This window comes from Durio zibethinus, chromosome 5, assembly GCF_047325235.1.
Source record: "Durio zibethinus cultivar Kanyao isolate XHJ-2024 chromosome 5, ASM4732523v1, whole genome shotgun sequence".
Classification (NCBI taxonomy): domain Eukaryota; kingdom Viridiplantae; phylum Streptophyta; class Magnoliopsida; order Malvales; family Malvaceae; genus Durio; species Durio zibethinus.
The window spans coordinates 698,568-770,344 of NC_143166.1; the positions used below are offsets into that span (position 1 = coordinate 698,568).

Below are 71,777 nucleotides of genomic sequence, written 5' to 3' on the forward strand. Positions count from 1 at the left end.
ATCATCATCATCATCATCAACATCTATCATTAATTTGTGTTCCAACTTGCTTCAAGCTGATGCCAACAGCCATCTAATCATACAAACATGTCTTGAGTGAGTTGAAAGAGATATCTCAAGAAATTAGATAACTCCATGTCTTATCCCGATGGAGAAATTAAAGGAATAGTTAATACAACATAATCATAACATCTGTTCATTGTACTATTGCTATTTCCATGCATGGCCAGATCAGTTACGTATTGAATGTTGTTTTTTGTTAGTTACCTTAGGAGACAAAACAAATCAAATTAAGATAAAAAATCATGCCTGTAGAGAAACCTCTGCATATTTATATGATAAGTTAATTACCCAATGACAATTTCTGTGTCTTAAAAATGTTTGTTTTCTCTGGAATGTACGGTTCAGCTAGCGATTCCAGCTGTTTTCTCTAGTCGTCAACCACTAACATGAGGGGCTTGATATTGAAGAATACAACATAAAGGTGTAGCTAGCATATATATGTATAATGCTTGGTGAGCTGAATGCATTGGAGATCTGATAAAAGACTTGTCATCCGTGACTTATTTGTCTGTTAAGATGCTTCTCCATGAGTAGTACGTAGTTCCCATCAACATGATTCTTGAGGTGAGGATTATAAAATGAGATGTGTCCAAAGCTTAAATTTCCAGGAATCCATTTTATGTTTCTGATTGTTGTGCAAATGGAAGGGAGAAATTATATATATATATATATATATATACATATATATATTCAGGTTTTAATGAGAGTGTGATTGAAGATTGAGGCATGCACAATGGTCCACCTAGAGGCTAGTATGGATGACATTGAAAAATATGATGTGATACCTTAAGATAAGAAAGCTATCTAACTTTCCAGATAAGGACAGAGCAGCAAAGCTCCATGGCAAAAATCAAATCATTAAAGTTAGCTATGCTACACTGTGGCCTGTACATATACATAGAGGGTGCATATATAGAAACCTAAGCATGACAAATTGAGTCTTACAATCAAATCTGGGAAGATACACATGGACTATGTGGCATGACGAGAAACTGTGTTGATCAGGCATTTGTTATAAGAACTTGACCTAGAATACAATCAGACTGTTGACTTTGAAGGTTGATATGGAAATGCAGTAAACTCTTCTAAAAGGAGTTTTTAGTTTAGTTTTTTTTTTTCTTCAGACATCTACAAATAGATTGATCAGGTCGAAATCAATAGAAAAGCTACTTTATTTATTCTTGGATCAGAAATATGATCCCTATTTGTTTTACGTCTACATAGTAGGAAAGGATGTGACTTGAAAATTTCAACTTCACTCATGGTTAATCCATATTCTTTCTTGAGTAAATTATCAAAGATCAAATGAGAATAGGCAGTTTTAACTCCTTTAACAAAGCAGTTTTGATAAGAATGAATTCATTGGGTTAGCAAAATAAATGCATATATACCTGCCTTCCAGTCTTCAATGGCATTCATGCATATGTTCCCCCAACCAAAGCTTCTTTTAATGATTTTCCAATGTCCTCAATTGCTTTCTTGCTATGCCTACTTATTCATATGGTTTGTATTTTACATTTAAGGAAAACACTATATATATATATATATATATATATATATATGTTAAAGCAGCAAAGCATGATCGGCTAATATTGTACGGACATGTTAAAAATAATTAAAATCTTATAGTAATTTATTTTCCCCATGTCCCCATAGGGCTTTTGTGGTCTTATAGGTTTATGAGTGCGATACGTTTGCTGATATGGTCATAAGGCTGCATGCTGTTGGCCTGCGCACCAAAGAAATAAAGTTTGAAGCAGAGGGAGCAGTAAGATTATCAAAACATTAAGGTATGGAGATTAAAATCTATTCATTAATTTGTATTGATAATTTTAAAAACAAAATTCAAGGTATAGGATAAATAGGTATGCAATAGTTAAGTACAATTCATGTCTATCACAGTATAGACCAGCATTAATAAAAGTACCTTCGGTAATCTAATTTATTGGACAGATTTTCCTGATAATTTTCATAGAAAATTCTAACCAAATCCCAAGTTTCCACAGGAGCATGTCTTCAATTGATATTAAAACAAATTTTCTCCTCAAAGTTTTTTTTTTTTTTTCTGATTTATTTGTTCTCATTAATAAAACAATTCATTACTGTAAATTTTTTTAATATTATCTTAATCAGTGTCTAATGACAATGGTTAACATTTCTCTATAACTATATATATAACATGAAAAATTGTCTTCCGCCTCAGTAGATGACAAACTTGATATTGAGTTTGTTCTCTTAATTGTTTTCAATAATATATAATTTATCTATTTTGTCTCTGATTCATCAGACAACTTTATATCTTAGTAATAAGAAAGAACACAGACAGTACTCAGAAATAAGTGAATGACTCAAAGCACAAATTCAAATTCTGATAAACTTCATAGAAGAAATACAATAACAATACTCAATCCACTCATCCATTAATTACCAGAGAGGATTCATCACACAGAAATCAAGCTGAAGATAGCCGTAGAGTTGTTTGACATAATTAGGAAATAGGAAGGGTTCATCAACATTGATCATTGATAAAATTTGTGGAATTTGCTGGCAACAGCAGAATTTTCTTGGTAATGTGAATGCAAACCAATGTCTGAGGTGGACATAAGAATTGAAGTAGGGCTTCTTCCTTCATGGGCAACATTTGAGGGGGTCATCAAGTTATGGTTCATTATTTTTGCATATGAGTTGACCAAGAGGTTTGAACTAGGGTTTTCCCCTTGGGTCATAAAAATAGGACGAGACTTATGGTCTTGACCATTTGGATCCGTCATGAAAATTATACTAGGGTTTTGTTCTTGGGCATTACCTGTTGATTCCTTGATGTTTGTCATCGAACAGTAATTGTATTGGATCCTTTCATTGTTCATGCCCCAATCTCCCGAAAAAACTGCACAATTTTCCTCTGAATTTTCTCCGCTTGAGTCTGCAATATTGTTGTGCGAGTAACTGAACATAGATGACGATCTTGTTGCTCTAGCGATACCCAGAAATTTCTCAAAGATGCTTGCAGAATCCATTTGATGTTCTAGCAAGTGTACAGCATTTTCGTGGCGTTGTTCTTCTTGCCCGGCCACTACCTTGTGACAAGAGTTTGTTTGAGTAGAGGGAGCCGAATTTTCACCAGTTTCAAGGGGACTTGAGGACCGCAACCACTCCAATTCATTAGGGTTCGACTCATCTGAGCATTTTTTTGATTTCTCAAGCCCTCTCATCTTCATTTTCTCTCTAGTTCTCTCCCTTGCTCTTGCCCTCGCCTTGTCCCTGGATTCTCTTGCAACAGGATTGAATGACACTTCACGTGAGTTTCTTTCCTTCGTCTCTCTAGCTTTAGTGGTACTCCTCATAGATTCACCTCTTGCCATAATTACGCCTTGATGGTCTCCCATATTGTCTTCACACTCTTTGGCTGCTGAGACTACTTCACTTTCAGAGGTAGATGACACGCTCTTTCCACCTCCACTGCAGCTGCGGTTCATGCCGGGGAGGTTTTCTGTGAGTTCCTTGATAGCAGCCTTGGATTGAGAGAAAAGCCATTCAATAGTTCTGCTTGCTTTGTCGAAGCCTAACATGTCCTGAAGATCAAAAAACTTACGGGCAGTTTGAAGTGACAACCTCATACGCCGATCTCTTGGACCATGAGCTGTATAGATCTTGCTGTGTCTGTCTTTCTTTCCAGCTCTCTTTCGAGGAATCCCCTGTTTTGCTCCGTTAACGGTACTTCTCTTCCTATTGGTGGTGACCTTTTTGGTTTCCTTTGTTGGAGAAGCTGCGTTAACCTCAGAATATGGCGGTGCCATGTTACTACTGGTGACCAAGATTTGTTGTTGTGCTTGTGATAACAGGTGACTTATGAGCAAACCATCATCATCATCATCAATGAAGGGTGCAGGTAAGTACCAGAAAGGATGGGGAGAATCCTCCAGTGATGAGCCTACATGGTGTTTATCGCCTAAAAAAGAGCTTCCAGGCATGGTATGGGTGGTTAAGGGAAAAGGGTTGTAACTGTTGCTTGAAGGAAACATGGCCGTAACAACAGAAGAAGTTTTCTCGGTCTAGCTGAGGCTGAAATATTACGCTAGGAGCTGGCATTTATTGGAGACAAAAGTTATAATTCATCTTTTGTAATGGGGGAAAAGGTTAACTCAGGGGGCAGCTTGCAAGAAAATGAGAGAAAAAGAGAGAAGGGAATATGAATATGAAGTGAGGCCCAAGCTCCGGTACTGCGACACTTCACGTGGGTGCAGCTAGTTGTTTGATAGCAACCCTTCCTCTTTCTTTCTTTTCAGATAGAAAGATATGAGAGAGAGAGAGAGAGAGAGTCAAGAATTACAACAGGGAGAGGCGAGGGTAGACATGGCCACCTCTAGAAAACCTAGGTAGGGAGAAAGAAAGAAAGAAAGACAAGGACAATAATTAATTATAGCTAAAGAGAGAGGGATATGTACATACATATTGTAGAGGTAGAGTCTGCTTTTTCGGCCAGTGTCCATAGTTGGGCAAAGGGCTTTTTTGACTGGAAGACCAAATGTCGCTTTCGCGGTTTCATTTCCCTCTCATGACTGCCTTCACTTTATTATTATTATTATTATATTTTCGTTGGGATGCTTCCGGTATCATTTTCCTCCTCCTCCTTGAGCTGCCTCCTAATTATTTCCAAAACAAGTTTACTCTATCACCCAAATTCGTTTTCGGTCTTTCTTTCTTTTCTCACTCCTTTTTTTTTTTTTGAACTTCAATTGTATAAAAAAATATTTGTCCAATCACGAGATGACATACTTACAAAATTTTTAATTAATTAAAAAGTTTTTAACTGATAAATTTTTATTATTATATAAAATAATGACAACATTAATTATAATTAATTAAATATATAATTTGATAATTAAAAATAAATATACTTGTTCTAGTCTATTAAAATTCAAGAACTATTAATGTGGTCAATCAAAATTCACCAATGAGTTATTCAATTTATCTCTTAATTAAATTAAAATAATTTTAAAATAAATTCAAATTTCAAAAATTTATGGACCATCCAATTAAATTTCACCTATAGTTACATTCTTTTGGAACTCCCTCACCTAATGTTATCTAGTACTCTAAATAGAGAGCTCCTCTAAACCATTTGAAATAAGTTTTTTTTGGAGAAAGAAGGCTAGAGTTTCCACGACTTCGAAAATGAAGATCCAAAAATTAAAAAAATTTTTTTTTAAAGAGTGAAAATATAAAAACCAAGAATCTTGAGTTAGAGATATTTATTCAGTCCATTGATTAATTTTGAGCTAAATTATATAAAATTAAATTAATTGAATTGTATTATTTTATTTTTATTAATTGAACTAAATTTATTAATTTCAAAAATTAACTAATCGAATTTAATTTGGGTAATTCGATTAATTTTTTCTGTTAACCAAATAATAAATACATTTAAATTAAATTATATTTTAAACTCTTAATTTCTCATATTTTAAATAAAATCAAATAAAATAATCTAATAAAACGTTCAAATACCTAAATATTATGTTAAAAACTCTAATAATATGAAATAAAATTATTCATTTTATGTATTTTTCACTTTATATTTAGATTATGTTGTTAAAATTTTGATTAATTTAATTAATTTAATTTTTGAATTGAATTAATTGAAAATCGAAATTTTGCTAAAATTATATTCGTTAACCAATCAAATTAATTTGATGACCAACCGATTAATCAAATTAAATCAGTTTGATCGAATTAAAACCAAATTATTAACACCCCTATCTTAAAGAAGAAGGCTTCAAGAAATCTTGGGAAAAAAAATCTGAAAATCAAGAAGAAAATCATGGAGAATGAAGACATGAATATCAAGTAGATTGATAGGGGAGAGAAGGTCAGAAGAATTTACAAGAATCCTGAAAAAAAAAAGAAGACTCGAAGAGGTCTTGGGAAATGAAGATCTGGAGAATTTTTTAGGAATGAATATATGAAGATCAAGAAGATGGTTCTTGGAGAACGAAGATATGACATAAATTCAAGATGAAGTCTGAAAAGCAAAATCTCTAAAATTCCAACAAACAAATGCAATAAGGAAGACATGAAGATCAAAACCTGAAGATTCAAAAATCCTTAGATGAGAACCAAATCTCTAGATGGGAACTAAGAACCAATTCCCTAGATGGGAAGTAAGATCTCAATGAAATCCCAAAATTTGAGTCCATATGTCTTTAATTCAAGATTAAATCATTAAGATCTTTGAAGCGAAGTATTTATTTCTTCAATTCAATAATATGTCATTAAATATCCTTGAAATAAAGCCCATACTCTTTCAATTCAAGAATAAGTCTCAAAAATCCTTGAAGTGAAGTCTTTGCTCATTCAATTGGAGAAATAAGACACATGAAGCGAAGTCAATACTTTTTCAATTCAAGAGCAAGTTATCAAAAATTCTTAAAGTGAAGTCTATATTTCTTCAATTTAAGAACAAAGCATCAAGATTTTTGAAGTGAAGTCCATACTTCTTTAAGAACAAGTCAATAAAACCCTTGAAATCTAAATCTTTTCAACTCAAGAATAAGTCATCATGACCTTTGAAACAAAGGCAAAATTTATTCAATTTAAGATCAAATTTTTAAGACCCTTTAAGCAAATTTCAACTAAAATAGAATCATAAGATATTTCTTCGTAATAAGAATTTTTAAAAATTACATTTTAAAAATCTGATAAATAAAATTATTATTTATCTTTAAATTTTTTAATCTTATTTGCGACTCAAAATTTGTGCGTACAACTCTTTTAGCCTCATTTCTCTTGTCTTCTCTATATTGTATTGTACAATATTGTAAGATAATTAAAAAAACTCAACAAATATTGACTTTATATATATCATGATATTTGGCGTACCGATTCTATTATATATCTCATCATCGCTCTACTGAAATAGCAAACTTAAACATCTGCGAAGGACATGCAAATCTATACGACAAAATTCTCACCCACTTTTGGCAGGCACAAAATTTAAGCTGACATGTAATTAGAATATCGAAACAAATTTCACACTATTATTTGCAAATAATCTCAAATATTGGACTAAAATCAATTTAACTCATTCACTATTAAGATTTTTTATGTCAAAAATTGGTATCCACCAGCTAATTAATCCAATCTGTGTGTTCTCTCTAATTAATTTGTCACTCATTATAAATTAATGAATATTAAATTATCAAAGAATTTATATTAGATGTACTATCGATATATAAATTTTATACGTTATCAGTAAATCAGATGATATTATCTTGCTAAATAATTATATCTATCCATTAATCTCTCATGTATCTAATTTTTGTAATTCATGTGTAATTATGGAACTCATAACTTATTTGTTTGAGCTAATTTTGATCTCATATATATTTATTAGTAATAATCATGATTGTGGGTTTTTTTTTTTTATACATGGTTGATGAAATTTTAATATTTTACAAATAAATTAAAAGATAAATGTAATTTTTTGTTATATTAATATTTTAATTATTTTTAATATGCTTATAAAATGATATATATATATATGTATATGAATCATGAATATTTAAAGTCATATAATGGCAATGCTTGCTCATCTTCTTGCCACCATTGAAGTTGCAGCTTTCGCTGGCACATGTGCAGCGCCGCCCAGGTATGACCAAAAAATTAAGAAAGGAACACTTGGTTATGTAATTTACACCACACAAAAAAAAAATATGTTATAAATATGTCAGCATGGCTAGCTAGCTAGTTGTAGTACAACCATATAAATATCCATATCCATAACAGAGTTCGTCAAAACCCTAATGGGCCAGCGCCTACATGTTTTTGAAATTATATTTTATCTTATATATAGATTTCAATCCGATCCTATCATCAGCGAGCCTGGAAACCAGGTTTGTACGGTCTCATATTTAATTCATTTGTTCCATTTTTACATGAAGCTGTTCACAGTGAACAAATAGTTAGCTTGCTTTGCTCCATCTCCCATGCCAGTTTAATTTCTTTCTCCTTTGCCAGAGGCGTACAAAATTAAATTGCAAGGACCACTTGCCACTAAGTACAAAATTAATGCCTTCAACTCATATGGAGCATTTCCCCTTCTTTTGGGATAAGTAATAATGATCATATTGATCTGAAGATCAAAGAAAAATTAATTAAAATATATGTGGGGTTGATCAGATGGTATCCAGCCAAGGTCATAGTAATTATTTACTCCATATTTTCTTGCAAACTATTGGGTTAAATGTTGCTACTTGTCCGGACTGCGGATACTTTCACATAATGGGACGGAAGGTTTCTCATAACGAGAGATAACTGTCAGAGAATTAACCGCTTTGTCAAACATACCAAGCTCAAGCTCAAAAAGGTCTTTTTTTTTCTTTTTTTTTTTCATTTACAAACACTTCACTACACATATATTATACATATACTAATTTAATTAATTAAATAGAATATATATATGACAAAATTAAATTGCAAATTCTTATACGGTATTGCAAGTTACTCCAAGCATTAATTCTTGGATCGCCTTACTTTATCTTCGTTTCGTGGTAGTCATTTACTTTTCTTTCAATTTAGGTTTGCTTTGATGAAAATATACATATTTGGAGATGGATGGTAGGAACCGCACGCATGAACTATCTTCGTTTCATCGGCTGGTCTTGTCCTTTGTGATCGATCTTTCTGTTTTCATGTACTGAAGTTTGAAACTATAGCTTTTTTCTTTTTTTTTGCTACATATATATATATATATATATGTATGTATGTATTTAGATCCCACCGATCCAAAGGAGAACCTTACAAATGTACAAGGATGAAAACGTGGATATATCGCCTTACCATACATAGTAGACTTAGTTGCTTTATAATTTGCTTAGATTGAATTTAAACAATTACTTATAACCTTTTGCTTTTGGGGGGTCTTTCGATATTGCCTTCTGTCACACAAAAATATTGTTTCCCAAAAGCTAAACAAAAGTGATAACCCGTAAAATGCAGATGATGCGTATCTCCATGATCACAGTTAAGAAGTAATACTAGTCCTGATGAGCATGCAAAAAAAAGGAAAGAGAAAACAACCAAGTTGTTGGCAAATTAATAACCCAATTAAAGTCTTCGACTAATTAATTAATAGACATATACATAGCTCTCTATATATGTCCATGTCTTTCATCATGTCTTTTGTTTTAGGTTTATTATGCCTGTTTCTCCCTTTTTTACGCCACTCTGCCAGGGAAGTGGCCCTGGATTGCGGAATGTGAAGGCAATTGAATAAGACTGAACAGCAGATGGATAGCACCTGAAATATTACTTCCTTTTTTTGATTGCAATAACTCATCAGTTTGGGCTGTGTTATTTCTCCATCATGGGATGGATGACCTGCCATTGCATATATATAAACAATTTGTTTGTAGGTTTGTACCCTCACTTCTACCAATGATCATAAGCGAAGCAAACCGCATTTCGTTTTGGCTTATTGGATTGCCCGAAAATATACATATACGTCAGTTAGATTTTGCCCCTCTTATGCTCAAAATTTGACAACCAAGGCGATGGATAGATGACCAGTCATCGATTCCTTTTGTCAGGAGCTCATCTTCCAACTCCTAGCGTGTCGCCCTCCGAAGTTCTTTTTTTTTTTTACCACACTGGCGGCACCGAATTCATTGTATCTGAAAAATCATGTGAGAAAGAGGGCCGGATCAAATAAATCATCAAAACAATTTGCGCATTTAGAAATATACATTCCAAGTTCTAATTGCCTAATAATATTCCACTACTCTTTGTAGCCAACACGAGTAGTGAATATGATCGTACCTACAGATTCTCCTTCAAAGGAAGACGTTAGGCTTCAACTTCCTGATATAGGGACCGATGTATTTTCAGATTATCTAGAGTTTTTAGTACAGAAAAAAATTTGGTCTACTCACTATCATTTGCATATGAACACTTTAATTGCCATATGCCCTTAATAGGATACCATTATAAACCTGCAAGTAGAGAGAAAAAGATGGCAGTGGACGGATAAAATTGTCTTCTATACTTAGTTCGGACTTCAGAGAGCGAGGGCTACCATCCACTTAGGAATCGGATGGATTTGGAATGGTGGAATGGAAGTGATCATCTCCTTTTTCCACGATATGACCAAATGTTGTATAGACAGAGATAGCTACGTTCCTTAATTAGCTTAATTTGGGCCCGGAATCAGCCGGCGTTTATAAAAAAGAAAGCAAGCTTTAATATAAGTTCAGTTTATTGGTTGACGAATAACCGGCCACATATAAATATTGTGGAACTTTACAGACGTTATAATAAATAAACCAACATTTACTTGTTCAGCTATAATTACATAACCATGCATTAATAAGTAGTTTGACAGCCATCCATCAGTATTCACTACTACTTATAACTTATTGTTTGATCCGATGTATAATTATTTATTGTATCAATTTCAGATATATAATTGGATTCCAATTTCAAATTAACACCTCCATGGCACTACAAATTAGCATCTGTTTCAATTAAATAGACTTGCAGCTTAATAGCTCACCGTCACATAATTTGAAGAAACAATCCTATGGCTTTAAGAGGGGAATTTGAGCGGGAGCTAGAACTCGCCGATTATGATATTCAGACATTAATTCCTTTGGGGCATGTGGAATAAAGAAGACGGACAAAAGGTGAGGTATGTGCTTGTTGTGCTGGGGACCGAATACGCCAAAACAAGCTTGGAACTTAGGACAACATCGTTGTAAAGCGAGGTTCTGAGAAAATTAACGACAAAGACAACTTTACATTGGGCTTATTATCCATTAGTTGCAAACGATTTTAGCAAAATATCATAATAATAATGGATCAACACAATATTATCTTGTACTTTACTAAAATTAATGATTTCAATAATCTAGATACATTTTTTTAAAAATTTTTCATTCTTTTGATAACTACTAAATTTAATTTTTCATTGAATATTGACAATCTTTTAAAATTTTAATCTATCTTTATTCTGTTTAATTTCTATTTACTTTGCTATCTTAATGTCATATTACATGCCTTATCTTAATACGAAATCTCAAAGAATCTAGCTTCTTTTCTTTTTATCTATTTTTTAATTCAAAAAAAAAAAAAAACCATAAACATTGTTTGTCATATAACATAATTTTATTGAATATTTACATTACGTGAGCTGTTTGGCAACTGACTAATGATGATAATCAAAAGAAATGAAATATATGATAGAATCAAACTCCAAAATCTTATATCATATATGATATTATATTACAAAATACAAAAGTATCTAATAAGTATTGTTTATATAAATGTTTATGTGGATGGTTTTGCTATTTGACACATAAAAAATTACTTAAAAAATTTACTTATGTGGATATTTACATTGATAATTTTTAAATTGTTAACAACAAATTTTAATTTAAATATGTTATCTTTTTAAATTAAATGAATTTTTAATAATCTAGAAATATATTTTTAAAATTTAAGAATTTCAAATGCAATAATACATTATCTTTTTAAATTTTATATTTTTTGACATATAAGAAATTACTCAATAAATTTGCATTTTTTTATATCCCATGTAAATAATTTTTAAATTGTTGGCAAAAAAATTTAATTTAATTATATTATATTTCTAAATGAATTTTAGAATAATTTAGATATATTTTTAAATTTAAAATTTTCGAATATAATGATATATTATCTCTTAAAACATATTTTTTAATAATTATATATATATATATATATATATATATATATTACAAGGTATGTTATCAGATAAACATGTAGAGGTGGATGTCTATATAGATAATTTATTTTTATGACATGTAGAATATATTTTAAATTCAAACAAAAAGTTAGTATTTATTTTTAAAATTTAAAAAATCTAAAATAGACATCTAATCTAATACACATTACAATCACAAATCAATCTACAAACTTTTTTTTTAAATTTAAAATTTTCAAATATAATTTTTTTCATAAATTTCCTTAAAATTATCTTTTATTATTTGATTTTTTTAAATTAAAAAATACACATATCTATTATATATTACTTTTAAATTCAAAAAATAGTTAATAAGTCTAAAGTCATCTATGCCTCATATTTGTCATTCAAAATTCCTATATCTAGATCGTGTGTCCTTCATCAAAATTTTTTTTTTTTATTTTGCTACTTTCTTTTAAATGTATATTATTATTATGATTTTATTATTAAAAGATCATTTTTAATTTATTTTTTATTTTGCATGCATTTGCTAAATGTTTATTTGTTTTATTCAATAATTTAATCAAGATCACGAAAGTATATAAATACTTTTTATGAATATATTTTATTTTTTAAATAATATACTTTGTTCTTCTTCAAAAAATAATTTTATATACGTTAATTTTTTTGTATACATCTTATCTTTTAAATTTTATTATTATTTTGACTAAGATTGTAATAGTCATGATATGTCAAATAGTTTTTTATAATTTAATTACCTTTTTATTCAAAATTAAAAAAAAAAAGCACAAGAAATGATTTTTCAAAGAGTCCAATGGCAATATGGTCCACAAGCAAGCATACTATATGATAAAATTCAAAGTAAATTCAATTCAATTTAATTTATCATTATTTTATTTTATTTATTTATTATGATATTTACAATAATAAAAATAAGCATAAATCTAATTTATGTTTATGCATATATATTTAAATAAAATAAAATTAGTCAGCTTATAATATAGTTTATTCCATAATTACATACTGTTGCAAAATTTTATTCCATAAATGCTAACAAGACAGATATGATATAATTAAAAGAGCAAAATGAATAAAAGAAAATAAAAGGATGTGCGTGCAAGCGGTGATCAAAATGCAGTCAACGGCAGTCTTTAATGACTAAGTCGCATGGAATCCTATCCTACACCAACCTCAAAAAACAATTTTTTTCTGTTTTAAAACATAAAAAGCGCCTTTTTTTAGTTTTTGTGTCTTTTCCAATTCCTTTTCGTACAGATCAATAGTAGTAATCCCATTAATCGGGTTTCGAATTTCAAAATCGAAAAAAAAAGGTAATTTTTTAAAGAACTTTAAAAGCAAATACCTTGTTTTGTGGAATATCCAAAAATCCTCTTAAGAAGCGAAAGCAGAGATAGAACAGAAATAGATGCTTTGATCCATTGATTTTTATTGTCATGGCTGGGTAAGTGGAGCACTCTCCTGTCTCTTGCTTTGGCATTCCTTTTTTTGTGTAATACCATAAGAAAAAAACTACATCACTTCGGGTTCTTAGAGCAGTTGCTGATGTTACTGTTCCTTGTATTTGATGGGGTTGTGATATTTTTTTGTTTTTGGATCTTTAGCTAAATCCCTCCCTCAACTTTTTTTTTTGTCTTAAAAATATTTATTTATTGATTTTCTGGAAATTTGCTAGAAAGTGAAAAGACCATCTGGGAAGTTGTTAATTCGTTTATTTGTTTGCTTATGATTAGGAGTTTTTTTTTTTTTTTTTTTTTTTTCTTGTTTTGGATGTATGTAGCAGATATAGATGATGTTGGTTTTCTGGGTTTTTGATTTACTAACATGTAAGTGTACATTAATAAGGTGTTTTTTACCACTTAGGTAATGGATTTTCTTTTTCTTTTGCTTTCTTCTTCTTTCTTTGCTTCTTTGATGGAGAATCTGGGAAAGAAAACATTTTGTAATCCGCTCTGTCCTTGATTCCCGAAGATAGTGAAGGCTAGTTCTCCATAATGGTGCTAACGCTTTCTTTCTTCATTTCTTCAATTTTGATGTTCTGAATTGAGACTTTGAATCTTTTTAGATGCTAAAATATGATGGATGATTTTTCTAGAAATTATTTTTATTATTAGACTTTGCTTTTTGAATGTTATGGATCATGCCCTGCCTTTGGGGATTTACATGCGATCTTCATTCATACCTTTTTTTGGGACCATTTGTAATCATCAACAATATACTTCAGCTAGGTAATACAAGTTCTATGTTTCCTGGTGCTAGAAGTATTTCTGATAAGCATCTTAATGTTGTTTCTGGAAAGTAGAAACAATGAAGGTCTCTTTTTGAAATTTCTTAATTAAGAGAGAGAGAGAGAGATATTCTGTCAGTTGAATGTCCAATGATGTTATTGATTCATAGTTGTTGCAAGAGTTTAGTTTGTATATACATAATGTAGCAGGATTGGTGTTTTCACATGGTTTAGGGTTAAGGGTTTTGTTGTATGCCACAGTATTCAGTTGGATAACTTCTTATTTCATGCTATATTTGTCATTGTCTCTAGTCTTTTGATAGTTTGACTTGTTATCCGATATGGATAGGATTATATAATCCTATGGGGAAGGAGAGGATTGGATAATCCTATGTGGATTAGCTTATGTAAAATGAATTGAAACTATTTTTGTTATGCGTGCATCAAAATAAGATAAAATCAAGACAATTTACATATTAGTTTTGTCTTGTCCCATCTTATCCATAATCCTATTTGCCAAATGCAGCCTAGCATTTCTTTTTATTTTTGTCCTACCAATTGATAGCTAGAATCTTACTGTTAGACAAACAGATTTCTGATTTCATTTTAATTAGGCATCATAGACCTACTCATATTTATGACATTTGCTCATCTTTGGGTGCTTATGCAGAACATGGTTGGTGGATGGTAACAGGATTGCAACAAAAATCAGGAGTGCATCTGATCCTGAAAGGGTGACATGGAAAAGCAACCCAACCAGATCTTGTCCTAATTGCCATCATATTATTGACAACAGTGATGTATAAGTTCTATCTTTTCTAATGCTTCAAGTAACATGCTTTCAATACATAAAAGAGATTAGTAACAAGTGTATCTGTAGCACTTAATAATACATTGTCTGTGCAGATTACAATAATGCATCTGAAGATTATGTTAGTAACACAGACCTTTTTTTGAGTTCTTATTACCACCTGCACATCTTCTATGATATTATAAACAATAAAATTAAATTTTCTTCTGGTATTCCTTAAGATATAATCAGACTTACATTACTGCTAGTTTATAGAAGCTAAGATTTTACCATATGGTATCTGAAATAATGGCCATCTGCATATCTGTACTAAAATTTATTCCAGTGTTCTATCTGTCAAGCAAGGTACTCTGTATTGCAAATACTTACTCTACTCTAACTTGTAAAATCCTCATCTCACCTGAACTAACTTCTGTCTTACAACAATGTATCACTTCTATAGGAGCAAGATAACTGCCTATGATTATACATAGTTGTTTACATGTGATGTGATTTACATCTTGCATCACATGTCTAGGTTTATTGTTAATATACCGATGATATTCAATTAAATTTGATGTTGTGCATTTTTATGATTTTGACAGTAACTAGCTCAAGTATCAGTGTTTTCATGGACATGTAAACAAATCTCATGATATTCTGATTCGGCTAGTAAAATGATTTTTCTCTTGCTTGACTTAATAACTATAATTATTAGGGCATTGTTTAATATTCATAACTATGAACAGTACGACATCGGTAAATGTAAACAGCAACTAAAGGTGTATGATTCCAGGTCAATCAAGCATGGCCAGGATTACCGCAAGGCGTCAAATTTGATCCATCTGATCAGGAGATCATATGGCATTTACTTACAAAAGCTGGTGTGGAAGACTCAAAACCCCATCCGTTCATTAATGAGTTCATTCCAACCATTGAAAATGATGACGGAATCTGTTATGCACATCCCCAAAAATTACCAGGTTGGTAAAAGATTAAGGGTTTCTTCTACTCTTATCTCTAAACCTCTTTATTAACATTAATTGAAAAAATTGGAACTTTAGGTGTTAAGCAAGATGGAAATGTGTCACATTTCTTTCATCGAGCTGTCAAAGCTTACAATACAGGAACTCGGAAGCGCCGAAAAATCCATGGTGATGATTTTGGTGATGTCCGCTGGCACAAGACTGGTAGGACAAAACCAGTCTTGTTGGATGGTGTTCAAAGAGGATGCAAGAAGATTATGGTTCTCTATATGACCATGGTCAAAGGTGGAAAACCTGAGAAGACAAATTGGGTGATGCACCAATATCATCTAGGAATCGAGGAGGATGAAAAAGATGGGGAGTATGTTATTTCTAAAATATTTCATCAGCAGCAACAAACCAAACAGGCTGATAAAACTGAGCAAGATTTACCTGAAATGACTGATAGAATGATTGTTAAAGTAGATCCAGTCACTCCCAAGTCTGTGACACCTGATCCTCCACGTACAGGGAGGCAATGTCATGAACATGATCAAGGACATGAGTATACCATTACTTGCGTCAATCCCTCTGCTCAGGTTAATTTCTTATTCATGTTTTCCTAGCTTGCAGCCTTGAAATTCTATATAGATTGCTTTTTATCTACTTCATTCAGTAGGGTTACATTTGGAACCATATTCTCTGCAGCTACCTTCCCACAGCTGATGTGTCAGTGCTTTTGGATTAATTTCATTTCCCTATGATAAAAAAAATTGTTTTCTAGGAGATTGCCATGTGATGAATTGTGGTTAGTAACCAGTCACAGGCAACATAATTTATGTGCACCATAATGTAAGTGGTTGTTTAGAAAGAGGCCCTGATTTTCACCTTCTCTCAGGTTTATTCACCAAAACATCCTACAGTGCTGTATGTAGAAGATGAAGTTCAAACTGAATGGGAAAATTCCAGTCACAATGATCTACCTGAACCAGAAAATCATCTTAATCAGATGTTAGATAACAATAATGATAATCATGCTGAGGAAGACCCAAAATGGTGGGATGGTGAGTCACAGTATTTGTTGGATTCACAACAGCTTGTGGAAGGGCTGTCTCTTTGCGACGAGCTGCTTCAGAGCCAGTCACCAAATAGGGATGCTAATAGTAAGGATGGAGCACTGGACTGCAAACCCCGCCTTTCTGATTATGCTCAGTTAGGAGCAGAACATCTTAAGAAGGATTTGGAGGAGTGTCAAAACCTGGAAGATGATCCAACAAACATAGAGCTTGATACACCACCAGAGTTCCGCCTGAGTCAGCTTGTATGTTGTATACTCGACTTACTCGTTATACTATATAGTGAATATATCAAAACTTCTTGTTTCCCTATTTCCTTAAATTATAATGAACTTGTTAAATGGTGTTGTAGGAATTTGAATCACAAGATAGCTTTATTGCTTGGGGCGGGAGCAAGGTGATCGACTAAATACGGTTGTGATGGATCATGAAGGAGAAAGTATTAAGTATTTTGTTAAAACTTTGCCTGATTCAATGATCAACACTTTTGGTCTATGTCAACTGTAAATTTTGGTGGGAAGCTCGAACTATGTTTAATGATAGTAAAGATACTGTTGGCATTTGACCTGGCGGAGTTGCTGTTTGTACAACTACTGTAACCCATGTGTTCAGCAATGGTAGAAATGAAGCTTTGTGAAGAGGGTACTGTAGATGGTGTGAAGCAAAACGCACAATATTTTGTAAGCTTCTTCTTAATTAATATGGCATTGTTGTTTGCAGTGGTTGAGAGAGTTGATGCTTGTAACGCAACACATGAGAGTTATCAAAGACTTTTTTGCTTCTATATTTGCCAATGTTGGGTCATCGACAAAATGAGGCATGTTAAACGTTGTTCTCATCTCTACAAAATTAATTTTAGATTTAATTATTTCATGCCTAAACTTGCCTTAAGACTGTACTAGTATAAATATGGATTTGTTATATCATACTAATCTGATGGGGAATGTTTGGCAATAATATAGTTTGTTTATAAATATATATATATATATATCTGTAAAACCAAAAAAAAAAAAAAATCCGATAAAATATAATTTGCTGGCTTCGAATGGGTAGGTTGTTCGGCTTGGAGATGGGCTAATCCTCTCACAACTTTAACCATCAGTCACTGTCACTCAACACTGTACAACGGGTAATCATCTGTCAACCGCTTTCTCGTTAAATGCTGAAGTCAATGTGTCGTCTCTACTTTCCCATCATTTTCAGATATCCTATAGGTATTCGGCCTGGCCTGTCCTGGTCGGGCCTCCCTCCCCAGTCCCACCATCATCCTCTTACTTTTCCCGCTCTTACTCCGATCTCATCGCCTTCGTCAAAGACGGTCAACTCGATTTCTGTTTTTACAGCATTGCCACTGACCCTTTCCTCATCGGCTCCCTCGAAATCGTCAAGATCAATCCTTTGTCTTACAACTCCGCCGGAACCGGCGACAGCTACATTCTAGTCAACTACGGGAGACTCTATCCCGTTTCACCACAATTGGGACTCGGTTTCACTTCCGACCCGGACCCATTCGGCCGCTCTTGGCAATCCGATTCTGATTTCCGAACTGCAGATTCTAAGTCCGCTAGAGTTATAACCAGTAAAGAAAAAATAACGATTAACGAACAAACACCGAATTACTTTCCGATGAAATTGTACCAATTGGCGGTGACAACTGACAGTGGTTTGGAATATGAATTGGCAGTTGATGCGAAGCTTGATTATTTGGTGTGCTTTCACTTTGCGGAGATTGATTCGACTGTTAAAAAGGCAGGGGAGAGGGTGTTCGATGAGCTGGTCAGCGAGAAGAATGTGAGTAAAGTGGATACATACAAGGAAGTGGTTGCTGAGAAGAATTTGAGCAGTTCTGTATTGAATGTAAAATTGTTGCCTGTAGTAGGGGCTCCATTGATTGGGCTGGAAAATTACGCTATGGTTTCAGCTGATTTGTCCACCGTTCCTGAGCAAGGTAAAAATGCGGAATTTGTTATGTATATCGACTTTTTTCTTTTGTTGATAATAATATGCATGTTGAGTTGAAAGTTGCTTACGTTAGTTTGGTTTGTCCTTGAATTGATTGGTTTCTTCTGTAAGAAAATTAGACTTTTTGGGTAGTTTTAGAAGCAACAATTTGGCAGCTTTCTGTTTTCAATGATGATAATAACTATTACTATGTTAAAGTGGGTGTGATGGGGAGACAGGAGTTCTCATAAGGAAAACTGAAAACTTTGATGTTTTTAAGTAAATGTTACAGAATTGCTGTTAGGTTAAGTAAATGTTAAAGGTTGCTCTTAGGTTATTTTTAATAGTTTAACATTAGTTTAAGCAAATTAGAAACTAGGTTGTAGCATGTTCATGTTTTTTATTTTCAGGGAATGCTTGGTTGATGGAAATTTCCCTGAGAAATATTATAATTACTCACTAGGGATGGTCATCCTATCACAGCCATCCATCAAGTGGATCTGGCAGAAGATAGATGGCTGTGATAAATATCTGAATTTGGTGAGCGAGAATGGTGAATATATGCTTCGTGTTCTAATTTCATTGGAAACTGGAATATACCCCTCAATGGCCTTAATGTTTGACATTGGAATGAAGGATCGGGACTTCCTTGAAGAACAATGAACGGACTCTTAAAAGGCATATTGATTTTCTTGGTTTAAAAAGTGAATAGGTAGAAAAGTTGAGAAAATTGTAAATATTATTCTTTGGAGGGCACTCTACCAATTGGGCTTGGTCAAAAATCCCTTAGTGATTGTAAGTTCTAATTCTTTCATTAGTGTGAGACTCTTATAAGAGTCTTTTTTTGTAACATTCTTTTCTTTAAGTTCTAGATTTTTTTCCTTAATTAGCAAAAATATTGTTTAATTGGGTTTGTGCTGTAGATTTTTATGTCTTTTTTTTCTATCATTTTTTTTTGCTCTTCTATTAGATAGCTTTTGTCTTAACTAGCATAAATATTGCTTAATTAAGGTTTATCTTTTAGAAATATCAGGATCTTGTTATAAAATCTAAACTGTTAAGTATTAACAGATTTGGATTTTTAGGTGATTAGGTTGTTATTTAGTTCCTAGATTTATGCTCGGGTAGTCTATTTAAATCCTTGTAATTCTCATATCAATCAATCAGAAGTTATCTTCTCTTTCTCCTCTGTTCTGTTCTATTCTGTTTAAATATCTGTATGCATTTTCACTGTCCATATGCTCTAAATCTTTACGGAGTAGTTAAAGATTGATTTTTTGCAGTAACATTTCCTTCTCCATTTCGTACTATTCTTTTAATTTTTCCTTGAAAGTTTCAAAATTCATGGACTTGCAAGGTGGTGGCTCAATCTTGAATCCGTGAATCAACTTTTTTCATGAATTGAATGTATTGCTTTTAAATTGTATTTTGCAGGGATTTGTTGAACAATCAATTCTCAGGTTCCATACCAGAAAGTTTAATGTCTTCAAATCTGCTGCTTGCTTACGTGTTGTTCCCATACTTTTCACAGAATTTAACACTAATTTTTCATTTTTTACATCATTGTTCTGCACATGCTTCTAACGATTCCTTTATTCATGCAAACTAAAATTTTCAATAATTGCATTATCTAAATATGTTTTTGATAAATATTATGATATGCTAAGCCTCTTTGTCTATGCACGGCCATATCTTCTGTAATCTAAGTGAAAATGAGGTCCATTTTATAGTTTCTTCTGTGTCATTTTGCATCTTCATCTTTGACATAGATATCTTCCAATAAATCACATGTTATCTCAAGGGCATTTGAGGGCATCTTATTTAGATGTCCAAACCACCTTAAACATGTTTCTCTAACTTTGTTCTCAATGAGTGCCATGCAAGTCCCTTGTATATTGATTCCCATTTTTATTTCTCCTTGTGTGTACACATCCACTGTAGCATTCTCAGCCCAGGCACATTATATTTTCTGCCAAGTTGATACTTTGTTGCCCTACACTTAGTCCATTGTGGATCATATTGCATGAGTAGGATTTCATGGACCTTATGACTTACATTTCTATGTATTTCCCGATTTTTTTGGAAAATTGATCAAATATACCAAAATTGCTCTCTTGTTTGATCTATTTAAACTCTCTCACTTTCATTATTTGTGTGGCTTTATGTGTCCATGTATTTTCTAAGGCATGTTTCTTTTCTTTTGACATTACAATTTTGCTTGTATATTTTTCAGGAGACTTAATAATAACTTATTGGAAGAGCAAGTACCAGAAGAACTTTATTCTGTTGGTGTGCATGGTGGAACCATTGAGTATGTTATATTTCTGAATTTATTCTTTATTATGTTTTTGTTTTGAATTTCAATAAACTTTCAGAGCTTTAAAATTCATTTCCCTGCATGATATGCCTTTATCTGCTTTACATGCATGCATATAGATGACGGTTGTTTGCATTTTTCAACTTTTTCCCCTTTGTGTAACTTTTCATCATTATGGTCAACTAGTTTAGTGCCTTACAGGAGATATGAATCTTCCTTGGCTTCATTTATTCTTTTCATATTTTGTGGAAAAATTAATTTCTCTTTTCGCCTTGATCTTAACTGTCTGCTTTAATTTCTCTAATTATGCCTTTCAAATTTTATAAATATCTATATTTTTATACAATTTTATTATTAAATTAGCTGTTTTTTTTTCTCCAGTCTCTCTGGTAACAAAGGCTTGTGTAGGGTACCTCCTTTCAGGATTGTCTGTTTTGGGAGAATGGCCACTTATCTAATGGTGGTAAAATTGCAATAGGCCTATCATGCTTCCTTTTTGTTTTAATGCTACTATTCGTGATCTACATATTCTGTACTAGGCAGGGTAAAAATGATTATGATTTTGGTCTACCTTCAGATTTAATGAGTAAGTATTATCTCAGAAGTTCAATTTTATTGGTTGTCTCTGCTTGATTTGTGTTTCAGTATTAAGATAAGTTACACATTTATTCTTGTCATCACATGACCTGCCGTTGTATATATTACAACTATCACTTAAAGAAGCAAAAATTAAAATCGATAGGCTGGTAGAGCACTCATCCGGACTCCAAAAGCTCCAAGCTAACAAATTAATTTTAACTACTAAACTTTAGGACCAGTACTGGACTTGATTCCTGTTTTGGGAGCTAAAGTTCTTATCAATCACATAAAACCTGAGGTAAATTCTTCCAATCTTAAATTTAAAATTTATTAGATCTATCATTGGAATCTTGAATGATATCCCAATCCAGGGCTATGATTCATTGATGGACTCAAATTTAGATAAATCTGATTGACTAATAAGCACAACCAGGACTGTTTAGACATTATATGTTAGTTTATTGCAGGGAATGGGGCCTAAATCTGTAAAGTGACAATGAGAAGTGCTTATTGCTTTTCACAAGATGCCGATTTCCTCTAATGTTTGTTATAGGCTGGTCTCTATTGAGGCAGTTGTCAATAGGCATCTTTCCCTTAATAACTCCCTACATTTTTGCAAAACTGAAAATTTATAACACAATAGAGGCATTGCAGCTTTCCTATGTTCTGCAATAGAGGGCTTGAGCACTGCTGTCACATATTCTTATACTGTAAATTCATTTGCATTTAAATGTGACTTTAATTTTGATTTTAACTTTAGTATGATGTTAGTTTTGATTATAACAGAATAGAGGCATTACATTCAAATGTGACATTAGTTTTATGTTAGACCTTTTTGTTTTTAACAGCTAATCGGGTAGTATGCATTTTGTTTAACTCTTTGCTGTCGTTTTGATTTTAACTTTTGAGAGATAACCTTTTTTTTTTTTTTTCCAGTGCTTGCTGCGAAGTGGAACATGTATCAAAGACAGAAGTCCTTGATGCTTCTTGAAATGGAGAGGCAGCATGCGAAGGGATTGCCATCACTTCCTCTTAATCCTCATTAGTAGCCTTGTTGAAAGGGAGAGTAGTGATTGTGATAGTTGTCCACTCGCCAAGAGGGCATAGAGGGGGCCATGAATGCAATTATAGAGAATACCATAAAAGATGTGAATTGCTGTACCACTTCATAAGGAGTTCGTGAATTTGGCTTCCTTCAACAATTCGAACCAAATGGGGTCTTAGAAAGTTGCATTCTCCGGTAAAATGCATTGTATCTCACTTTTTTTTTCTCACTGATAAACAAAGAGATGAGACCACTGATGTATCATGACCCATTTTGTGACATTGGGTGAGCATTAGATAATAAATCCACACTTCAATTTTATAAATGACAGCACTAATGTAAACCAAGAGGTCCCAGGTTTGTGTCCGCTGCCTGATCAACTTTTAGCTGATTCTTATCACAATACTATACAGCACACTCTTTCTTCTTTTGATTTTAATTGTTTCATAAACTAAATGTTTCTGCATTCAGTGTAAAATATGAACGAACTTGGGCAAGTTGTTTTACTTGTGCTCTGCAAGTCTGCTTTAATTTTCTATTTTCATATTGTAAGCTTTGCCTGTTCTTTGTTATTAAATGAGGTGATTTTTTTTTTCCTCGGTAACTTTCCAAAGCTTGCTCTTCTTGCTTAACGTTGTCTTTAGTTTATTGTGTCTATCCAATTAGTTGCGAGAAAAATATAGAGTGCGGGTTATACAGTCCTCATTATACAAATCTAATTCCAATGGTATGTATATACATGAATTTGGGCAATCCGAAGCATGTAAGTGAAGAGGAATTCAAGCCAAAAAAAGAAGTCGGTTGGAAAGACGTTTTAATTACTGCCAACCAATCTGCACTAAATAAACTCGTGTAGTAGATTTAAGCATTCGACAGACAAAGTCAAAAAGGGTGGCTACTTACAAGCAGCAGTCAGTGCAGACTGCATAAATCAAAGACGAGACAAGTGGGGGGGGGGGGGGGGGGGTGCAGTAGCGTAAGAAAGGGTTTCATACAGCTCAGTTTTTTCAGGTCCAAGAAATCCAATGGCAGTAATGTGATAGTTTCATATTTGATTCGGTCAAAAATGTCAAAACACAAAGCAAGCAATGACTTTGAATCTTTCAAAATCATTATTATTATTATTGGTGAGAAACTATGGGAGAAACAGATGGGAGTTACAGGAACAGGATGCAGCACTAGCGCATCTATTGATTTATCTGGTCGTTTTTATCTTCCATGGTCCATCGTAGGATTAGTCGTCGTTTATTGACTTGTCTCCTTATGCTTAGTATTGAAATGAATTTGATCCTAATGTAGTTCCTCATAAACAAATCTTTCAGACTGGATTTTGTTTATATGCCCCTTATTATGACACCACGTGCTAGTCTCCTTATTCTTCACCATGTTCTTGCGATCTCATTTTCTCTGCTTTTCTAATATTAAGATACATACATACATATATATATATATATTTATATATTCTAAACTCAGTTCAAACTTGACGAAACTGATTACGGGTGCACTGTAGATGCCATATATTGAAATATAAAAAGTGGCTTTGAACAGACAAAGAAAAATGAGATTAATGTAAGGTCGCTGGTTAACCCTCGTTTCATTGAGGCCCCAACTAAACAAACAAAGCTTTAATAAATTTGGCATCAAAATTAAAAACTCTTGGATTTTCCATGAACAATACTCTAATTGTAATTGATTGTTTAATTTTTTTTATGAATTCTTATATCGTGATATTTAATAAAAAAACAGATTAGACTAATCAAAAAGTTGGAGAGGGACTTGAAATTTGGAGTCGGCAAACTTGATAAAGAGAATTTGGATCGCATTAAAACCTTGAAAGGAGGCATTGACTTCACGATGCAAACCATTAACCCAAGTTGACTATTGTTTATGGCAAACTCTGATTTTATTTTAATTTAATGTTTGATTTACAAAACATAGAATAATGCAAGTACGATTTTCTCATGCATTTATAGAATAGAATTATTTTTCTGTCATTTTTTTTCACTTGCCAACTGCAACTATGAATAAGCACACTTTGAACTTTGACCATCAGCTCCGTATTATCTGAATTCACTGCCTTTCGAAAGAAAGAAAGAAAGAAAAAAACTAATCAGAAATCCGTACATCATAAAATTTTCTTTAATACAAAGACAATCAAAGTCTACATGCGCATTTTCTGATGCATATTTCTGTAGATTTCAACTGATTTGTTTAATATTAATTTACATGGGAGAAACAAGGCCACGTAGTCTGATCGAAAGAAACAAACTTAATTTGTACTACGACTAACACTACCATTGTCATTGTGGAAACAATTACCTTTGACAGATAAACATTATTATTGGAACTTAAAATTCGGTTTGGAATAAGGGTGTTTTTTTTTTTTAATTTTTCTTTGTCAGATATTTTTGTTTAGTTGTTGTTTGTTGGTTTCTGCAAGGAAAATGGGATCCAACAGATGTTAGGTGGCACATGTTTTTCCAATTTAATTTTCCCCCATTTTGGGGTCATTCATTCATTCATTCATTTGAAATTAATAAAGGCTTTAGACTACTGACTTTTCTTCTGAGGAGGCTGTCTGTCTGGGCAACAGGAAAATTGAGAACAAGAAAAAATGGAGAAGAAATAACTACTACAACAGCAGCACTAAGCAATTTCTTTTTCCTTTTTTTTTTTTTGTCTTTTTTATTTTTATAGGTCATTTGGGTTTTTGGATTTGTATTGGCTTTAGGTTTCAGTTTTATGATTTTATGAATGCATACTGTCTGTAAAGGGGAAAAAAAAGAAAAAGAAAGAGAAGAATTTACGTGAAAATGGATGTATAATTCATGAATATATAACTAAAAATCCAACTAAATAAAATTTGATATATGGGTGTAATTAGATGTTAAGAAACGTAACCATCAAAACAAAGAGTAGTCAGCATTTCCATCCCACTTGTTAAATTATTTTCAGCATTGCTGCCAATTGCTATGATACCTCCAGTCCACCCTTGAATATTTATTTTTGATCTAATTTAATTTGTTAAACTCTACATGTCCCAAGTTTAATGCTTTTTAAACCTAATTAACACCCTAACGCAGCATACAGAAAACTTCCAATAATAAGTTTCTATTTCCCCACCCTTTTCAATAAATTGTTTGGCAATTTCTTGACTTGGTTGATCTCCATATTGGCATTTAATTAGTGTAATAAATAAAGAAATTAAATTTCTGGCGTGTGCCACTGAATTTGAACCCTAATTTGTTTGTATAAACTATAAATAAAGCAAGTAGTAGTAATAGGTTTGGGATGGGAGATGAGATGAGGATTGACTAAGAAAATTGAGTGCTTATCTCTCTGCAACAGAAGAAAACAAAGAGTAAGTTTTCAAATGCCGTTTGCCAGCCAACCACAGCTCCCATCCATCTCAAGTTGGCCAAATTTTTATTTGACTTCTACAACATTCAGTTCATGCGTGCCATGTCGGCAACATAATTCCATTTCACTCCTGTCCTTATCCTTACTCTACCCAAGGCCAAGCCAAGGCTGCTCCAATATACATGTATAAAAGAAAGATATTTGCTATCAAAATTAACTAAGATGGGTTTTCTATTAACAAAATACTACTAATATTTAATAATATATATATATGTTATTTTCACTTTATGTTTGTAAACTTTTAGATGATTTTATTGATGGGAAACAAATTAACCAATTGATTTATTATAAATTAGATGGTCCTACATTTGAAGACTCTTGAAAAACCATCTCAAGAAAGTAAAATTGGACAGCTAATTTTGTTGTTCCTTGACCCATTACTTGAGACAGTTATGAAAGATCAAAAACCATATCATTCCATTTATATATTTGGTCAATATGAAAAGGACCCAAGTGATCAACGTCAAAGTCGTCTCCTCATTTTTTTCCCCCTTCTTTGGTGTAAATTCTAGAACATAGAGATCAAATGTTCTCTTTACTCACCGTAATTTCTTGAAATATTATATAAGATTCCTTCCTTCTTATTTTAATGTATACTTTTTTTTTTTGTTTTCAAAAAAAAAAATTTGAAAAAAAAAAAAAAAAAACTTAAAGTGAGACACAAGAAGATTAATGGAATGGAAAGAAATAGTTTTGCGTAGAATACTTTAGGATGTAAGTTATCCTGCTACTGCTGTCCAATCTAATTGGGATGGCAGAAAATTACGCACAGGCAAAAGACAAAGAAAACTGTTTCTTATCTCTTCAGTTCTTAGTTTCCCCCGATTAGGTCTCTCTGGCTCTGACACAACCTCTCAGCCAACGGGAAGAGTGAGTTCTGTGGCAAATGACGTACAGTGGGGATGGTAGGGACTCCTTTTCTTCCAAACCATGCCTTTGATTCCTTCTTAGTCAATAAAAGCAACTTCCAGTTACATGAAATATAGTAACCCCTATTGCCTTATCCACCACTCAACTCACCCCCATTTATTAGCCTCATTTTTTCCCACATACTATTAACAACTATGTTGGCTTGCCTGTGTCTTTGATATATTTTGCTTCAACTAGTAATCTTTAGTATAAAAAAAGGCTGTTGTTGACGAAGATTTCCTGTTGGACACTTCCATCCAAAGTTAGGCTACGTTTAGTTTGGTTTCATTACCCCAAGCTTTGGTTAGTTATTAACCACTCTCACCTCAGGTGTTCCTAAAGTAAGCAAATGAATATGCAATTTTCTATACTATTCATATTTCATGCTATATATTAGGCTGATTTCAAATTCATCATATCTTTTTTACTTTATAAGTTCAAGCATTCATAATTTAGGAATACAAGAATATTTCCCTCTATCAAATGTAATTACACATTTTACAATTATTGAAATATTAAGATAAAGAAGTTTGGATTATTAAAAAAAAAAAGATAAAGAAGATTGAACCATATATACATATATAGAATAAGATAGATTATCTTTTCTATTCTGTAATTCAAAATCTTATAAATAAATAATAAAATACATATAATCATTTTTACATTAAATTCATTAAATTTGATACCTGTTCCATCTCATATTATAATTATAATAAATCTTTATTATAATAATACTATTTTGCATTATAACATCGATCGAAGTAAAGCGTGTGGCTTAGTTGTGGAGATGATAGCATCACGTGGGTTGACCCGAAAAGGTTGGTCGCTGTCCACGTCGGTTAACAAGCAAGTAGCAACTCGGTTTTATATTTTATATTTTTGTTTAATTTTTCTATTAGATTGAACTAAACTTGAGAAAAAAAAAATAAATAAATTAAAATAAATTAATCCATAAAAATAATTTTTTATTAATACTTTTAAAGTGTTTTTCTTTCGTCGGCAATTGGGAGATGGTTGCGTCTGTGAACAGTGTGAAGAAGAAAGTTGGAAAGGGATAATAAGAAAACAAACAAAGGGAGGAAGAGGGATGGAATCATGGGTGTAGCTGACGAGGCAAAAACTTCCATAAATCCCAAATCAATATTTTCCTTCTCCTTTTTCTTTTTTGTTCCATAAAGTAAAAGGTGTAGATTTTTCTTTTGTTAGTTTAGGTTAATGTGAAGAAAAAGAGATTAAAAGGAGAAAAAAAATACACCTTTTTTTTTTTTTTTAAAATTTTTGTGGGGTAGTTACTAACTTTTTATGATAATATTAATGATTATAGTTCTTTGATATGGTGCAAATTGCAAAAGTAAAATTTAGATTCAGTTTCCTTTAATCACTACTGAAGTAGCGTTATCCCAAATATGTTTACTTTTTTTTTTTAATCACATTTTATGAAATACCTTTTAAGAATATTGCATGCTGTATAATTTATAGTCCATAATCATCGATCAGCAATTAATTTTGTAATAATTACTATTAATTTTAATCACATTTTCCTCAAGTTCTAATCACTAATCATGGGGTATTGATAACGATTGAACAACGAGTGGCTTAGTTTTTTTTTTTATTAATTATAATACAATTATTAAATTTTAATGATTTAAGTCGTATTAGCAACAGAAAAAGTTGACGCCCCTTCATTTTCATATCATATAAGTGTAATTATAACTTATTATAATTTACGTATATATCATCAAACTTCCAAATACCTTGAGATCATAAAAAAATACTAAAAGGTAAATGTACGTAGTCAAGTTTTTTTTTTTTTTTTTTTATATTATGTAGATATGATTATATATCTTTGTCATAATTAATTTGGATGTTATCGTAAGGATCAATAGACACTACAAAAGCATTCTTAAACCACAATTTTCCTAGAGCATGCATCCAAATTCAAGATTCCTCCACACACGCACACACACACACACACATGATTTTGTCACAAATGAAAAATTACATCTATCTATCTATCTATCTATTTATCTATAAAATTGACATGGCATGGGCGTCGGTGGATCTGACATGGCGCAGCCTTCTTGAGTCATAAATTAAGTCATCTACAACCGAAAATGCCCTAGGTAGTGGGAAAGTGGGAGCATGCATGATATTCACATGAAGAGAAATTTATAATTCCATTGAGATAATCACAAAGGTTTTATTTTGTTGCAAAGTTAAAGAAGTAGATAAACGCATGGATTTGCTTTCGAAACATACTATAGGCACTAACTAATTTATAATAAGGAATTAAGTGCCAGTGACAACACGTTTGAAATTAAAGAAACCAACAATATAAGGGATGGGCAGGTGAGGGAGGCAAGCAAAGAGATAAAGCGCAAGAGATGATGGATGGACCATCCATTCAGTGAGTTACTCAAAACCCATTATGAAATAAAAGGGTATATGGAGATGATGATTAAAGGATAGGAAACAAAACCAAAGTGCAGCCAACCGTTGTTGATGAACTTTATCCCATTCCCATGTGTATATATATATATAACAATTTTCGTTTTGATAAGATATATATCAACATTTAAATTAAGGATTATTAAGATTCTTTTAAACCAGTCAACGGATTGTTTAGTGGAATCAAACATGTGATAGGCATGCAGGAAGATAATGTAGATTAATCCTTAAATTAGGTTTTAGTAACAAGTAGTAATATATTTGTGGTAAAGGTCAGTCAGTGCTTTAATTAATATTAATCAATTTACTAGTAGTATATATAAAAAAGGCAAAATTAAGGGGGGAAGTGTTTTTAGTTGTTGATGATTCCATTGTCATATTGGATAAAATTTGACGTATAAAACACATCATACTATGCATATAGAAATTAAATTAAATGATAATGGGGGGAGACGTGGCCCCTACCAATTGGTTGATTCAGGCAGCCGACCTAATTGTGGAAATAAAGTTGATAATGTAAGAGAATCACAAACCGTATCAACATACAAAATCAATCTGGATTTTTTCTTTTCTAGGAAGGGAAAAGCAAGAAGGAAGAAAAAAAAAAGGGAAACTTTGTCTGACAGGAATTCAGAGACAGAGAGATAATCCTCAAAAAAAAAAAAAGACAAAAGAGACATATTATGTGTTTTTTTAATTATCTTTTAAGTATTGCTTATTTTAAAATGAAGTTGATTTTAATTAAAGGTAAATATTGCACATAGTTATCCTGTTATATTTTCTCCAAATTTATTGTTGCACTCAGAAAATTGATGTTCATGCTAAAATGATTGCATGGACATCTTGTGATTTATTGCATACATTCTTAAGTTGTGCTGTTGTTTTTTTTTTTTTTTTTTTTTTTTTTCTAATTTCTTTTTCTACGTATGCATAGTCTTAGCTTTTTCTGCACCGAAACAAATCTATTCCCTTTTTTCTTTTTCTTTTTTTTTTTTTTTTTAATTTTGGAGATGGACCAAGTCTTTCTTTCCTTTACTTTTGAGTCAAAGGATGCATGTGATATACGTAATTTCAATATTTACCCACCCCAAAATCAGTTAAAAAAAAATTTTAAAAAATATTGTGAGAAAACTAAGTTTTATATTCTAGTGAATGTACCACTAATTTCTTGTACCATGGATCTACTACGTAATTCTCCTTTGGCATCATAATACCATATATCTACTGTTTATTATTATTATTATTATTATTATTATTATTTTAATTTTATGGAATACCAAATTGCTTTAAAACTCTCTATCTTTAAATAAATAAATAAATAAAAATAATTCAAAACTTACAAACCCTGATTTTCCAAGTAAAAGACAATTCCATTCTCATGTTAATCTATCCGCAATCCCTCTGCCTATATAATTTGTTTATTTTATTTATGCATTTATACTAGTAAAATAAAAGCAGAATTTGAAGGAAAAAACAAAGTGAAATCTCCGAGTAGGACCCCACTCATATCAAAACCAATGGCAAAACCAAAGAGCCACCACCGTCTACAGCGGTTGGTTTTTAATCAACTTGATTGTGGGTCCTCGGACTACTCCGTACAATATCCTCTCTTTCCCATACCATTATCTAATTTTTATTTCTCTAATCGTAATGTCACCAAATAAATAAATAAATAAATAATGAAAACTACTAATCACGGTCGTCTAGATCAACTGGGATATATACGTGACTTTTTTTTTTCTTTTATAAACTATATAATATATAGTCCATATGATAAGAATTAGTAGTAATTAATGAGACATAAAAACTGCTTAGATTTAAACAGTTAGGATATGATATGGTTGTTTTGGTTTGGGTTGCATTATTATAGTGCATGAACAAAGAAAGAGTAAAAGAGACAAGGGGAAACCCACTTGGCAGCAGAAAATGTCAATGTTGGTTGGAATTTAGAAATAATAATAATAATAACAATAATTTTTTATTATTATTATTATTATTATGAAATGCGGGAAGTAGGAGAGGAGAGGAGAAGGGAGGTACCGAGGTGAAGAACCTTGCCAATAAAGACAAAGAAAAGCTTAGATATCAGGAGAAGGGAATCAGATCAAGCTAGATAATAGTTTATGGGAGTTTTCTCGTTGGTTGAGTCTTCGATATCTGTCTATCCATACATCCCCTCGCATCCAGATCCAGGCCCACTACCCATCCTAGTGGAACTCAAAACTCTATGTTTATCCGGATTCTACTTTGCTGTAATAAAAACCAACAGCAAATAATACAACAGATTTTGAGCAGCAGCACAGATAAGATTAATTTCATTTTATTCTATATAAAAAAATGTAACGTCAATCAGATAAATGTTTCAACAGAGAAAGAACAAGGAGAGAAAGGGCATGCCATGCTGGTGGTCAGCAGCAATGCTCAGGGGGGATGAACTTCACTAATACACGGTCCACAGTCATGTGAACCCCATCAACTTGCTCACTTGGGTCCCACCTCACATACACAGCCCACAACACTCACGTACTATTGACTCTTTCTTTTCCATTCCTTTTTCTCCCAATCCCCCCCCCCCCACCCTCCCCCACACTCAAAAAAAAAAAAAAATACTAGTCGTAGTTTTGAACTATATATGGAACAAAATATTCTTAGATATTTTTTATTATCAAAAATCATTTTTCTCCCTTCTGTCCCCACCCTCTCTCCCTTCGTGAATCTTCCTAGTTCCTTACCATCCCTTCACCTCTCCTAGGCTTGACCCACCGCAAGCCACATCCCCATATATCTCTACTTTCTTTTACCGTAAAAACCCAAGAAAAAAGATATGATTCTTTATTTTATTGTCAGATATATTTAACATATATAATTAAGTTAATAACAATTGAATTTAGAACAATTACCTATCCCCTATATATCTACAACACATCACCACACATGCTCAACCCACAACTCTCTCTTCTTGTACTTTTTTTTCAGTCAAAAAAACACAACACAAACAAACCTTGTTCTAACGACTGCATCCTCTGTATATCTCTTTTTCCTGTTTGTACAACCCAGAAGCAAGAAAGAACAATGGATAGAAGCTGCATAGATGAAAGCACAACTAGTGATTCCATATCCATATCCATTTCTCCATCAAACATTTCACCTTTGCCGACGCTTACCAAATCTCCCAACTCTCTCTGCCGAGTGGCAAGTGGAACCAGCATGATTGTGGATTCAGAAGCTGGGGTCGAAGCTGAATCAAGAAAGCTCCCTTCTTCCAAGTACAAAGGCGTCGTTCCTCAACCCAACGGCCGATGGGGTGCTCAGATATACGAGAAACACCAACGTGTCTGGCTTGGAACTTTCAATGAAGAAGATGAGGCTGCCAAAGCCTATGACATAGCTGCTCAAAGGTTTAGGGGTCGTGATGCTGTGACTAACTTCAAACACCTCCAAGAATCCGAGGAAGATGATATCGAAATTGCCTTCCTCAATTCACATTCCAAGGCTGAAATTGTTGACATGTTGCGTAAGCATACTTACACTGATGAGCTTGAGCAGAGCCGGAGAAGCTATGGCTTCGATGCGAACGGGAAACGTGTGGTCAGAAACGACGCTGGATTTGGTTCCTTTGGTGTTGAGCTGAAAGCGCGTGAACAGCTTTTCGAAAAAGCTGTGACTCCAAGCGATGTGGGGAAGTTAAATCGACTTGTAATACCTAAGCAGCATGCGGAGAAGTACTTCCCTTTGCAAAGTGGAAGTGCTTCTTCGAAAGGAGTTCTTTTGAACTTCGAAGACGTCACTGGCAAAGTTTGGAGGTTTAGGTATTCCTATTGGAATAGTAGCCAAAGTTATGTCTTAACAAAAGGGTGGAGCCGCTTTGTTAAGGAGAAGAACCTTAAAGCCGGTGACATTGTTAGCTTTCAGAGATCAACGGGGCCGGAGAAGCAGCTTTACATAGACTGGAAGGCAAGAATCGGATTGGGTTCCGGTTTGGAGAACCAAGTTGGGCCGGTCCAAATGGTCAGGCTATTTGGCGTCAACATATTTAAAATACCTGGCAGTGAAAATGATGGTCTGGGTGGATGTAATGGGAAAAGGACTAGAGAAATGGAGCTGTTGGAATTAGAGTGTAGCAAGAAACAAAGGGTAATTGATGCTTTGTAACATTACCTAATTTTCTTTTTTCTTTTTTGGAATTTTGTGAATGTTAAGAGGGTATAGGAATGAAAGAAAGCAGACTTTTGGGGGTGGGGGAGGGGTGTAGTTGCAATTTGCAAGTTGTAAAAGTTGAATTGTATATTACAAGACAAAAAGCTGAAGAAAGCTGAAGAAAGCTGAATTAGGTGTAATGTAAAACATTTCTTCCAAGAAAATGAAGGGAAAAATTGAAATGGATAAATGTCAATATGTTGTGTTCATGCCCTTTTGTACTGTTTTATATTAATTCCATTTTTTTAAAAAATAAAATCTAAAGTAGATAAATTATTTAACTTTTTAAATTAAGATAAAATATATTGTTTATGATAACTTAAAGTGAAAGTAAATCATAATTTTATATTTGAGATAATTTTAACAAATGATCACAAAATCCGAATTCTATATTTCTTTGTGAAAGAGTCTTGAGTCAACCTTTTTGCTTATTAATTCCATGTTAGCTCTTTGCAGTTTTGTGGTGTTGTTACTTTCCCGATGATACCTCTATGTTGATTTGTTGACAACTATGCTTCATTCCAGAGACAATGGGGCGAGAGAGTATAATTAGGTACGCAAATAAAGTAACTTTTGTCTTAAAAATTGTTGGCTAGCTAATTGGTTACTGCGGCATGATTTGTCCAATACAAAGATGTAGTTTGGCCCTTCATGACATGTTACACTTTCTGCCTACGTTAAAAACATTATCTGAATTTCATTTGGTTGTGGATGAATGAAGATTTGGGTAAATATCTTTGAAATTCGAAAAGCAATAGTTTTATATTTATAAATAAACCCTATGATTAAGAGTCTTAGTATGTTAGGGGCCGAGTAGATATTGATGATAAAGGTTGGTGGAAAGTAGAATTGTTGTAAGGAATCTATGAATATGCATGCTGCAAATCAACAATTAGGTCTTGCACCATAAAGTTTATGAGAGAATTTAGTGGTAGAGATTTGAAATCTTTCCTTGTTTCCTCTTTTTCCCAATTAATTGTTTGTGGTAGTGCTGATCAGGGATTTAATCTTCGATTTAGATTTTGTTACATAGTTTTAAGAAAAAAGCTTTCTTGCCATCATCAAACCACTTGAAAAGGAAAACTCCATGTTCTTAATCTGGAGACTGCTGAACGTGATCAAGTCTGGTGGAGGTGATATACTTAAACAAATCCAATTTTGGAATCGTTTGACTGATAAAGCTCTCCTAATAGACACATAATAGTGTTGATTACTTTTCTAGTTTCTAATTATATACACGAGTAAGTTCTTATTTGACAAATGGTTCATTTATAGTAGAATAATGCAAACATGCTACATTGTATATACGTACTGCATAATTACATACTTTTGACATTGTTTTTTTGCTACCGAAAAATGTCAAAACCCATGGGATTCATATCAACGTACGTAATTGCAGTCAAAGCTGGTATTTTCAAATGAAATTCATAACACAGTACTTAATCACTAATAACTCAGAAATCCACATGAGATCATTGACAATTTTTTTCCCCTTAATTACTTGACAAGTTCAGGGTGGAAACACATAAGAATTTAAAAGCATACAAAGATTGATTCCAAGGACTTTTTTTTTTTTTTTTGTCCGTATAAGAATTTTCCATGAATGTTCCTCCTAAGTTCAAAATAAATTGTTGCACATGATTTTTGGTTTCTCTCTTTCTTTGAAATTCATTAACCTCAAGTTTAGTTCTAAGTATTTGACTTTTTTTTTATGACCACATTTATTTTGGTATCCTAATATTTCTTGTTATTAGTTGAAAATACTTTGAAAATATTGTTCAGTTGAATAATTAAATGACTAATGGTAAATAAAACAATTGGTTCCCTAGTAAAAAAATATTTAAGAGCTTTAGACTTTAATTCAAAAGTTTTTTGAAAATGGAAAGATCGAAAGAAAAAAAAAGAGTTTTGTGAGTGACAAACCAACAGTTGCTTTTTACCCAGTTGCATGATTAAAGTGGAAGAATGTCATGTATTGCACCGGCAGAATATTGTGGGCTCAATCCTCCATGAGCTGTTTGATTTTGATTTAATGTAGCCAACCCAACGCCTCCACAGAGGGCCCTCTCTGGTTATATTTTATGGATTTAGAAAACCAAAGTATTTTGAGAACAAGCCCTTGATTGAATAATATAATCCTAATGAAGTAGAAAAGTAAGTCATTCAACAGGCCCATAGGCCCAATTTAGAAAGGCTAAAGGTCCTGATCATCTTCGTATCTAACACTCGCATCAAACAAATAAAACGCAACAGGAGAAGTCCATGGGAAGCTTAAACAGAATCGACTCCCTTACCTTGCTCCTTAACAAAGGGATTCCAACTTTAAATCATGTCCCTTCATAAGAAGAATATAAAACTATATATATTAGGTTATTTTTTATTGGACACTTATTAATTTACCGACTAAGGACACTGGCAACTTACAAACAACTTTTCCTTGTGGTAGGAGAAACTATAATGGCTTCATAGACTAAGGTCAGTCTTCCATTTCTGGGCCACAGAAGAAAGCGTATAATAAGAGGAGCCATTAGAACCCAGTGCATTGGCAGCACTTTCTTTCAGTTCTTTAACCCTACTCCTAATAACCTTCCCTTCTTCACCCTCCATCACCATCCTCACCACTCTTTCTATCTCTTCTCGTCCAAAAATTGTCTGCCCTACCTCCACTTTTAGCCTAACAGCAACTCCAATTTCCTCCACTAGCAATGCCGCGTTCATTCTTTGCTCAGCATAAAGAGGCCATGCGATCATTGGCACGCCGTGAGCTATGCTTTCCAGCGATGAGTTCCATCCGCAGTGAGATAGGAATCCGCCTGTAGAAGGATGACCAAGTATGGAAACTTGTGGAGCCCATGATGGCACCACTAATCCCACACCTTGAGTCCTGTTCAAGAACCCTTCAGGCAAATAAGCTTTGGGGTCATTCACTTCACTCCCTGAGTTGAAAAATGTACCTGCACCAGCAGCATCTGTTGGCTTCCTTACTACCCATATGAATCTTTGTTGGCTGAGTTCTAGACCCCAAGCCAACTCAGTCTGCTGCTCCACTGACAAAGTCCCACCACTGCCAAACGACATAAAGATAACTGAATCAGGTGGTTGCTTGTCCAGCCACTCCAGACACTCAAAATCTGCTGTGCTTAATGTTTCTTCTTGTTTGATCAAGGGTCCAATCGGGTAAACAGGAGGTGCTGGTATCTGCTTGAAGAAGGGATTTTCTTCTATAGAATTGATTGACCCAGGTTCAATATCCTCCCAAGAATTGAGAAATATCCCAGAGGCTAATGGCAGCCGACTTATATGATGGAAGAACCATTTGTACTCGTCAATCTTCCTGTTCCGAGCCTGGTCTACCAGGTCTTCGATCCGTACAGGAGTACAACCTGGGACCTGAATCGGTTCAGGAAGTTCAACAAATTCACACTCAACTTCACTGTCAAGCTTTGGCAGATATAGCATGAAGGCAGAGAACGCTACAGATGTAGTAGAGAATAAGTAGGCAGGGATTGACAATTCATTGCAAACATCAAAAGCTCGTGTACTGAATAAGTCCGTAACAAGAGCTTTTGGTTTACCTAAGGCAACAAGGACCGACTTCAGGAACCGAAGGCTCTCTTCTGTAATGACACAGAGCCGGGTTAGGATGAGCTTGTCATCGCTGGGCACTTTATCAACATCAACTGGAGGAAGTTTGACGATGTGGAGGTCAGGAGGGAAGTTAGGAGAGCAAAGGAATTGATCTTTTGCAGCTGAGGGTTCATCGGTGGTAATGACGAGTAAGCTGACACGGATGCCATGGTGAACCACCAGGCGCTTAGCGAACTCAAAGAGGGGAATGAGATGGCCTAGGCCAACACTTGGCAGGACTGCTACGTGGGGCTTAATGAGGGTTTGATTACCTACCTCCATATATAATTGCCAAACAAAAATGGCTGCGACACACGAATCCTATGGACTGCAAGCTTGGTTGAAGTAGCGGCTGCAGGGAATTGGGATATAACTATACAGAGAGTAGAATGCTAATGCACTAAAACATCTCTAGCACCAAATATATTCTTGTTTCAATGTGTGCTTTTGCTAGCTAACGGACAATGCCGCTATTTTTTTTTTGGAACAAATCAAGTGATTTTTTTTTTGTTGGAATTAAGCAAGATATACATATACCTAATTTTTACCAGTAATCAGTTAAATGTTCCGATTCAATCAGTAAAGAGTGGGCCTTTTTCTTTTGTCATGGAACAATAATGCTGTGGCCATTATTATATCAATTTCAAGAGATTGCCGATTTTCTTAAGAGTGTCATGCATCAGGAGGTATATGTTAAGTTACGAATCAGGTTCACCATCATTTTCGGCCCCATTAAAATTTGAAAGGAATATAATAGATATATATATATCAATACAAATATATTGAAGTTAACCCCAAGCAAATTTGGGGACCGTTGGATTAATTAAAATATAATTGAAATGACATTTGTCATAAGTCATTAATTTTTTTTGTTTTTATTATTTGGATTGAATTAAATATAAAATTTATTAAATTGATATGTGTTATTTGAGATGTATTTAGGTATTACATGTGGTGTTTGAAAAAGAAAAAGAAAATTATTAATTTATGTTTAAGATGTCTTATTGTTAATTCATATTTTATAGTTAATTTTTTGGACATCTTTACTTGATAGTTATATAAACAAGATGATGAAAATTCATGCGGATAATGTTTCATTTCATGAGGTTTTTAGATTTAAAATCCCTGTTTCGATCATGTCTTTCATTTCTATTTAATAAATTGTAAAAATTAGCACACAGGAAGATGATACATTGATACTGCACATATAAATTTATTATTTTGTTGATTTTACTCTTTTTTTTTTCCGAAATGATAAATTTTCCAACCTTTTAAGTTAGATTGTTTTGTTCTAGAAAAGGTGATGATCTATTTAAAAAAAAAAAAAAAAAAAAAACCTTTGATTTGTGTGTCTTTTTCTTTTCTAGAGACAAAAAAAAAACAAAACACAATTTTTAGTTCAGTTTCTATGATAGATATCTCTGAGTGAAACCGACTATCATGTATCGATTGTTGTGTTGATATTTCATAATTAAAAAGTAGTACTCCTAAGTTAATGCAAATATTCATATACTTATAATACTACAATTTAATGCTTATTTTCTTTGTTCATTCATTCCTTTTAAAAATTTTGGTATTACTTTCTTTAAATATTCTTTTATTTGCAAATTTAATTATTTAAATACTAATCATAGATGACTCTCACAAAATTTAAAAAAATTAAAATTTTTCTCTAATTTCTGTCTTCAACCCATGCCCTGGAATGTGTTTTCGCTTTTCTTTTGATGAACAATTTTAGTGTATAATTTTATAATATAGTACTATCCAATAAATATAATAGGTCTCAAGCTATTGTATAAACTTATGAGAAAGACTTATAAGAAATTTTCTAAATAAAGTTTATGAAATTTTTTTATTAAAAATATTAAATTAAAATTAAAATTGAAAATCAAAATCAAAAGGATTTATAAAGTTTAATGATAATATCAATAATAAGTAAAAAAATTTATTAAAAATATTGTTTATAATTTAAATTTAATGAGTACTTATTAAACTGTAAATATTTTCAAATTTTTTACTAGAAATACTTATTTAAAATATATTTTAAATTTTATTAATTTTTTATCAAAATTTGTTCACTTAATATATATAACAAAATTTTTTAATTCATCAATTTTAATTTTTAATTTTAATTTTTACTAAATTATTTTTAATAAAAAATTTCATAAATTTCATTTAAAATTTTTGACCTAAATCTTTCTCGAAAACTTATCAACATTAATATATTCATTTTGGAATATTAAATCAATGCTTTTTCTCGTAGCTTTCTTTCTTTTCCTTCTTTCTTATCAAATATAAAATATAATTGGAAGTTGTTGGTTTCTCCATCCGTCTTCATCTCATGTCCTTTTCTTGCAACTTATAATTATGAAAATTGTCGTCTTATAGGGACCAAATTATTCTCATCCAAAGAATAAGCATCACATTCTTCTTTTCATAAATTAATATATAATAATAATAATAATAATAATAATAATAATATTTTTTATGACCTCTGGTTATAGATAGAATCGCTGCTAGATTTTTTTTAAATTGAAAAGGACCGTAATCATATGTTGTCCACTGATCTATGTCTATGTCCCTGGTGCAACCAGATAGAGGAGAACCGCAACCATGTGTTGTTGGTCCTTTGTCCTTGGTGTATAAATGCTGGTGTTGGTTTGCAACTTTTTTTTAAATTAAAATAATTGTTAGTTACAAGGCATGATCTTTTTATTTGTAAATCATAAATAAAAATTATTAACACACAATTAATTTTTATAAACCACTAACATATATCTAATTTTCATAAATCCCTAACACACATTTTATTTTTCATCACACATTAACAATTCATGTCTACATAATGTAGTTGGTGAGGCATTCTTGCAACACTCCCTTTTGTCTCAATAGCTACAAAAACCTAGTTTACTTCTTAAAGCTTCAAATTTAACTTTGGATAGAGCTTTGGTTAACACATATGTAATTTGATCCTCAATTTTGTAATAAAGCAAATTGACTTCACCGTCTTTTTGCACTTTTCTTGAGAAATATAATTTGATCTTAAAATGTTTAGTCCCGCCATGAAAAATAGGATTATTTGATATTGAAATTACAGCTTGGTTGTCTATATGAATCTATGTTGATTCCTTCTCTTTTATATGTAAGTTTGCAAGTATCTTCCTAAGCCAACGTGCTGATTCACAATTGCAGTGGCTACAACATACTTAGCCTTAGCTGTGCTCTAAGCTATCACTTTTTGCTTCTTTGAGAACCATGAGAACATTCTTGATCCAAAGCTAAGACAAAACCTGTTGTGCTTCTCATGTCAACAACTAAACCTATCCAATCATTATCAGAATAACCATAAAGCTTAAAATCTTGACAGTAGAATTATTTGATACTATAATTTATTATGCCCTTAATATATCTAACAATCCTTTTAGCAGCTTGAAAGTGCACCTCACCGGCATAATGCATGAATCGTAAGAGCAGGTTCACTGAAACATAATGTCTGGTCTAGTGGCAGTGAGATACATTAAACAACCAATCAAATTTTTGTACTAACCTTCATCAATTTTGTTTGATCCATTATCCTTGCTAAATTTTTTGTTCTGATTCATTGAGGTATTTATGCATTTGCAGTTCTCCATATGAAATTTCTTAAGTATTTTCCTTGTATATTTCTTTTAGCATATAAAGATTCCATCCTGATTTTGCTTCACTTCCATCCTTAAAAAAGGGACATCAGAGCAAGGTCTGTCATCTCAAATACTTTAAGCATTTTGGCCTTAAACTCTTTTATCAGCTCTTTATCACTTTTTATCACAAGCATGGCATCAAAATAAATAAAAACTATAATCAGATTAGCATTAGTTTCTTTTACATACAATATAGCTTTACTTAGGCTTTTAACAAAACTAATACTTAGCAGGTGTTTATCAATCCTACTGTACCAGGCCCTAAAAGCTTGTTTAAGGTCATACAAGATTTTCTTTAAGCAAGTAGACCTTTTCCTATTATCCCTTAACTTGGAAACTTTTTGGCTATTCCACAAAGATCTCATTCTATAAATAACCATTTAAAAACATAAATTTTACATTCAGCTGGTAAACCTTTCATCCCTTCTATGTTGCCAAGGCAAGTGGCATTTTGATTGTATCAAGTCGTGCTACTGGAGCAAAAGTCTCAGAGAAATCTACTTCAAACACTTGAGCATACCCTTTCATAATTAATCTGGCTTTATATTTGTTTACAGAACCATCTGCATTAAGATTGGTTCTATAAACCCATTTGTCACTTATAAGTTTTTTATGTTAAAGTCTGTCCACCAGCTTCCAAGTGTCATTCTTTTCAATCATTCTAAGCTCCTCTTTTATTGCTTCAATATACTTATCATCCTTCTCTACCTTTTTAAACTTTGTAGGCTAAAAACTAGCAACATTAAACCTTTTATAAATATCAAACAATGTCCTTATACCTCTAACTAGTACCTCATTTATGTCATCTTCAGGATTTTGCTGAAACTCTAAGTGTTGTTCATTTTTTTACTTTTTTCAGTTTCATTGTCTATCCCCTATGAACTTAACATCTTTGTTCACAAGAATTTTTTTATTTTGTGGTTGAAAAATTTTGTAAGCTTTGAATGAACTGTTATATCCAATAAAGACTCATGGTTCTACCTTTTTATCTAGTTTGTCTCTTTTTACCTGTGGCATATAAGAAAAACATAAGCAACTAAAGGTTCTTAGATGCTGCAAGTTTGGTTTATAACCAAACCATGCTTCAAATGAAAATTTTTTTCTGTGGAACTTTAGTTAGTAGTCGATTTAGTAGAAAGATTGCTGTGTTTACAGCTTCTACTCATAATTTCTTTGGTAGCTTTTTTTCATATAGCATAAACCTTGTCATCTCCATTATAGTTCTATTTTTCCTTTCACTTACTTTATTTGGCTGTGGAGTATAGGGTGCCATAAGCTGGTGCTCAATACCAGTTTATTCATAAAATTTGTAAAACTTGTCAGAAATGTATTCTTTTCCATTATCTAACCTTATTACCTGCATTCTACAACCACTTTGATTTTTCACCTATACTTTAAATTTCTAAAATACACTAGCAACCATAGATTTGAATTTTTAAAAAGTAAATCCAAAAAATCTGGTATAATCATCAATAAATATAATATAGTACTTACTGCCATTTAAAAATAATATTTTTTAAGGTCTCTTTACATCTGAGTGAACCAGTTGAAGCTTGTGTTTTGGTTTTCATACAATTTGAGAAAAGGGACTGCTGACTTGTTTGCCATACTGCCAAGCCAAATAATCTACCATTTTCTCTTCCAGCAATGGTACTTTTTTCACTATATCATATTTTTGCATATAAAGAAGTCCAACATGATGAAAATGTCCAAGTCTCATGTGCCATATTTTTGTATTGCTTGTGTTGCATGAAAAGGCTATATGCTTCTCCTCTATTAGATTTAGAGTAAAGCTTTTTCTTTTCATTTTTATCTTAAATGTATCTATGCCTTTTGCATATGTGATCTTACACCATTTGTTTTTGAATAATATTTTGAAACTTTTCTCAAGCAGTTTTCCAACACTAAGTAAGTTTTGATCAATGTTAGGCATATATAAAACATCAATAATGTATTTTAAACCTGTTAGGCTCTCTATGACCATTGTTTCTTTGCTCATTGACTGCGATGTAATCACCATTTCCAATCTTGGCTTTAAAAATTCAGTTTTATCAAGTTCTTTAAAAAGTTCCTTATAATTTGTCATGTGGTTTGTACAACCACTATTAATAAGTCAAGAGTTACTAGAACTGCTTTTCATTGCAAAACATGTTGCAACAAATAATTACTCATCTTGATATTGTTCAATAGTGATATTTACTTCCTTTCTATGCTTATGTAACTTGTAAATCTTTTTCATGTGCCCAATCTGACCATATTTTTTACATTGAATATCTGATCTCCATCAGCACTTCTTATATGAATGATTAATCTTCTTGTAGTATGGACAAGGTGGATAACTTCCATCTTTGCTTTTGTTATTACCTGTATTATTACCGGGCTTGTTGTTGTTTTGCTTCTTATTGTTCTTTTTTCTTTGCCTCATTCTGAATTTCATGCATTTGCTTGCAAAGCACCTTTTATAGAATTCTCTTGTCTCATCATCATTCTTTGCTTTTGTGCCTACAATGTATTCACCAACTCTACTAAGGACATGCTTGATAGATCCTTCGATTCTTCTAAAAAAGATATTTTAGCTTTATATTTCTCAAGTAATGTAACCAAAATTTTTTTCACAATTTTATCATTAGAAAAATTCTTACCAAATAGTCTCACATTGTTCACAATACTGAGTAGCTTGTTAGAATACTCTTTGATGGATTCTAACTCTTTTATTCTTTGTATCATTTTTTGATCAAATTCAGTGCTTGTATGTTCTTTATCCTCTTATTGCCTTGGTATTCCTTCTTGAGATACTCCTAGATCTCTTTTGTTGATTGTAAGTTCATGATTACGGTGAATATTATGCTTGAAAATGTAAAATATAAGCAAGTTCTTGCTTTTGACTTTTTGGTCATTTTTTCTTTATGATTCTTAAGTTGAGCAACTATTGGATTAGTAGGTAGTGCAAGAACTTCATAATTATCCTCCACTACTTCTTATAGATTCAAAGCCTCTAAATGTACTGTCATTCTAATAGTTCAGGCTTGATAGTTGTCATCATCAAAGACTAGTGGTTCAATTGAGAATGTTTTATCTGACTTCATTTGACTAACAGTTTTATGTGTTGCTATGTTTGTGTAGAAGATTTGTATTTGTAATAATATTTTTTGTTCACTCAACTCACAGATCCCTCAAGAAGCTTGGCTTTGATAACAATTTTATTGATTTTATAGAGACAAAAAAAAACTCGTGAGAATGAACAATGAGAATATAAAATTGAAATGTTGTTCTATTTCTTCATTCAATGCAACATCCTTAAATACAAAAAAGATTTCAACCTAAAACTAGAATAATTGCTAGTTACAAGGTATGATCTTCCTATTTGCAAGTCATAAACAAAAATCACTAACACACAACTAACTTTTATAAACCACTAACACATATCTAACTTTCATAAACCACTAACACACATCTCATTTTTCATCACATATTAGTAGCCTATGTTTGCATAATGCAGCTGATAAGGCATTCTTCCAATAAAGTGTAACCCTACAAATTTTTATTCAATTTTGATCCAATCTTCGATGTGTTTTTCTCAGGTGATTTAAAATATTGGTGGAATGCAGCAGTTGCAGTAGCCTTATATTGGTTATGGTTGATAAAAAAAGATATAGTATTTAAGGAAAAAGTGTGTTAGTGTCGAGTTTTGATCTGAATGTATTTTTGTGAATGTAAAAGAGAAAGATTGTTAAAGGCAAAGGCATGGAGTGTTCTCTACATTTGCATTATGACTCATAAGTCGGTAAAGATCATGTTAGCAAAAAAATAAAAAGGAAAAAAAAAAGTGAATAGGATGAACCTACCTTCATAATGCTTGAGTGTTCATATTTATAGGTAAGTTGATAAGGACTATAAGAGGATAATTAGGACATGACTAAGCTGAGGTAACGCTAACCATATTAGGTTAGGTTGGCACAAATGATAAAGATACCCTTGATTATCTATTGAACTCTTTGAGAGAGAAAAAGACCACTATACTTTTTTTACTATTAAATGCCTTTAACACTCTGTCCCTCCATTAGGTAGTCTGAGTATCAAATCATCAAATTATTACTGATGTCCCCGATATGGGATAGATTGGCTACATGGTTTGTCGAAGGCCAACATTGTGGAGGGAAGTCAATTTTAGACAATGACTAGCTTTAAGCCATGGTCTGACCTGATGATTATCATATCTCGTGCTATTATTCTAGATTGAATGCATAATCAGTTTAAAGGTTACCAAGGTGACAATTGTCTGAGGTGATTCAAGATTAGTGTTAGAGTTTATTTGGTCATGGTGAGACTTGTATTTTCTTTCAAAACTTTGGATTTAAGCCTCTATTTTAGATCTTAAAAATAAATCGAGCTCTTAGTTTATCCCTGATGGTTGTTTAATTTAGATGGTCTGACCTAAGGTTCATTTAGTTAGGCCAATCTAACAGCATTAAATGAAAAAAAATATGGTTTGAGTAAAAGAATTTAAGGCAAAAAAATGAAAAGAGATCTTCTCTTTCATGCTCTAACATGTGGTATGAAATGTATCATCTATCTGGTTTATAACGCACTTATATAAAGGGCTTATAGGGTTTTAATTTTTCACTTTTTACTTTCTTTGCTATCTATTTGACCTAAAATTTTAAATCTCAACAGCTTTCTAGCCTACAAAGTTTTTTCTACACCCACTTTGGTATGTATTTCTAACTATGTCCTTTAGTATAAGTTTTGAAAAGGTTGAGAGTTTAAGGTAGAGCCAAGGGGGATTTAGAGAGAGCAACAAGATGACAACCTAATCCCTCTATTATTAGGGGTTGTAACTATGGAAAAACAACTTATTTGTTCAACCCGATGTCCAAGAAAAGGGTAGCAAAGCAATGAAGAGAATACTTAGGCAAAAAATGAGCGAGTTTTAAGCACGAAAGAGTTGTATATACATATCAACTTTAAACTTCAACATCCACTTTCTTTTCTCGTCTCTCAAGTCAATTTATCTTTTATAGTCGACCTTCATTCCTCTTTTTGGGGTTCAATGTTTTTCACATTTTGTCACTTCTATTCTCTCCTTTCAATCAATTTTTTTAGATATCTCATCCTCTCTCGAAGGGCCTTCACTTCATTTTTTCTTCGAGATTGAACTACTTTTATCCATTGCTCTTCCTCAGGATTCATCTTCTATCAAAAAGTTAGATTCTTCTTGCGAGAGGGGATTTAAAAAAAGAATAAGAGAAAAAAAGTACCTCAATTGGAGATGTAATGATCTGCTGAAGCCTTTCCTCTATGACAAGGATATCTTCTGACCTTTGCTCGCTCTCTTAGCCAAGCATTTGCTTTATACAGTTAGATAGAAAATTCTCTCTTTTTAAAAGAAAAATTCCAATAGTAGACCTTTTACATGCCGAGAAAGTAGAAAATAATGCAGCGGATTAGCACTTAAAGCCCCTTATCTCCGTGTAAGAAAAATCAGACTATTCGGGGAGGAGATTGGTTTAAATCTAAATCTTTGGATCGCCTATGTGTCTATGAATAGGTTAAGCTAAGCCACTTCTTTTGTACCGTTATTCATGGTGTAATTTTTCTATACCGCCACCCTTGGTGGACTTCTTCGTTGGTGGATCGAGGTACTTTACTAAACCGATCGGGGTACTATAAAGTACAATTAAAATGTGATCTTTACCTTTAAGCTTTGAGCTTGGCACCTTGGTAGTCTAATTTATAGAACCGTATAGGCCAGGCCAATTAGGCAGTCTGGTTCAATAATTTTTTCTCTTCTTTCATCAGTTACTAGTCCAAGAGTCTTATGGTGTAGGATAAACTTACTGAGGTTCCTATATATCTCCGTATAACCTCGACGTGATTTTCAAAGACATGATGAGTGAGCTAAATGGTAGGGTAAATCTAGAAGACTGTCCTAACATGTGCTCAGCTCATCACATTCGTGCTTTGGGTACCACTTTTTTTTTAGAGAGGGGTACAATATAATAACACCAAACTCTTCAGATTGGGTCACTGATAAACTAGAGCCATATCAACTCTACGTATATTGGAATTCATTCATGGCTAGTCTAAGGTTTCAACTTTATCCTTTATTTATTTTAATTTTTAATTCTTACAATTTGACTATCACTTAGCTCACCATGAATTTTGTTCGGTACATAGTTACTTTTATTATTCTTTGTCAACAGCTAAATATTCTTCTTTTTCTCCCTCTATTTAGGGAGTTTTTCTCTTTTAAAAAATACCATAGTGACAACAGGTGATTTAATATCATATCTCAGTTAAATAAAAGACTTCTCATTGGTTGTCTGAGCTTAATAAAGAATTGAAAATTACTCTTCATATACCTTGAAAAGTAAAAAGCAAATAAAAATGGTGAGTTCAAAGTAGAGGCTTGAAAAATAAAGAGTACACTCGACTCATTTGTGGACATACTAGTGGCCATCTCTATCCTTGATCTATCATATTGAAATAAGATTTTAGATTTTACACATAGGGGTAAGCTCATCATCGATGCTTGTGGGCTAACCTCTTTAGAAGTAAAAAAACAAGATGAAATATTATGGTAAGTTTGAGGTAACCTTATAGGATTTTGTTTTAAGTTAATTTTTTATCTAACTGTTAACTCAATTTTGCAAAGATGGCTAGTAACAACGACTTTGATGTTTCATTATACCCATATGCCTCGAGGTCTAAAAGAAGTAAAAAAAAATGTAGCTTAGGATCTCATCCCGTAGGGGAAACAATGTGGTCAACACTTTTATACCTCGCTCTCTCCTAAGTTAAAAGTTAAAAGCTATGGTAGGTTGGAACCTATCTTTCATATCGACACCGATATCACCCCTTTCAGCCAAAAGATTATAGGTGGAAACCTTCTCATTTGCTTTTAAGAACCCTGAAGCTAGGATGCTAAGGCCTAGCTTGGAGAGAATATCCATGGGGTTGGAGTATGCTCTAACGGATGATCTTGTCTCTAACTTCAATGTAACTAGAAGATTTTGTAAATTCACAGTCCCTTATCTTGATAAGTATATTCTGACCTCAACTCAGTTTCTTGTTATTGTTATTATTTTTATTTTTCTAAGTATAAGGTCTTTCTATGCAATCTAAAAAAAATTTCCACCTTAAGTTGTGAAGAACAGCAGTCAGGCCTCCACCATGCTTATCTTGCCATGAGGTATATGCTAAAGATTGAGAAAGATATGGCTGCCCTTGACTAAGATCACAAAAAGTGCTCCAAAGCATTAGGCAATATTAGATCAAGCCTCAGAACATCCCACAAGAAAAAGGTCGAGTTGAAAAAAAAGATGGATGAGTTAACAATGAAGCTAAAAGTCATCACAGTTGATAAAGCCTCAGCCAAATCTATGAAGAAATAGGTCAAGCTGAAGCTTAATGATGCTCAGGTCAAAATCGTAAGGCTGAGGTCCAAGTTGAAAGCCCGAGACAAAAGGGAAGATGAGCTAAAAATGAAGCCTGTGAAAGAGTACAAGGCCTCTAAAGATTATTTCTGGGTTAAGGTAAAGTTTTCAAGAAAGAATGTACTTGATGCCTTTCAGTTGGCCAAAGATAAGGTACAATTCAAATTCTCTTCTTTCAATCTCGTCTTCTCTAATATTGACATCAATAATATCAAATCGAAGACTTGTCCAAATCAGCTCAAGAAAAATGAGAAAAAAAAAGAAGAAGATGAAGATGAGGTCATAGAGGGATAGTAAAAAGCTATTTTAGGGATACAGAAAAGAAGTTGTAGAGGTTATTAAAGGTGAAGTCGTCCCTCATACTTCTGCTAATAAAAGTGCTCCCCTCACCGCTGCTGCTACTGATGAATAAATTTTGTAATTTTTTATTTTTAACTTTGTAAAATTTTTTTGTATGAGGTCAGCTTTTTGTAATGACCTCCCATACTTTAACCGATGTGTTTTGTTACAATAAAATATAAAAGAAATTTTTTTCAAGTTTTAGCTCAGATTTACCGTTATTTCTTTTTTATTTGCATAAGTTTGAAAATGGTTAACCGATCTAAAGTAGATAATTGGACTAAAGACTTACATAATTGCTTAGATAAGATAAACATAATTACAAGTTCTAGGTTAAATTTTTCAAATCACTTCAATGCAAGCTTATTGAATATAATTTAATTCATGTGTTCCCATATAAAATAATATAAGTGTGAGCTTGATTTGAACCAATCTACTGGTAATAGGCTTGATTTGCATTTCACATCCTTGGAATGGCAATGCCATTCATAAAATAATGCAAGTGTGAGCTTAATTTATATCGAGCTACTAATAATAAATCTTTAAATTGACTATGTTTCATGTCTTTGGGATGATGTCACCATTTAGATCCTATAATTTGTAGGTTGCATCATGAATGATCTTCTTAACAACATATAAGCATTTCGACTTAGGGCCAATTTGTCACCTCAATCATCTACCCCTGAATCTTTAACTTTTTTAACTACCAGGTCGCCCTTCCTGATGTGCTTATATCAGACCTTCTTATTATAATAGTTGGCTACCTTTTATTGGTAGGTTACAATTTGTGTTAAAGATATGTCTTTTTTTCTTCGACGAGGTCGAGGTTGGCTCTAAGCTCCTTTTCATTTCTTTTTTTTTTAACGTCAGTTTAACTTTTAAGCTCAGCAAATTGATCTCAACCGGTACTATGGCCTTTGTTCCAAATGCCAAGTGAAATGGGGTTTTACCTGTGGGCACCTTTATGATCAATCATCAAGGCCTATAGAACTTTCAATAACTCATTGGCCCACTTCTCTTTTATCGCAACGAGCTTCTTTTTCAAAGCTTTTAATATGGTCTTATTTGTAGCTTCATCCTGGTCGTTGGATTAAGGGTGGGCAATTGACATGAATCTAAAATCGATGTGAAGATTTAAACACCATTCCCTGAACCTTGGATTTTTAAATTATTTGTCATTGTCTGTTATTATAGATTGAGGTAATTTGATTTTACAGAGTATGTTTTCCATATGAATTTCTTGACTTATGCTTCCATGATGGTGGCTAAGGTTTCAGCTTCCAATAATTTTATGAAGTAATCTACTGCCACTAAGACGAATCTTTTCTGACCCATGGCTGAGGTGAATGGTCTAAAGATATCCATTTTTCACTACATGAATGGCTATAGACTGATGATAAGAATGAGCTCGGTTGAGGGGAGATGTTGCACGTGGGTAAATCTTTGACACTTATCATATCTCTTCACCAATTCGATTGTATCCCTCATAATGGTAGGCTAGTAATAGCTTTGTCTTAGCAAATTATAAGCCAAAAGTTAAGGTTCGAGGTGACTTTCATATATTCTTTCATGAATTACTCTATTTCTTCTTCATCAACACATTTTAAGGTATGTTAAAAGATTTTCTATATAATTTTCTTTCAATCATTGTGTATCGAATGGCCTTTTTCATTAGTGCTTTAGCCTAAACTCTTTTGTTGGGTAATATTCTCATGGTCAGGTATGCTTTAATTAGCATTATCTAAGATTCTTTTTCTATGACCTGTCCCATTAACCTATCATCAATGCATCTGTATGCTAGTTCTACTAGAACTTAATTTAGACTTCCTATTATTGCTTCTGAAGCCAACTTAGATAAGGAGTCTACTATTAAATTTATTGAGCTCGTTATCTTTTTTATCTTAACTTTCTTAAAGCTAACTATCAAGGTTAGCATTTTGTCAAGATACTTTCAAATTTCATCTTTTTAAGCTTTAAACTCTCCATTTATTTGACCAACCACCAGTTCGGAGTCGCTATAAGCGATTATGTGTTGAACATTCAGCTTAGTTGCCAACCTTTGGCTACCTATCAATGCCTTATATTCTGCTTTATTGTTAGATATCTTGAACTTGAATCTCAAAGTGTATGGATACTATAGCCATCTAAGCTTATTAGAATGAGGTCGACTTTTTTGTCATAGCTTATAGCTAATTCATCAACATAGAATTTTCAATCATCCTTATTTAGGGTTTTTTCTTTTTTTTTTAGATTATCTTTCTAGTTGTACTGAGGTGTGCTTTACGATGAAGTTTGCCAACACTTGTGATTTTAATATCGATTTAGGTGAATTGTGTAGATCAAATTTGTTGATTAGCCTTCCCAATATTTCAGGCTTTTGTAAAACTTACCTTAATAGTTGATCAGTCAAGATATGGATCGTGCAGGCTTGGAAGTATAACTTGAGTTTTCTAGCCGAGGTGACAATGGCGTAACCTAATATTTCTATACCGTTATAATTAACTTTAGGCCATGTTAATACTTTGTTTACAAAATAGATCGATCGTTATTTTTTTTCTTCTTCTTGGACTAAGATGAGCTAACAACCTGATCTGTGCTAGCTAAGTATAAGTATAGTGTTTCATCAATTGTTAATTTAGACATGATAGACATGTAGGATAAGAACTGTTTGAGTTCATTAAAAGCTTTTTGACAGTAAAGAGTCCACCTGAAGTTAAAGACATTTTTGAGAATTTTGAAGAATGGTAGACATCATTTTGTCAACTTAGACATAAATTGATTAAGCGTAGCTATTCTGCCAGTTAACCTCTTTATTTTCTTTACTTAAGTTAATGTCTTCATTTCTTGGATTGCCTAAACTTTTGTAAGATTCACTTTTATTCCCTTTTAGTTGATCATATAACCGAAAAACTTATCTGATGTAATCCCAAAAGCTTATTTACTTACATTAAGTCTCATATTATACTTTCTCAAAGTGTTAAAAGTTTCTCTAAAGTTTTTCAGATGCTCGATCAAACTCTTACTCTTGACTATCATGTTGTCTACATATACCTCTATATTACAATTGATCTAGTCTTTAAATACCTTGTTCATCAATTTTTGATAGGTCATCCCTACATTTTTCAATCTGAAGGGCATGATCTTCTAACAGTAAAAACTTTTCTCAGTCATAAAGGTTTTTTATCTTTATCCTCTTTTAACATTTTGATCTGATTGTAGCCAAAATAGGCATCCATGAATCTAAGAAGGCTATGCTTAGCACTATTATCTATTGGCGATCTATGCTAAGGAGAAAAAAATTGTCTTTCAAGCAAAATTTATTCAGGTTGGTAAAGTCCACACATATTTTCCATTTTTCACTGTGTTATTTAACTATGATCACATTAGCTATCCACTCAGGATAGTAAACCTCTTTGATAAAGCCAATTTGTAATAATTTGTCAACTTTTTCCTTAATGTTCTATTGTCTTTCAGGAGCAAAAGTTTTTTTTTTTTGTCAAACTAGTTTACCTCAGGATTAGTGTGTAATTTATGGACCATCATTTCAGTATCAATTTCGGGCATGTTAAACGGTGTTTAAGTAAATAGGTCAGTATTATTTTTTATGAGTTGAATTAGTTGGTCTTTATGTTGGGGCTTGACTCCGATCTGTATGTATTTTTTAGGAACATTATTCTAAAATGAGATTGTCATGAAGTCCTCAGCTAGCTCGAATCAGTTTGCATCCGAGTATGATCTTTAATCAATTATCTATTTTTATTCAATTAAATCAGGATCATTTCCTGTGAAAATAGATCTCGACATGCTAATTAGTATATTAAAAACCTTGTTGAACATATTAGTGAAAGTGAAGTGTGTTCTCTATTTCATGTTGTGTTTTGGTCGGCGTGTTAGCTTAGTCCAAGTAACATCAAATTATTTGTATCAGCTTAAGAACTTGGTCGTTTTTAATATTGTTTCAAAAAATTCAAGAAATGGAACAAAATTAAAGTTTTTCAGAGCTTAAGAGCTCATAGGGGCTTAAGAGCGCACTTCTCCAGGTCAGTCTTACATTTTGTACTTTTATTGGTGATTTTTTACTTCTTATTGGTTCTCTATGTTGGTTTTTCTATGCTTTTAACCTCGATATCGAAAAAATTGCCTGTCTACTTCCCAATTCTACCCTTCATTATTGTGATGTAATATTATCGTGCCATAGACTGGTCTTTCTGAACTTTTTCAACCTTTCGAGGTGTTACAAATTTCACTTTCAAATAAAGAGCTGAGCCTATAAGCCGTATAACAAACTGGTTAGATCGACCTAATATCATATTATAAGTAGATGGGACATCCATTATCATGAATTCTACTACTAAGGTAATTATCTTTAGTTCAGTCCCTAAAGAGATTGAGAGCTTGATAGTTCCTCTTACGCATACCTGCTCATTCTCAAACCCTTCTAATGTGGTAGTGATCGATTTCAACTGATCTTTGTTAATCTTTATTTTCTTCAAACAGTTATAGTACATGACGTTGATTCGAACTCCTATTATCAGATAGGATTATTTTGACCACATAGTTATACATCAAGGCTGTGATCACTATGGCATCGTCATATGGGTGTTGGATTCTCTCTAAATCTTTTGAGCTAAATAAGATTGGCTCGTCATTCTAGTCTTTTTCTTTTTTCTCTATGGTGCCTATTGCCATTACCACGCCCATGTTAAACTTCATTTTTGGTAAGGTGAGATGGAGCTACCTTCTGTGATCACATTAATCACCCCAGTAATTGACCTATTATTGTCAACTCGACCCTTTTCTTGATTCAACTTTTCTTCTCAAGCATCTCTTCTTTCTTGCTCTGCTCTTTCTTCTTTACCCCAAGCGGGTGCTCTGTGATCTTATTTGTAGTCTATTCTAAGTTGGTCTTATTTTCTTTGTCCCATAGATCTCTTCAATTGACCTCATCTTATCAAAGCTTCAATCACATCTTTTAGGATGATACAATCTTTAGTATTATGGGCGATGTTCTTGTGAAAGGCACTTTTTTTTATCGAATCTCTCTTTGTGTTCTATCTTAGTGGCTTAGGCCATTTGAGATCAGGATTTCTGTCGATTTGCATTAGAATCCTCTCACAAAAAGTATTTAGTGCAGTGTAGGTTCTTTTTCCATTAAGACTTCTAGCCCTATGTTGTCTCCCTTTTAGGGGAGAATTGTAGAACTTTTTACCTTTTTTATGACCAAAGAGAGAGAATAAGCCTCTTTCACCTCAGTTGTCGAGAAAAGAGAATGAGCCTCTCTTATCTCGGTTAGTTTTCATTGTAGCTTCAGCATTAATGTATTTTTTTGCTACTAGCAAGATGTTAACCAAAGTTTTGGGCAATTCTAACGACAATGTCAGCTTTAAATGGTACTCTTTATCGTTAAGTCTACTTGTCAATGTAGCAACAATGACCATTTTTTATAAGTCTTTGATCTGTAGAGCTTGAGCATTAAAATGCATGATATAACTTTTTAAAGTTTCATTTCGCCTTGGTGAATTGACATCAAGCTTATGGTCATTTTCTTTGCTTTTCGGTTACTCACAAATTTAGATAGGAACAAGTGGTTGAGCTTCTTAAATGTAATGATTGACCTTAGCTTCAAACTATTGTACCAAGATCGAGCTACACCTTTTAACATAATGGCTAGACTTTTGCACATTAGAGCCCCATCTGCCACCCGTATTATCATGTTAATTTTATAAAGTTCCAAATGATCAAAGAGGTCAGAAGTACCGTCATATATATCCAAGGTTGGCATTTTGAATACTTTGGAAGGCATGGCTCTATCAATTTCTTTAGTAAAGGTTAAAGTCTCCAAGAACTTGAGCTTATCCTCAAATGCCATTACCTTCATTTTTAGTTTTTTTTTTCATGGCTTGTATATGAGCTTCCAAATCTCTGTTCGATTGAAATTCATGGTCTGTTTGTTTAGATTTTTGGGTTGTGGCATGTGTGAAATTATGGCTATGATGGTGATGAGTTGGTTTATTTGTTTTTCTTCTCTAGAGGCTGAAGAAGCCTCTACTTTTTTGTAGCTTGGTTGGCCGACAACGACTTCTCGATCAGGTATGATTAAGTTCGATACTTTTAAAATTTATGATGGGATTATAGTTTGTAGCATCTACTTAATAGTTTGTATTTGTTCTATTAAGGTTTGAAATTATTCCATGGTCAGTCTCACCTGTGGTAGAGTTAGGCGGACAGAATACTGGCTAAGGTGAGTTTTTGTTCCAATTGGGGCGGTTGCCTCTCCTTCCTCTTGGATTCTTTTTCTTGGTGGCTTTGTTTTGTGCTTGGCTAATACGAGATGACCTCTACCTAGCACATCAAATGTTGGTGCCAAGCTCTAACCTAAGAGTATTCCTGTGAAAGTAAAAGAGAATGATAGTTAAAGGAAAAAGAATAGGGTGTTACCTGCGTTTCCACTCTGACTTGCAAGTTAGTAAAGATCAGGTCGACAAGAAAGTAAGAATGAAAAAGAGAAAAGAATGAGATAAATCTGCCTTCATAGTGCTTAAGTCTTCATATTTATAGGTAAGCTGAAATGGACCATAAGGAGAAAGTTAAGATAAGATCGAGCTGAGGAGACACAAGTTAACCTAATATGTTAAGTTAGTACAAATGATAAAGATACCTTTAATTATCTGCTAAAAATTTTGAAAGAAAAATAAATTATTATAACTTTTTGACCAACAAATACCCTTAACAAAATGTGTGAAGGTCTACTTTTTAGTAAAAATAAGTTCGATGTGTTGGATCAATGCTTCTCAAAAAGAACCATAGTGAGTAAGTTAGATTGGTGGAAAAACCCAACCGAGTGTGCTTCATCATCTCCCGACAGAAAAGATCCGAGAGAAACGATTGATTGGGAACCTCCCCCGGCTAGTGTTTTAAAATTCAATGTGGATGGGGCTGCCAAAGGTAATCCAGGACCAGCAGGATGTGGGGGAGTTTTAAGCGATTCACCAGGTGCTATTCTAACCACACAGGAAAGTAATGTTACTGAGCCATTGAGTATCAAAGTGGCATTGAAGGTATTCATGAAAACCATGTGGGTAAGTAAAGCTCGGCTTGTTGTGGAATCAGACTCGACTATAGCAGTAAAATGGATCAAGAAAGAGTTGGAGAGACCTTGGTGCTTTTGGAAGATTTTTAGTGAAATCGAAGGTATGCTACAGGAAATAGGAGAGGTCTCATTTGAAAATTTCTTGAGAGAAAAGAATGGTCTGGCATGTCACTTTGCCAAGTCAGGAGTGAATAGAACGAATCAATTTGAAGCGTGGTGGTGATTCTGACAATGCTTCAAGTTTCTCTGTATATTTTGGATTTAATGTCTGCTGACTGAGATCTCAATCTCTAATGGGAAAAGCCCCGTTTCCAGATTGAAGGGTTTTGTGTCCAATAACCATTAATAAATACTGTCATTTCCCAGCAAATATATATGTATATATATATATATATATAAATTATGAATATAATATTATTCCGGCCCTAGCTTCTTCCTTTAATTTTCCCTGAAGGTTCACAATAGAAAATTATTGTACATGTGACTCAGAATGAATCCCCATCGGTAAGGTTGTAAAATCTGCCCTCTAATTGGCTGTTGTGGCCACGACTTGTCCTAGATTTGGCAACCAAAGGCACTATAGCTCACTTTTGCATATCAAGTGTCTTATTAGCCCTACCAGAATATATGCTCCAATAATTAGTGTCTTATTAATTAGCCCAACCAGAGTCTCTCAAATTACAATTTTATAATTCAATTCATAATTTACAAGTTCAAAATCTTATCCAGTTTTTATCCAATTTGACTTCTCTCTCTCTCTCTCTCTCTCTCTCTCTCTCTCTCTCTCAATTTTCTATATTCAATTTAAAAATCTTGCTTGACGACTACAAAAGGGTTGCTGCCAACGAAGAGAGCAAACGGTTGATAGAGAACAGAAGCAGACAGGCCTTGGATTCAGCCCATAACTCTTCTTGTGTTTGCTAGTTGCTACATCGATCAGTCCATGATAACAGAGGCCTTCTTCCCATTCCATGTTGCCCCAGCCCATTAACCAAATAAATCCCAGTTTGCGTTTGCATTCGAATTTTTATTATTTCTTTTAAGATGGAAAAATATAAATAGAAAAACCCATAATCCATTGTGACTTTATGAGTGAATGTGGAGCAATATCTTGAAAAACCTATTCTGGCAATGGGTTTCTCTGTTTCGGTCTCCCATGGGCTCTCTTCACAACTCTCATCTTCATTACATGGTCAACGCTTATCATCATCATCATCATCATCAAAATCAACCTCATTTATGGGTTTCCCTCTCAATTTCTCTGCTTCTACTCTCTATGGTTTGCCTCTCCTCAGTCTCTATTACTTAATTCATTTACATAAAAATGATGGTGTTCTATTCTTATTTCTGCAACATCTTATTGTTTTAACCATTCAGGGAAACAGTATTGTTCTCAGCATAAGCTGGTTGTTTATTCCAAGAGGGTATCGGCTTTGGAAGAGGCCATGAGAATAAGGAGGTTTGGTATTCTTATTCTAACGCACTATAAAGTTATTTATTTTGGTATACAAGTTTCTCTTTCTCTTCTGGTCGTATTTTTTTATACTATGAACTATGTTCAATTGGTTATACTGGATATAAAATGATTTACTTTAATGTGGAGTTGTTGAATGGTAGATACAGGTTATAAAATATAATGCATTTGCTATAACATACTGTAACTTTCAGAAGTTTTTGTTTAATCATTTCAATTTGACGATCTGCTGCCTCCAAGGCAGCTTAAACCTGGAGATTGAGCCGCTTGGTTTTCGGGGAAAATCCTGTGCTGAGGGTTATTTGAGGGCTTGTTGAAATTATTTGTATAATTTGGGTGTTTTAGTTACATCAAAACGAGAAAGGAAACTGCTGTAAAGCAAGTGTCATCTTGCTGACACTTCCTAAAGACAGTTATTTGCATGGTGTATGAAGCTTTTTACTTTTGAAATTCTCAAATATTATTGTTTCATAAACAGTATAAATAAAAATTTAGGGACCTTAGATGTCCATCCTATATGTCACCATAGTGTATTAAAGTTGATTGTCAGGGCGCTCTAAGGTTAAAGCCAGAAATATAGCTTCCGTTGCCCCCTTCTTCATTCTGGTTCACTCTCTAATTAAGAATAAGGTAAGGAGTAAATTATTTTCTTCAATAATATAAAAATTAGTACTTTTATTTCTTCTTGTGGGAAACTTGAATTGCTTCATGCTATTATGATTCTTAGTATATAAGTTTGAAGTGGATTAATTTTGCTTACTGAATTGACAATGAGATTGTTTGATCTTATGCAGACAGCGTGAACTTCAGAGTACAAAAAAGTTTGGAAGAACGCCACCTCTGAGGCGTGGGAAGGTGTCGCCACGTCTTCCTGTGCCTGATCACATACCAAAGCCTCCTTATTTAAGTTCAAATATATTGCCTGAAATTTCTAGCGAGCATCAGATTCATGATGCTGAAGGCATTGCTCAAATGAAGGCTGCATGTGAGCTTGCTGCTCGTGTCTTAGAGCATGCAGGGACATTAGTTAGGGTAAGAAATTAAAATTTTTTTGCTTTTGTTCTACACCAACCCGCTCATTTTTTTTAACAACAGAAGAATTATCGCCTTGTCAAATTTTCATGTTTATCTGAAGTTCTTAACATTCTTTTTCTTTTTTCTTGATTATTTTTGGTATTAGATTTTTCTTATTAATGAATATACTAATTTTTCGTTGTGTTTCATCTCTTTTAAGAACTTCATATTCTTTAAAATAATTTTAACTGCCATCACTATTCAAGTACAAGCACTCATCACCATTTTTTTAAAATCTTATCAGCCATCAGTGACAACAGATCAAATTGACAAAGCTGTGCACCAGATGATAATTGAGGCGGGTGCTTATCCTTCACCTCTTGGCTATGGTGGGTTTCCTAAGAGCATATGTACTTCAGTTAATGAGTGCATGTGCCACGGAATACCTGATTCTCGCCAGCTGCAGGTTTGGTGTGTTGGCATTCATGTTTGTACGTGCTGTTAATATATTTTATCACTAATGCTTGTGTTTTACTCTTTGGTGCAGAATGGAGACATAATAAACATTGACGTGACCGTGTATCTGAATGTATTTCCCTAATTTAAAACGTATCATTGATGCTCTCAGGAATCAATCTCATCATTTGTTTGTTCCAGTTCCCAGATCATTCTCGTCATAGTGCCAATGTTCCATAATCTAAAACAGTTTAAAGTATGATGAGTTGGGAACAAATCAGGAAAGGAACATGAGTCCAGATATTTTGACCTTTTATCTGTCCCAACTATAGGAAAAGGTTTTTATTTTAGAAAAGGGAGAGAGAGAACAGAAGAGAAGAGAGAGGAGATCAAATACAAAATCAGCACAGTTAAGAGTGTATCACATGTTAATTTTATCAAGTAGTGTCTGAATGAAGCTATCTTATCAGTTGCATGTGAACAGTGTGTTTCTGAACCCATCCTAAGACTATTCAAGATTTCTTGAAAATGTAGAGGGGAAAATAATATCTTGCTTTCATAAGACAAAATTGTCATCTTTACTCTTTCCTTGGCAGCAGTAAGAGGCTTGTTAACTATGATATAGAAGGTTGTCTGGAAGCATCTATGGTTTTCGACTGTAGGTGAAATGGTCAGTGTTTAGTGAAGAATGTGAGGTTCTCCACAAATGAATAACCTTGTCCCATTAACTTTTAATTGTTAAATACATTATTATAGGATAAATACCTCCTTGCACAAAATAAGATAGTTTTCTAGGTTTTGTGACTAAATGTGTACTTGTTTGTTCTTTTTCTTGAGGGGAAGATTTACTTTTAAGCCAGCTGTTCATTTGTCTAATAGAACCCATTGCTAGCATGGCAGACTTGTATGGTTCATTTACAAATTGAACATGACAGGAAAATTGGCTGATCATAGGATTAGACAAACAAGTAAGAGAAAAAGGGAAAAAAGATTGAGACTGTTCGGAACTATAAAAGATATCCAATTTGGGGCACCATCCATTTTGTTTGCTAATAATTGCTCTTTAAACCTTGATTTGCTTGCTGCAGTACCATAATTATGGTTGACCCTTGACTGAGAGTCTGAGACAGAATTTCTCACCTTTAGTTGAGCTGCACTCTTTCATGCATGACATATCTTTGGTTCTTAGGGTTATCATGGAGACACATCAAAGACATTTCTCTGTGGAGATGTTCATGGTGCCATTAAGCGTCTTGTAAAGGTAAGTTTTACTATGATATGTAAGGACATCAAGAATTCTATTGCCACTACCTTTACCATTATATGAAGAGCTTGTAACATCTATTTGCACTTGTGCGTGGAAATCCTGCTTTGCTATTTTTGGACTTTTAAGAATTGACCATCTATCTGTCAAATATGATTAATTTTAAACTATAGCTGATTAACAATGGTATTGTTGTAATTGACTAGTTGTGTTCGTTCTTACATTTTTTCAAAGGTAACTGAGGAGTGCATGGAGAGAGGCATAGCTTTATGCAAAGATGGTGCTAGTTTCAAGAAAATTGGAAAAAGAATAAGGTTTCCTCTCTCTACCTTCTCTCTTTATTGCTTTAGACTAGGAAGGAATAATGATTTCTGTGTATAAAATTATATGATAATCTTGCCTGGAAAATTGCCGATGCACAGATGCTGGTTAAACTATGAGAACTGTTTCAGAGTCATTTGTTTGTTTTACAACTTATTCAACTACATGGAAAATGCAAACTCATTATAACTTTACTAGTTTTAAGTAACATAATTGAAGAAAAAATTTTCAAATAATTGGCATTTAGTAATGATAATTGTTGGATATTTAGTCTTTTTGTCCCCTATCTTTATTATTATACACCATAAAGAACAAGCTTACTCTAATATAGCTTAGGCATGCTTTTGCCTAATGCTTTGTACAAAGTGGCATGCTAGTGTGAACATGTCATTAACCTCGTTCTCTGATCATACATGACATGTTGAATGGTTTCCTTAACCTTGCTCTCCATTTTAACCATATATTCTTACCATCTTCTCAGTGAGCATGCTGAAAAATATGGTTATGGAGTGGTGGAGCGTTTTGTTGGGCATGGCGTTGGGACTGTTTTTCATTCTGAACCAATTATATTGCATCACCGTAAGTATTCTTAAGATGTGTAAGGATTTTTTTTTTTTTTTCTTTTCTGAAGTACCACCAAACTTGGCATTGCTATGGGTAAAAAGAAAAGCCAAAACTTCTTCAAGACTTGTATTAAATGTATACATATAGACTCGAGACAGCATGAGTCCTTTTGGCTATTACGCAACTTCTAAGGAAATATTCTGCTATATTTCTTTGTGACAGCATTGCTTCTCACTTCTTCATATACATTACATTGATTTTTTTTATTCTTTTCGTTGAGATTGACAACTTATGCATGTAGGTTTTGGACTTCTCTCTCTCTCTCTCTCTCTGGGGTGTGAGGGTTGGCATTTGTATAATATCTGATTCTTTTAGTCTAAAACTCTTCTAAATTTAATTACTAATTATTTGACAGGCAATGAAAGTCCTGGTGTCATGGTTGAAGGTCAAACGTTTACCATTGGTGAGCATGATTCCAAATTTTTTTCCATCTTGTGTGTTATATAATCAATAGTTCTAATTCAAAGTATGTGTAGTAGATATTTGGATCAGTTGATGTGGAAATGCATCTGAACTTTTTGGTTAATTTTGGTTACTTATGTGAGGGTGCCACCCTGAAGCACATACTACAAATTTTAAAGCTATTTGTGGCAACTTCTATAAAGTACAAGATGCTTAAAATTAAGAATTCTATTCGCTTTTCCATTAATAGCTGCAGTCTGCAAGACAGTGTGGTTGGCATGTTGTTCAATAAAGCGAGTAATTAGTAACAAAGTTATCAGGGTGAAGTCTAAAGTTAACTATTTTACTTGTGACGTTTAGATTACATCTTGCTTCATGGCTCTTTAAATTCACTTCCGATGTTCTTCCTTAACATTTAGACGCTGAATAGGAGTTTTGGCTTTTCTTAACTGATTGTATCATAGAATATCTTTCTTTTATAAGAAGTTCCTGTATGTATATTTATACACATCCCACATTTTTACTGCAGAACCAATTCTTACACTGGGAGGCATCGAGTGTATCACATGGCCTGACAACTGGACAACTTTGACTGCTGATGGCAGCCCTGCTGCACAGTTTGAACATACCATTTTAATCACTAGAACTGGCGCAGAAATTTTGACAAAATGTTGAGACATGAATCGGTTAATTGATTATATATTTTTTTGACACATGCTTTTTCCTTATTATATGCCTATATAGTCAAAGGTGAAAATTGGCTTCCTTCATAAGGTTCCTGTAAAGTCACATAAGGTTGGTGGAAATGGTATTTTAGCCCAAGGCAATTCAGATGCGAAGTGTCTAACATTGTCCATTAAAGCAACAATTGTTGCCTGAGCATGATATATCACTGATTTAACATGTATAGCTTGGTGTGAAGAAAGACTGGTACACTGTGTGGCTGCTTTTGTGTGGAAAAGAATATGTGCAAATGCAAATGCAATGGCCCTAATTTGCTCAGTTTGCAGAATCCATCCCATGTACTCTACGTGGAGGATGTATCTCAAAAGATTTTCCTTTAAAAAATCTGCGAAGATTGTGAAAGATTTATTGAGGTTTTCTAGAATTTATTAAAGACTTTGGTTAGTGATAGATTTAATTGATCTATTATAAATAGAGAAGAATTTGCAAATATATATGTGTGTGTGTGTGACTCTTACATTGCTATTCTTATTTATGATCTATAATTTTTTTTTTTATAATTAATCCTTCACTTTTATTTTAATAACCGGTGTTATCGATCCATCGGCTTCTGTCTTCTCCAACTTACCAGCAAAATCAAAGGCATTTACCACCTCTCTGCAACGAATCTCTCCGTCCCAATCTCACAGAATTTTAGGTTCCAATCTCTCATATTCACAGCCTTTTCCCTCCCGTGAACCCAACATTTACGTCTCATATTCACTTACCTCCAAGCCTTTCACTATCACAGCCTTCTTTTTCAACAAGTCAAAGGAGTGCGCACCGGATACTTCCAAGCCCAGTAAGTACTTCAGACAATGAAACGACAAATTTTACCTTAATTCTCTTTTAATGGTCGCTTTTGTCCTCAAAATTTTAATATAAGTACTAAGTTTGTGGAGTAGTTTTATTAAGATTTCACTGAGACGAATTAATATTTTCAACCTTTGGTTTCAACAAAACTTCAAGAACTATACGTTTATGAAATCAACGATCAACAGCACTGCAGTTTTAAAGCTAAGCCAAAAACCTGTTAAATCTCTTGGTGATCTGGTTTCTTTCACCAACAAGCTCTATTCTGGAGACCTACAGAAAAGGATAGGCATCACAGCTGGACTTTGTGTGTGCTAGTCCATCACGTTTCAGAGAAAAAAGGTAACAGGTATGAAGCCAGTTACAGCTTCTAATTTGGTGACTATGGCCATTTATCTGTCCAGGGATCATATTTAACGTATGATCAGGATACCTACTTGGCTGTGACGGAAGGTTCTAGGATTTTTGAGGAAGCGTACGGACAGGTCAAGTTGCAGCAGATAGTTTCTCCGTTCAAGCTGTTTTACAGTTTCTACTTGAAAGGGATACCTGATTTGCCGGCTGAGCTTCTAGGGAAGCCGGTGGCACCATGTCCTGCCGTCGAGCCCTGTTCGGCTGCTAAAGCTACCGAGCCTGATGGGACTATTCCTAACTTCACCAACTGATAGAATTATATCGCAAGTCTATTATCTGCGTTTAGAAGATCCTTTTAATTATATAAATAAATATATAATTTTTCCTTCTTTTTCAGTGTATAAGAGAAATTACCCGTCTTTATTTGTCATTCATTTTCAGTAGTGTAGGAGACTTAACCTGTCCTCCAGATCATTGTTCAAGTGAGCATGTATGAAATTCCAAAAGCGGTGTCCAATTTTCCAATAACTAAAGTACTTTGTGATCTTATAATAAATGTCAATTTCAGCTCACTAAGAGGGCACATTTGTTTAGTGTTAAAGATCGAGCAGCCTGAATTCCCAATGCCCAAAAGATTTGCTGTATATCAGTCAATGTTGCCTCTGAACATTTATTAATAATTTTTTTTCCAACTAAAACAAATATAAATACCATCTGCTCCATTACAAATTACAATCTAGTTTGAGCCGTTAATTAGAACGTTTGAGGGCCTGGGTCTCCACCAAAACAATATAGAAGCAAATGTACGGCAAAGACCGTTAATTAAAGTTTCTTACTACTGCACATTTCATATCATAAATATCATTCTTGTGAGGAAATCAGTTAAAAAACAAAGATACAGATATACACATGCAGTGCATAGGACTACATATAAATATACATATTAATACCATCGGGATTGCAGCACTTGAAAAGAATGGAAGAAAAACGCAATAACAATATAATATAGTATATGATATCATGATGGTCAATACTGTATAATCCATGCATGCCTGTCTACATGCTTGGCCATATGAAAAAGCGATGTTGATTGCTGATAGAGATCTCTATATATTTATATAGAGGAAAGCAAATTAAGCCCATGGTCATGCACACTTTTATATGATTAGAATTAATAATATATGAAATATTAGTATAAGCAAGGTAGGGTTAATTCAAGAAGAAAGGAGCCTGACAAGGGCAAAGGAAAAAGCAAGATTTTGGGTGAAACCCCAAAAACAGTAAAAATCAGTGGTCCTGCTGCTGGATCTAATTATATTGCTGAGACTGACTGGCAAAAGGAGTTGGATCAAAGTGTTAGTAATGGTAGTCGAAGCCTAAGTAGAGATAATGATAAAAACAAAGACTCACTCACTCTCACTGTCTCTTTTATATGAGAGAGATTGTCACTGAGTCAGAGTTAAACATAAAAAAGAAGACTAAAGAGGTGAGTCCGCGATTTCTAAGGCAATTTTGATTTTTGCAATGCAGACGCCATCAACAGTAGATTCTGTGACTCCACAGCTACTTGTCTCTTTTCTGCACTTACTTCTGAATTTACTTCATCACCTTTCAAAATAAAATATACTCCTATATGTTGAATACGTGAACGTACTGGTGCGAATACAATTAATATATAAACATTTATTCCAAGCTTGTGGATGTAAGGTTTCGCCTTTTCCAATTTTATATTTATATTTTTCAAATTATAGTAATAAATTTCTTGGTTTACTATCTATAAAGGAGTATATGCCATATCATAATTCATTATAATACAAACTTATTCATTTTATGGTGTTTTTAATTATATAATTAAATACGATTTATACAAACTTAGTCATTGTTGGTATATATAATTGTATGTATTTATTAGATCCCAATACTATTATTTGTCATCTCAATAAAATTAATATTTATTAATAAAAAATTGTCATGTTATAATTATTTACTGAGTTGGGGTAGTGTATAAACTATAGGGTGATTGTTCATTAAATAATCAAATATAACCTGTTGGCCAAAACAAGAAGGTATAACCTTAAAAACAAAGAGAAATTAAAAGATAAATAGTTGGAAAAATATTACATAATTGAACCACGACTTCGAATATTTAATGCATAGAAAACATAAGCTTTGACTTTCACTATATTAATCCGTTTTTATCATCCTTCTCTATAGATATATAAGAACATTTACTAATTAAGCATGCTAAAGCATTCTTAAACCTTAATAATTAGTCACTGTCAAAACTTGACTACTTAAATTGATCTCCTAGAATCAATTAGAAGAAAAGAGGACCATTACTCCCATCATCATTTTCTTCAACATTATCATTATCATCATCATCATCATCATCATCTTCTTCTTCTTCAACCTCACAGAATCCCATTGTATGTGGGGCGTGGCCATCCCCGAAGGCTCGAACGTGGTCTTTGAGGGACCTTTTGTGCTTGAAATCAGACCCACAAATGCAAAACCAGAGCTTCCCGCAGTTTTTCTCGTGAGTCTTCCAATCCCCTCCAACTGCAAAAGGCTTACCGCATTTTCGGCACCCAAACGGCTTGGCTCCGTGCTTTCGCTTGTAATGCGTCTGCAAAGTTCTGAAATCCTTCAATGGCCTAGACCTGGGGTGCTCTATATTGCTCTTGCAACCCTCAGCACAGCAGTAACAAGGAAGTCTCAGCATAGAAGAAGCCGGTTTCGTCCCTCTCAAGGATTCTGGGCCTTTTCGATACTGTGACCCATGCCCCCACATATGCATCTAAGTATGAAGTTAAGAAGAAACAAATGAGACAAATTAAAATTACACGACATTCTTAATTATACATGTATATGCATTGGAAACAAGGATAATTAAATAAAGAAGGAATCAAAGAAATTCCTTGACGTTGTAGAATAATCTAATTATCAATGATTGTGATTTGCATATAATAATTATTAGTAGCACTCTGTTAGGAACCTGCATGTTGTTGTATCTATTGAAGGTTTTGTTGCAGACAGTGCAAGAGAACTGAGTGGGACCAACGAGGATCTGCTTGGGTGAAGGAATCCAGTACTGTCCTTCAACAAGACTATTACCAGTGTCATTAGAATTGCTAGAGCTGGTTTTAATTGGTGGTGGACCAATGCGGAGGGCAACTGTTACACCACTTTCAGCGCTGCTAGGGTTTGGATAGTTGGGGGTATTGATTGAGGGAGGATATGATAAAGGGTATTTGGAAATGCGTTGGGGTTGTCCAGGAGGACCAAGAGATAAGATTATGGAATCTTCATCTTCAACATCATCAGCTTCATAGCAGGCACTTTCCCTAGGGGATATATTATTGTAGGTGAAGGAAGGAGATTGCATGATGATGATTTTTAATTACTACTACTACATGAGAAAGAGATAGCAAGAGAAGGATTTCGGCTTTTTGGAGAAGAAAAAGATTAGTGGGGACGAAAAGCTTATAAATAAAAGCATTATTATGAAAGGGTATTTGGATTTTCTATTGTGCATATTTAGAATACAGTATGTATCAAGGAAAAGCTTAAGCTGCTATAAATACTCTCTAGAATCACGTTCACTACAAGCTCTCAAATCATTAATCGAGTTCATTTTATGGGAACTTGAAGTTATAAATGAAGGGAAATTATCCTCTCCACTATTTTTTAAGTAATAAAAGTTTTTATTAGATGATAAATGTGTTTCCAATATTTAAATTTATGATAAATAGTTGTTTAAATTATCTTTATTTTTAATTAATTTTTATATTTAATTTAAAATTATTAAATTTCATCATAAATTTAAGTTAAAATAATAGAAACCTTCATTAAGTAGCTAAAAACGCCTTTTTCCTGAATGGATTAGAAAGTGAGAATATCGACTATCGATCAATCAAGTAGGCAGGTAGAGGGAAGGAAACTGATATATTGGTTTTGGCGTGTTTGGGGAATGGAGGAGACAAGGAACCGGTAAAGAAGGAGAGGTGGAGAAATTAAAGATGCATAGAAGAGCGTACCAACAGTCACACACCGCAGCTTGCTCAAATGCTCGATTATCGAGCTCCTCCTAATCCATTCCTCTTTTAAGCCCACATTTACTGATCTTTCTCAGCTAAAAAGTGAGAGAGTGATAGAGTGTACATGATGTAGCAGATATGAAATGAAGCAATTTTAACTGTAGAAATAGAAGGCGTGAGTGCATCTCCCATGCACCTTTGTTACTTAAAGAGATAGTACTGATAGTGATAAAGGCGAATATATATAGGTGTTTCTGCCATGTAGAGGTAATTCATACAGGAAAGAGAGATCAGGACTACTACTTTGCAGAAAGCAATCAATGAATATTTACAAGTCTGAGACGAGCCTACTGATCAAGTGTCAAGCCTTGCTAATTTAGCCCTTTGGCATTTGCATTGCTTTCAAAGGCAAATTTGCTAAAACCATAGTGTTATAAGAAAGAGTTGGTTCCCACACTTATCAGAAAATGTCCTTTAAAAAGGGTACGTAACATTTCTTCACAATGATCAATTTGGACAAAAACCACAACAGAGAGCGTTCAAGTGCTTTTCGAGATTTATATTCTTTCAATCCATGCATATATGTCTATCATGGCATAGAAATGTGAAGATTCTTCACTGTAGAGGAAAAAAAAGTGAGAGGAAAATTTTGATGATTCTGTCTTCACCTATTCCAATTCAATGAGAGAGACTGTTGTTTTTTCATGATTCAGCCCTGGCATTTAACATTTAATTTTCCAAATGTTTGTGTGCCATACCTTTGTTTGAAAAAAAAATTAATTAAAAGTAATTAAAAAATTATTTTAAAAAATTTGCATTCAATATACTATTTTTACTAAATTCGGAAACAGATATTACTTTAATTTCATGTTTTTTTTTTCTTATATATCACTTAAATTAATGTCTATTGCCATTGGTTAATATTTCTCATAAAAACAAAAATTTTATTTGAATGATTTTTCATTTTTAAAATTATTTATATATTTTTTACATAACTTAGCTTATTATATGTTAATAATAATATACCCTAAAACCATTTTACAACATTTTTGTATTAGTAAATAATATAAATCATAAATATTTTATTTTTTTCTTCAGTTTAATCACATTATAATTAATTAATATTAATTATATATTATTGTTGTTTATCACCATTTCATGAAATTAATAGTTGATTGATATGTTTTAAAATAAAATCTACATATGATTTTATCATGTACATAATAATTACGTATAAAATTTTATGTCATATTTTCATTTTACTTTTATTTCTTTTTTTTTTCTTTTTCTTCCTTATCTTGTTTTTTTTTTTCCCTTAAAAGAAGGTTTGGGGGGGTGTTGATCGACAAACAGCAACCAAATGGACTGCTAAATGTCAATCAACACCCCTTAAACCTTCCTTTTATATACTGTTGTAATATAATGTAATGTAATAGATATATATATATATATATATATGTATACATAATACATGCCACTTAAGCAAAATTCTTACTGGCTTGGATCACCGTAGTTCAGGAAAAAAGTTTCGCTAAAAGATCAAACGTACTAGATTTTAGCCTAGGGTTCGGATGGCTTTACTCCAACCCCATCTGATTGCTCAGTTGCTCCTGTCTGAAGTTGCTTAATTAGATAAAGGAATCTGGGTTGACCTATTCTTCATAAAAGAATGGTGATAACCTCTTGGATGAAAAAGAAAAAGGTTGGTTAATCATGCATGAAGATGAGAATTTTGTATGGAAAGGACCCGTCGTTTTTTTTTTAATCGTATTCTCCATGTGAAAAGCTAGCTGAAACCCAGCGTTTAGAACACAATTCTAGGTGAGAGGTAGGCAGGCCATTAATTAGTTTTGGCCTCCAAATCATCTAAGAAAGTACCACAGCAAATACTGACAGAGAAACAAGCTACACTTGGCCGGTCCCTTTCAATTGCAGGGATCCATATATATAGATTCCTTGCCCTTTGGTTGAGGCAATCTAGCTATGCAAACTCTGAATTATATTGTAATACTATTCTTCATTAATCGAGCTTAAAATCCCCACGTTTACTAAATAATTAATACAAAACGGACAAACACTTCACCCTTCTTATTAATACTTTTATCAAATCTATTCTTATCCAGTGCTCTCTAAACTACGTACAGAGATCTCCATCTTCACTTCTCTTCTCACTTTGCTTATTGGACTGGAATTTTGTTTGAATGACAGGAGCCAAGATAGAAATTATATAAAGTACAAAACAGAAGTACTGTAGCTCACGCGTGGCTTTGCTTTGTAATATTAGTACATTACTGACGTGAATGAGGAGAAAGATAAAGTAAAGACTACCAATTCTTGGTTTGTATGAGAAAGGAAACTTGGAAAAAAGTTAACAAGGAGTAATTGTAATGCATGCATGGATTGAGGTTTTCATGGCTGTCCTCTTCATGTGTCACAGTGTACTTCTCCATCTGCCGCTGCCACTTAAAACCATAACTCATAATCTACTTTATAATTCACTTTTGTCTTTTCCCTTACTACCTGTATCCAATTCAAAAGATTAGTCTTTGACCTTTGTATGACAGCAGGGGAAACGAGAAATCAAACAAAAGCAACAGGCTACAGAAATAACTCTCTACATTTTATTCTATACTATCTAGCGACCAAATGACTCAATGGTAAATAATATTACTTTTTGTTCTGAGTAAAGATCTGGTTTTTCTAGAGAGAAGGAAAGAGGGAAAAGGAGGAGAGGCCAATTAGAGGAAGAGAAAGAAAAAAAATGGGATTTTTAGTTCTATTTATTTATAGGGTTGCTCAAAACTACGTGTAGTTGAGGATGGAGGAAAAAGTAAAAATTAAAAAAAGAAGAAAAGAGGTGGGCTGTATCTGCCTTAAGCCCAAATCAGATCTATTACAGTCCACCCAATAGATTATTTACTCATTTATTTTGATATTATGTATTATTTTTTATTAATAAATTTCTTATTTTATTAAATAAAAATGTAGTTATATAAATAAAATAATGAGATTTTTAATTTAGAAAATCAACAAAAATATTTTTTTGTTAAATTTGGAAATGACAATTATATTATTGATATTTCAAAGAAAAAAAATCATATTATTGATATATAGGTGAGTGAATTAGTGGTCCCTTAAATAGGTAGAATTTATTAAAAGAATTAATTCATTTATATATCATCAACTATTTAATTGAGAATTTTGCTTCCTTAATAAAAAAAAATCTCTATCCCTTTTTAGCTCTACATAATTTTATTTAAAATATATTTTTTTATCTTATAAGTAAGGAACCTAAAGAATTGAATATAAACAATCTTATTATATTCATAATTGATTTATTTAATTAATTAATTCTAAAATACTATTCATAGTAATTTTTTGAATCTAATAAATAGATAAATAAAAATTAAGATGATTTATGAATTATTCGTAAAATATTTTAATTATTTACATTTTTAATTATGAACAAATTAAACATAAACAAAATTTATTATGTTTATAATTTATTAATTTAATTAATAAATTTTAAAATATTATTATAATGATTTATTAAATTTAATAAGCATCTATAAATGAATAAAAACAAAACTTATTTACACACTATTCATATAAATCAGTTCTATCATTTATTCCCTACCAGGAGTCAACCACGGTTAGTAAAGTTATCCTAATGTCCACAGTTGAAAATGATGACAGCTCTATCCTAAATCTACTATCATAATCCGCTAGTTGGCATGACACGGAAAGTGGCGTACTAGAAGGGCCCAGCTGCCAAGCTGTCATTGGGCCGTCGGACTATGCGCATCAAACCGCGAGTGGGAAATTGAACAAAACTCGCGAAGAAGAATGTTGGTTAACAACGAGAGGAAAAATGACGATTTCAGAGAATGAGAAGGCAGAGAAAAATGAGAAGAAGGCCAGGTGGGGATAGAGAGGAAGAATGTTGAATGGATACGCGGCGTGGGAGAGTGTGAGTGCACGCTCACACGATTAACCGTCCCTCACAGTAACGAGTACATAAAAATCTTTATTCTCAAATAAAATTATTTTTAAATTTTTACTTAAATATATATTTTAAATCATATCAATTTTATATAATTATTTAAATGACAAAATTACTTATGTGGCAGTTAAATTGATTTTAATTTTAATTTTTTTTCTTTTCTTTTTCTTCCAACACTTCTATTAACAATTTTTATCTAATCTGTTCGTAGAAGAAAAAACAACTACAAACTCTTCATAGGATGAAATCCTTTTTTTTTTTTATTGTTTTTTTGAACTATCATTGATAGTTTCACTTGTTCTTTGACTTAAAAATATTTGTGGTTTCCCCTACCCAAATAAAAAAAAAAAGAAAAAGTATGGCTTTGTTTGCTATTAAAAGGGTGAAA

General features: G+C 33.0%; 7 protein-coding genes and 1 pseudogene across 9 annotated transcripts; 5 read left to right on the plus strand and 3 right to left on the minus strand.

The window, feature by feature from the left end:
- Positions 1-801: 801 nt before the first annotated feature.
- Positions 802-4,581, minus strand: LOC111282944 (uncharacterized). Of its 2 annotated transcripts, XM_089761436.1 has the most exons (2): positions 2,870-4,581; positions 802-1,792 (listed from the first exon to the last, which is right to left on the minus strand). In XM_089761436.1, exons 1-2 carry the CDS (start codon positions 4,083-4,085, stop codon positions 1,770-1,772), a joined length of 1,239 nt encoding a protein of 412 aa, XP_089617562.1. In that variant the 5' UTR covers positions 4,086-4,581; the 3' UTR covers positions 802-1,769. The 2 variants fall into 2 exon arrangements, with proteins under 2 accessions (XP_089617562.1, XP_022726994.2); XM_022871259.2 differs by lacking the exon at positions 802-1,792 and having other exon boundaries at positions 2,124-4,576.
- An 8,411-nt stretch (positions 4,582-12,992) lies between these two features.
- Positions 12,993-17,660, plus strand: SOG1 (NAC (No Apical Meristem) domain transcriptional regulator superfamily protein). Its single transcript, XM_022870055.2, has 6 exons — positions 12,993-13,262; positions 14,716-14,845; positions 15,632-15,818; positions 15,900-16,399; positions 16,699-17,121; positions 17,229-17,660. The coding sequence occupies exons 1-6, from the start codon at positions 13,255-13,257 to the stop codon at positions 17,283-17,285; spliced, it is 1,305 nt and encodes a 434-aa protein (XP_022725790.2). The 5' UTR covers positions 12,993-13,254; the 3' UTR covers positions 17,286-17,660.
- A 317-nt stretch (positions 17,661-17,977) lies between these two features.
- Positions 17,978-23,708, plus strand: LOC111282711 (Di-glucose binding protein with Leucine-rich repeat domain-containing protein; the record flags this gene model as incomplete). Its single annotated transcript, XM_022870923.2, has 3 exons — positions 17,978-18,824; positions 21,051-21,128; positions 22,650-23,708. Coding segments are annotated over 3 exons (1,035 nt in total), but the record flags the coding sequence as incomplete, so codon positions are not given.
- Positions 23,709-32,301: 8,593 nt separating this feature from the next.
- On the plus strand, positions 32,302-34,442 carry TEM1 (AP2/B3 transcription factor family protein). Its single transcript, XM_089760454.1, has one exon. The coding sequence runs from the start codon at positions 32,470-32,472 to the stop codon at positions 33,685-33,687; it is 1,218 nt and encodes a 405-aa protein (XP_089616580.1). The 5' UTR covers positions 32,302-32,469; the 3' UTR covers positions 33,688-34,442.
- Positions 34,443-36,068: 1,626 nt separating this feature from the next.
- Positions 36,069-38,038, minus strand: LOC111281955 (hydroquinone glucosyltransferase-like). Its single transcript, XM_022869799.2, has one exon. It carries the CDS (start codon positions 37,639-37,641, stop codon positions 36,196-36,198), a length of 1,446 nt encoding a protein of 481 aa, XP_022725534.2. The 5' UTR covers positions 37,642-38,038; the 3' UTR covers positions 36,069-36,195.
- An 18,948-nt stretch (positions 38,039-56,986) lies between these two features.
- MAP1C (methionine aminopeptidase 1B) lies at positions 56,987-62,298 on the plus strand. Its single transcript, XM_022870242.2, has 10 exons — positions 56,987-57,183; positions 57,282-57,363; positions 58,173-58,410; positions 58,697-58,858; positions 58,940-58,981; positions 60,038-60,109; positions 60,347-60,426; positions 60,915-61,012; positions 61,413-61,460; positions 61,989-62,298. The coding sequence occupies exons 1-10, from the start codon at positions 57,036-57,038 to the stop codon at positions 62,132-62,134; spliced, it is 1,116 nt and encodes a 371-aa protein (XP_022725977.2). The 5' UTR covers positions 56,987-57,035; the 3' UTR covers positions 62,135-62,298.
- Positions 62,299-62,857: 559 nt separating this feature from the next.
- LOC111282233 (allene oxide cyclase, chloroplastic pseudogene) lies at positions 62,858-63,795 on the plus strand (annotated as a pseudogene). Its single transcript, XR_016342017.1, has 2 exons — positions 62,858-62,984; positions 63,152-63,795. The product of XR_016342017.1 is annotated as an allene oxide cyclase, chloroplastic pseudogene (transcript).
- Positions 63,796-65,411: 1,616 nt separating this feature from the next.
- LOC111282918 (zinc finger protein WIP6-like) lies at positions 65,412-66,785 on the minus strand. Its single transcript, XM_022871209.2, has 2 exons — positions 66,345-66,785; positions 65,412-66,146 (listed from the first exon to the last, which is right to left on the minus strand). The coding sequence occupies exons 1-2, from the start codon at positions 66,732-66,734 to the stop codon at positions 65,667-65,669; spliced, it is 870 nt and encodes a 289-aa protein (XP_022726944.2). The 5' UTR covers positions 66,735-66,785; the 3' UTR covers positions 65,412-65,666.
- Positions 66,786-71,777: the final 4,992 nt, after the last annotated feature.

What these genes read in the sequence shown, in the direction of transcription:
- LOC111282918 (XM_022871209.2), bottom strand. Translation starts at nt 66,734, where the DNA reads ATGCAATCTCCTTCCTTCACCTACAATAATATATCCCCTAGGGAAAGT. An exon ending in ATAGATACAACAACATGCAG is followed by an intron (nt 66,147 to 66,344) that starts GTTCCTAACAGA and finishes CTTCATACTTAG; the next exon opens with ATGCATATGTGGGGGCATGG.
- LOC111282944 (XM_022871259.2), bottom strand. Translation starts at nt 4,085, where the DNA reads ATGTTTCCTTCAAGCAACAGTTACAACCCTTTTCCCTTAACCACCCAT.
- MAP1C (XM_022870242.2), top strand. Translation starts at nt 57,036, where the DNA reads ATGGGTTTCTCTGTTTCGGTCTCCCATGGGCTCTCTTCACAACTCTCA. An exon ending in ATGCAGGGACATTAGTTAGG is followed by an intron (nt 58,411 to 58,696) that starts GTAAGAAATTAA and finishes AAATCTTATCAG; the next exon opens with CCATCAGTGACAACAGATCA. An exon ending in AGGTCAAACGTTTACCATTG is followed by an intron (nt 61,461 to 61,988) that starts GTGAGCATGATT and finishes TTTTTACTGCAG; the next exon opens with AACCAATTCTTACACTGGGA.
- TEM1 (XM_089760454.1), top strand. Translation starts at nt 32,470, where the DNA reads ATGCTCAACCCACAACTCTCTCTTCTTGTACTTTTTTTTCAGTCAAAA.
- SOG1 (XM_022870055.2), top strand. An exon ending in ATATTATTGACAACAGTGAT is followed by an intron (nt 14,846 to 15,631) that starts GTATAAGTTCTA and finishes GTATGATTCCAG; the next exon opens with GTCAATCAAGCATGGCCAGG. An exon ending in AGTTCCGCCTGAGTCAGCTT is followed by an intron (nt 17,122 to 17,228) that starts GTATGTTGTATA and finishes ATGGTGTTGTAG; the next exon opens with GAATTTGAATCACAAGATAG.
- LOC111281955 (XM_022869799.2), bottom strand. Translation starts at nt 37,641, where the DNA reads ATGGAGGTAGGTAATCAAACCCTCATTAAGCCCCACGTAGCAGTCCTG.